We start from the raw sequence: 70942 nt of genomic DNA, 5'->3' as shown, positions 1-70942 counted from the left end.
CCCACCACTTAGAGAAAGCAGAGCATGCCACAGGCTTCTATCCACGTTAGCAGAAGACCACATTAGCAGAAGACCTTCCTACCTGGGGCAGGAAGCTGTGGGATGTTAGAGCCAGAGGGGTCCTCAGGAGTCATCAAGAATATGCCACATGCCCAGAGAGGGGAAGGGGTTTGCTCAAGGTCATTGGTCAGTGGCAGATCAAGACTAAAACTCAGAGCTCATGACCCCAGGCCAGTGCTCCACCCCGTTCACCACTGGCCACAACAGGACCTCCCCGCAGCCCTCTTCCTACGCAACCCCATGGAGGCCCCCATCCCCAGGTGGGCTGCAAGCTTTAGGAGCTTTGCCCCAGGTCTCTGCTCAGCTTTCATTTCAGATCACTCCCGCATGGGTCAAAGGCCTCCAGAACCTGCTTAATACCACCATGGCTGGCTGGAGGGTTGAGAAAGGAGGGAACAGACTTTCTTAGCTTCTGGCCAGCGGTGCCCCCGGTCAGCATAACTCACTTTTTCGACACGTTTTACAGTTGCAAGTTGTGCATTTGCAATTGTCTCCACAGATGCAAATTCCTCCTAGAAGAGAAGACAGAGCCACAAGCGATAAGGACTGAGATCGAACGAGGACACAAGGTGTGCTGCAGATCGTCCCGGTGGCAAGGTTAGTGGTCTGTCCTTGGGGAGGGGCTGGGCAAGAGGATAGAAGATGCTGTTGAGCATCACACAAGTGGCCAGGGCCCCTTAGTGGTTCCCAGTCACAGACCATGGATGGAAACTGGGGTGGCTGTGTCCAGCCCTTCAGCCGGGACACTTGCTAAATTGCAGATTCATGGGTCCGACCCTTGAGATAGTCTGATTCGTGAGTCTGGGTGGAGAAAAGGGAATCGTATTTTTTTTTAATGTTTATTTAGTTTTGAGAGGGGGAGGGGCAGAGAGAGAGGGGGACAGAGGATCCGAGGTGGGCCCTGGGCTGTCAGCAGAGAACCGGATGCGGGGCTTGAACTCACGAACCGTGAGATCGTGACCTGACCCAAAGTTGGGCACTTAGCTGATTGAGCCACACAGGGGCCCCGGGAATCATATTTTAAAAAGCAACCCAGTCTGATGTACAGTCAGGGTTGAGAACCACGAGACTAGGCCAAGTCCACCAAGCCCCAGGTCCCCCAGGGGCTGTCGGAGCCTTGTATACCCTCCTCACCTTTGCAAGGCATCAGGCGAGATGGCAACCCTGAATGGCCAGGAGAAAGAACCAGGGACATAAATAACCTCAAAAGAGAGCTGCAGCCATAGCTTGTTTTCATACAAAAACCATCTACACTTAAAAAAAAAATCACCCCCCCTATCATTTGAGTGTCAAAATGCTGGAAGCTTCTGTCTCTTTGGCAAGTTTCGGGTATAGACATAATCCTGTATAGGACCAGAGAGGCTTGTGAGGACTCTTTTAAAAAAAAAAAAAATTCTTTTTTTTTATCGTTTTTATTTATTTTTGAGACAGAGACAGAGCATGAATGGGGGAGGGGCAGAGAGAGAGGGAGACACAGAATCGGAAACAGGCTCCAGGCTCTGAGCCATCAGCCCAGAGCCCGACGCGGGGCTCGAACTCACGGACCGTGAGATCGTGACCTGAGCTGAAGTCGGACGCTTAACCGACTGAGCCACCCAGGCGCCCCTTGTGAGGACTCTTGATAAAAGACCAGGATGTCTCCAAACTCTGACCTCTCTCCTCCTGTGCTACGTGCTTATGTGAAATTAAGGAGTTTCAGAGACTCAGGAGTCCATGTATGCTTCTAATAACTCCCCTGACGTCTGCAAATGCCTAATGATTTTAACACTTTCATCGCAACAGTGGGAGGTGGGCAGCTGGGGATGAGTGACCCTGGTTTTTGGATGAGGAAACTGAGTGTTGGAAATACTAAGTGTCAGGAGTGAATGGCAGCAGTGGACCAAAACCAGATTGCCAGATTCTGAGCCACAGCACTTCCTCAACTCTGGTGGCTGCCCCTGGGGGCCTGACACTAAGTGCCCCCTGATCCAGGGTCTCAATTCTAGCAAACCAGACTGGTAGGCCATAGAGTGGGAGCCGTCCCAGAGGTCACCAGTCCGAGACAAACCCCACTGGCGGCTCCTAATTGGAGGGAAAGAAATATTCATCAGAGCCCTGTGGGTGCCCTGTCGGAAGCCGGTGCAAGGTCCCAGGACCCCAGAGTGGGCATGCTCACTCACCTGACATGCAGGTGCATTCGCCGGGGTCCATGGTCCAGGTGTTCCAGAGGCTCCAGTGCTATCACAGCTGGGGAAGAGAAGCTGAGCCAGCAGCCGCTGGAGGCTCCCTATTTATAGCTGTGTAGGTGTGCACTTGGGCGCACCCCACCTGTCCCTGGGGCCAGACGCCCTGCACACGGCCCGGCCAGACGCTGCGGGCTGGGGGTTGGAGGGAGCGGGCAGAAGGAGGGCAGAGGAGAGGGAGGGCAGTACAGTCACACAGGTGGCTTCTCAGAAGGGATGCAGGTGGCTCATCCACCCATCTGCGTATGTGCCAAGGTGTCAAGGAGCCGGGCTCAGGCTCCAGTGGTGCTTGTAGTGCTCAGATTGGCAGCTGTACCCATCTGCTCTCCAAGTCCTATGCAGCCTGCCATTTCTGCTCCCTTCTTCACAGGGCCTGGCTCGGGGCCTCACTCCGTCTCCCTTGGTCCTAAAAGCCCTTACCATGGGCAGAAGGGGGCTTCTAGCCAGGGTCTTGGGCTTTAGAAAGCCCCACTGGGGCCTTTTTTGGCATATCCTCCAGACTCCCTGGGTGAGAAGGCCAAAGGTCAGGGGCACGTCCCCAACCGAAGTACGCAACCTCTTCTAGACCATACACATAACACTCTGGATTCTGGAATCTTGTCTCATCCCAAGCCGGCTTGCTTCCGAGGGTTTTCAGACCTCTGCCCCAGGCTCCCAAGGGCAGATGGGCAGCTGGTGTGTGTCACTCTAGGCCTGAAGGGTGGCTGGAGGTAGCTGTTTGCTGGGGGTGCAGAGTTTGGATGTGTGGGCTGGGAGCCCGCTGGTGTGCGTGAGGCCTCTCGGAGTGAGGGAAGAGGCTAGGGTTGGGAAAAGAAGGGAGGTGGGCCTTGGGGCCATGGGCAGCTCTCTAGGTGCCTTCCAGTGTGGGGATTTGAGAATTAAACATTTGAAGCTGGTCCTTCAGGTGGCTATGAAGCTCTCTGTAAGGTAGGGGGATGGAATGTATTTTATTTGTCAATTTGATTTATAACTTTTAGATATTTTAGCCAGTGGCGTGTGAACCTCCATTTGTGCTCTTGCTCTGCCCCCCTAAACATTAGGAAGGGCCTGGAACCAGCCTCCTGTGGGCTTGCTTGCTTCTCTTCATTCTCCACACTGCTTCGGAGATAGAACCCCCAAAATAGCACTGGCCCTGTTATTCTCTTGCTATTCTCTTGTTATTCTCAAAACCTTCAGCGGTTCCCACCATCTGCTGAAGGAAACCCGAACATCTTAGTCTTGCATTCCAAGGTCAACTTACCTTTCTCAGGTCATTGCCCACTCCTCCCTTCTACCTGCCTCACCAAAACCTAGGGACTCCAGGCTCCCCATACTTGCCCCGAACTTTTCCACATCCGGCCTTTGCTCCTGTCAGGTGTTCATCTTTCCCTACTGCCTCGAGTCCAAATAAATCCTCCTCATTTACCGAAGCATGAGCTCAAGTGCCATTTCTTGAGTAGTAGAAGCAAGAGGGGCTCTATGGGAGAACGAGCCCCCCATCTTCACCATAACCTCATTCTCTGATATAGGCAGCGGATTGCTCTTCAGTCTTGTGTAAAGTGCTCCCCTGATGATGCAGCTTCAGGCTGCCCCCCAAAAGCTGCCACCTTCACCCCCTCTCCACATAGAAATTCTGGAGCTGCCACTGATGACACACGCTCCAGGAAGCTGCTTCTGATCTCCCCCTTTCTCAACTGGAAGAAGTCTTTACTTCTGTGACCCCTCAGTGATGCGTTTGTATGTTTCTCATGACGTTTACTACTTTGTACTCTGCTGTGTGAGCATGTCCATGGCTCTTGTGCCCCGTGCCCCAATCTCAGAGCTCTCAAAGGCAAGATTTGTGTCTGATGCCTCTCTCTTCCTCAACGTTCTGCACAACATTTAGGAGATGAATGAATACAGGAAGGAGATGAGTGGTCAGAGGACTGAAGACATGAATGAGAGAGTGAGTGGACACATAAGTGGACAAATGAACCAGTGAGTGAATGACAAGTGGATGTATAAATGCATGAGGATCCTGCCTGTGGGTACTGAGGACCTCTGCTGAAAAATACCGTTACCAGTCAGAAAGGCAAAAAAAGATGGGGCCTGGCCATAAACAGTGGAGGCAGATCCTCCTTTTGTAAGTTGCCGGGGTCTCCGTTACTTATCCATAAGGACCAGTGAGGCCTCAGTCTGACCCGTGGAACCATGGGTTTGAGCTGAGAAGTTCTAGTGAGGAGAAAGGGATTCAGCCCCGTGGTCATCAGCAGGACACGGGGAGGGTAGGCAGGGGTGATATTGTAGTGATCAGAAATGGCCTTTGCTTGGAAGGAGTTCACAGCCTTCTAGGGGATCCAGGCATGTTCATCCATTCACCTCCTTCTAAAGGCTGGCACTGTGCGGGGCACTGGGGAGCCAAGGGTGAGTAAAACCAGAGCTTACAGTTGTGAGGTTTAGGAGGACATCTCAGCCTGGGAAACCCCTGACTGGGCAGGGCTGCTGTCAGAGTTTGGAGGCTGGCTTCGTCTTCCTTCCAAGTCCATCTCTTGGCAGGGTCAGCTCCCCCACCTCACCTCTTATGTGTGTGCCCTGTAGCAGATACTAATGCCTTAGAAGGTCTAGCCCAACCCGTGAGCCCAGAGCGAGGAAGGGATTGTCCTTTACCCTCATCTAAGCCATCTCTCCTTCTCCTCCCTCTTTCCTGTCTGAGCCAGGAATGGCTTCTTCCTCGGATGATTGACACTGTGATTTGCTGAAGGCCCCGTCTGAATGATAATTTCAAAATTCTATCCCATAGCATGAAGATATTTCCCAGGTGCTGGGCTGTGCAGATTGAAACAACCATGTGTGGCATGGAGCAGTCGAGTCCATGCTGAGCTGTGCCCCAGGCTGTCCCGTTCATGTTCCGCCGTCCTTCTTCCAAGTGCCTGGAGAAGCACATCCACAGGCCCCTTTTGCCCTTTTGCCTGTCTTCTGGGTCTCAGCTCCAGATCTTTGCATGGAGCACGAAGACAAGAATACACACACCACCCCCAAGAACATGCAATGGCTCTAGGCACAGCTTAAATCCACCCTTAGAAAATTAATATTTGAAAAATGTGTTAATTCATCTTCAAAGAAGTGATCCTTAGCTTTCCGGCGGGATTCAAGGAGCCCTGTGAAAATCTGATGAAAGTTTTGGGTCCTCTACCCAGAAAAAAAATGCACAAAACACATTTCCACCCCCCACAAGTTCAGAGGTTTTGTGGGGCTCTCAAATCCCATTGGCTAATGAACTCCCCTACCCCACCCCCACTGCCCCCTCAAACGAGGGGTCTTGATGTAAGAACTTCTCTGCAGAAAAGCAGTCCTGACAATGGCAGCTCTTCTCTCGTCACATAGCAGTTGTAGGTCCTTCGAGCCTGAGTCCTAAATATCTCCATCTCCAGCTATGGCCTCTCCTCCGTGCATATGTCCAGTGGCTTTCTCAAAACAATGAAACAGGTTGTTCCAAAGGAGCAGCCAATACCCCTCTCTTACAAAATGACAGGGTTCTCTATCTTCTCCCTTCTCATGAAGGGAAAAGCTAAACACATGTTCCTGAGCCCAGTGTTTTTTGCCAGAAAGAAGTTTCTGGGACTCATGGTTTAGGAATGGAGGTTCAGCCATTTGATGATGTCAGAGAAGAGTCCTGCGCCATGACTCCACACCCTGGCCCATGTTTTGCTTTTGGGAATCACCATCCTTTCTCCTGCAGGGACCCTCTAGACGTATGAGCCCCACCCCCTGGAGCAGCCTGGAGCCATCGGTTCTATTATGCTGGTTTATACACTGACCTCTCTCTCTAGACTGCATGCTTCTCAAAAACGAAGTCAGTCCGTATTAATCTCAGCATCCCCGTGGCCAGGCACACTGAGCGCTGGCACACAGTGAGTACTCAATAAATATTTATGGGCTGACGATGAATAAATGGCTCAATTAACAGAGTTACGCCGAGGCTGTCTTCTCCGGCTCTTGTTGAGGAGATTGAGAGGAACGAGTTGCTCACCAAGAGCAGTCAACAGCTTGAGATCTGGGGTCATGCTGCTTTGCTCCTAATCCACGTTCTGCCCCTTCTTTGCTGCATGATGTGGGGCAAGTTGCTTGACTGCTCTGAGCCTCAATATTCTCATTAGCAAAGCCTGGCTAATGAAAATGATAACCCTACGGCACTGTCCTCATGATCGTTAAGTGAGAGAATGCATTTTAAGCACTTATTATTGTAGTAGTGTCATTATCATTACCTGGGCCTATTACAACTTGGCAGATTGGTTTAGCCACCCACCTATTTGTATGTTTCAGGATCATAGACTATTCTTTTTTTTTTTTTAATTTTTTTTTTTAACGTTTATTTATTTTTGAGACAGAGAGAGACAAAGCATGAATGGGGGAGGGTCAGAGAGAGGGAGACACAGAATCTGAAACAGGCTCCAGGCTCTGAGCTGTCAGCACAGAGCCTGATGCGAGACTTGAACTCATGGACCGTGAGATCATGACCTGAGCTGAAGTCGGCCGCTTAACCGACTGAGCCACCCAGGCGCCCCTCTTTTTTTTTTTTTTTTAATAGACTTCAGCCTGTCTTGGGGTCCTGAACTGGATGCATTCAAACTTCTCAAATACTGTGGCTAAAAGTCTCTGGGTTTTAGTTCCTTGCTTACAAAACTTTTTTTTTTTTAACATCTATTTATTTTTGAGAGACAGAGAGAGACAGAGTAGGAGTGGAGGAGGGGCAGAGAGAGAGGGAGACACAGAATCCGAAGCAGGCTCCAGGCTCCGAGCTGGAGCACAGAGCCCATCACGGGGCTCGAACTCACAGACTGCAAGATCATGACCTGAACCAAAGTCGGCCGCTTAACTGACTGAGCCACCCAGGTGCCCTTTTAGTTCTCTGCTTTTAAACTCAGCCTAATTCCTTTTGGGTCCCAGGGCCTGGGGACGGTGGAGCCCTTTCTTTCTGACTCCCCTCGATGTAGTTCTCATCTGTTTGGAGGCAGAGCTGAACTTCCATCTACAGAGCCCTCTTATGGAGTATTTCTGGCCTTATCTGGAAGACTAGGCATGAGAGGTTGGTGGATACCATCTGGGCTGGCAGGGACCCTATGAGGCACCAGCTTGAATCCTGGATGGTCAGCCCTGCAAGAACCCTCAGAAATTGTGGGTCAGCTTCTTGTTGTTCGGATGGGGAAACAGGGTCAACCCCCAGTCACTGAACTTAGGTTGATGGCAGGGGAGGACTTGAACCTGACTCCTCACTTAGTTACCAGTACCTATGTTTTAGGTTTGAGGCATTCCTGACTGAACTCGTCAGCAGTTTGGAGCCTTGTCACCTTATAAACTATTTACTAATTAACTTTATTATTAAAAAGTTCAAACCTACTAAAAAGTACAAAGAAGAGTATTACAACCACCATCGTATCGACCACCCAGAATTAACAGATGTCAACACGATCATGTTTGCTTCAGCTCTTTTATTTATAAGAAATAAAAAAGTTAACAGGCTTATGGCTTTAAACACCATCTATGTGCTTATGACTCCCAGTTTACATCTCCAGCCCCGGCCTCTCTTTTGAACTTCAGCCCCATATTTCCGGCTGCTACTCAGCATCTCCATATGGATGTCAAACAGCATCTCAGACTCCATCCCCAACCGCCTCTCCCCACCTCACCTCCAACCAGATTCCCCCATGGTCTCGGTCTCAGTCTCGCCTGCCTCGACCGCCGCCGCCGGGTTTGGGCCACCATCACCTCCCGGGAAGATTCGGCTCCTTTCCTAACTGGGCCCCCTTGCACCTGCTCTTGCCCTAGACCCTTATACTATGTTTTCTTTATTACAAAAATCCTGCAAGGAACATCCCCCTTCATGTCATGTACATAAATACACAAAACTCACTCATCCCTAGAGGGAGGGTGGCTAGGTGGTAGGGGGGACAATCGCTCTCCCAAGATCTTAAACTAATCTGCACTCCCTTGAGCAATTTCTGAGAGTTCTTATTTCCCCACTTCCTCCTCCAATACTTCTTCTATTCAGACTTTGAAATGTTTGCCCTTCTGATAAGTGTGAAGAAGTGTAATGGTACCTCATTGAGGTACCCATTTGCATGCCCCTGCCTCCCAATGTCACTGTCCATTCACAACCACAGCCTAGTTGTCCTCCCACCAATTGTGGGTTTCTTGATAGCCTTTCACACTGTAGCAAGAGAGAGCATAATGAATATTATGGGCAGCGGTCCTTCACACATGTTTCCCATTCTGACTCTTCCATCCGCTTTCTATGGAAGCTCCCTTATCTCTGTGAACCTCAACTATAAAATGGGGGTCCCTGGGTCTACTCATAGAGTTATGGTGAGGATTAAGAGAAAATGAAGAAGATCAAGCATTTAACATGCAAGTGCTCGAGCAATGGTAGATATTATTAAGATTTTACGTTTGTGGTGGCGTGCTATGTTTATAGACGGCTTGATGTGGAGTCAGATATACCTGGAGTTTGGCCTCGATGCTTTAGCAAGGCATGTCACCTCTCCGAACATCAGCTTGTCATTTTTAGAAGGGAGATGATAAGTGGAAGGAGCAGGACAGGAGATGCTAGGATAGAAAACTCGCGGGAGCAGTAGGAAGCCGTGAAGAACACGAAGGGTGAACATCATTGTCACAAATCTGTCCACAGCCTGGCCTGGAAAAGCATGGTGCAGAGGGGTGACAGAGTCCCAAACCCTGGCGAGTTGGGCTTTGGAGTGGGAGGTTGGTTGAGAGGAGCAGGGCCAGCACCCCCTTCCTCATGCGCTATGACTCCTCCCCTGCTGGGCTAACGAGATGCTTCCCTCTCTGTGATCCAGGTTCTGAAGATCTTATCAGGAAGAGCTTCTGTAGATTTTGATAAACTGTAAGGTTCTTCACGTTTCCTTTAAATATATGTCTCTAGACATTTGTTCCATCAGCTAAGCTAAGGTAACAATGCATGCGTGTGTGTGTGTGTGTGTGTGTGAGAGAGAGAGAGAGAGAGAGAGAGAGAGAGAGAGAGAGAGAGAGGAGAGAGACTGAGAAAGCTATACATGCCAGGGAGTCTGGGGCTGTTCTGTCTCAGGATAGCTCCAAGAAAGCCTCTTCACTCCAACCAAAATGTATACACACAGAATTTTGTTTTCCAGGCCCCCCCTTCCATTCACAGAGCCCAGGTAAAGAACCCACAACCGGTGCGTAACCAGCCTCCCAGGAGGTGGGTCTCAGCTCTGTGGATTGTAAAAATCAGGCCAAGGCTAATTAGGAGCCACCTTGCTCGATGCCCAATCATCTGTGTGCTCGGCAGACTTCACAGACTCTCCAGGGCTTGTGGCTGCTAGTTAATTACACAGGACTCCAGCTCCAGGGCTGTAATTCAGTACCCACTGGGCAAGTGAAACCCTCCGCTTTGCACACGGCCCTAGAGGAAGGATGAGTAAGGTCAAAGCCAACAATTACCCACACTCATTGCCCCCAGGAGCAAAGTGGCTGGCCCAGGTTGGCTGGCAGCCCAGATTAGGGCTTTGGGGATGGGACGAGAGGCTCACATCTGTCCATTTGTCCTTCCTAAGTCCTTTTTCTTCCTACTTTCCTTTCCTTCCTTTTTCCCCCCTTCCCTCCTTCCCTCCTCCCTCCCTCCCTCCGTCTCTCCCTTCCTCCCTTCCTTCCTCCCTCCTTTCCTCCCTTCCTTCCTCCCTTCCTTCCTCCCTTCCTTCCATCAATCCTTCAGCAAACATTCAGACCCTGCTGTGTACTAGGCTTCAGGTTAACACTCTGGATGAGGTAAGTGAGCCAGACACAGGGACTGGTCATCAGGAGCTTGCTTTCCAGCAGGGGCAATACATAGTTCAATAGCCGTCAGAAAAAGGGAAAGCAAGCAGGATTTCTCTAAAGGCACGCAAGTGCAGGGTGGTGCTTGAATGACCCCGAGAGTGAGTAGCTCCTTAAATTTTGTGCCCTAGCTGCCTGGTCTTGGCCCTTCATTTCTCCCAGTCTAGGTAGACTCTGGGTTCCTCATGGAGTGTTGGGGTTTTCACGCCGCTCAGGCTCACAGCTCCCGGGGATTCAGGGAGGTGTATTGCAGGGGCTGCTGCAGAGGGGATGTCAGGCCTCACCCCTCCTCTCTTCTATTTAAATGGGGCAGCCACTCTTTTTACAATCTGTTTTGTCTTGTGCATCCCGCCCACCTCCTGTCACGTAATGATTTTATCTGGGGTGGGGGTGGTATCGCAGCTGGAACCCGTAGGAAAACCATTGAACACCAGCTTCACCTTCAAGGTTAGTGGCCTTGCCCAAGGGAACAGCGGCACTTGGCAGATTTCTCAATTGGAACTCTGGGCCAACGCTCTTCCTTGTTTTTTGCTCTCTCTCTTTTTTGAGTTATTTTTATTCTGAACGATTTCAAAAACAGAGAATAGAAAATTAAATGTGGAAACTTCCAGCATGACCAAATATTAACATTAAGTCCTATTATTCATTTCAATGACCTAAAGGAGCAAAGCAGAGTGGAAACCCTTCACGTAAACGTCCCTTATCTCCTGCCTACCCCACCACCAAACCCGGGAACTGATTTCTCAAAGTGTGGACCATGCCCACGCATGTTTTTTTTCTACTTTTACTACATATATATGTGTCTATAAAAAATTATATGGTCTTGTTTTACAAGTTTGTAAACCTCATATAAAATGGCATCATTCTCCATGTAGCCTTTTACAACTTTTTTTTTTGTTTTGCTTTTTTGGCTTAGCATTTTGAGATTTATGATTTTAACTGCCATATAGCATTCTATTTATTATAAGACAATCTCACAGTTCTATCCATTTTCTTATTGGCGAGCATTTAGATGTTTCCCCTTTATCGTTATTGCGAACGCTGCTGTAATGGATGGCCACATATACATGGTTCCTTGTGTGACATGTCCCAGAGTTTCTCTGGGAACAGACTTGCTGAGCGGAAGGTCACAGGCTTACTCTACTTTACTAGATAGTCCCAAATTGCTTACCAAAAGTTCATACTCCTGTGTGATCAGTGTCCTCAAGGGACCATTTGCCCACGTCCTTGTTAACACTTGATATTGTCAGACTTAAGTTTCATCAGTCTGGCAGATACAAAATGGCATTTTCTTGGTTACTGGTTTACATTCCCCTCATTAGTACTGAGGCTGAGTGTACCATTGTTAAGATTTTTGGCTGCTTGGGTCTACTCTGTGGTCCAGTGTTCTTGCTAACGCGCTGCGTTCTACGATTGCTCAGTGGGCATCGCACTAACCAATCCGACTTTGGGACCAGTTTGTATCACTTTCATAGTCACATGGCCTGTCTCTTTCTTTCCACGTTACTGTTTTTTTTTTTTTTTAATTTTTTTTTTACATTTATTTTTGAGAGAGCAACAGAGCACAAGTGGGGAGGGGTAGAGAGAAAGGGAGATGCAGAATCCGAAGCAGGCTCCAGGCTCTGAGCTGTCAGCACAGAGCCCGACATGGGCCTCGAACTCACAGACTGTGAGATCATGACCTGAGCCGAAGTTGGGCGCTCAACCAACTAAGCCACCCAGGTGCCCCGCACCTTACTGGTTTTTAATAATTTCCCCATTCAGAGGACTCAAAGTGATCTTGGGGGATGAGGAAGATGAACACCCTGGTATGTCCCCAGGAAGGCCACTCAGGGTCAGTGGGGAGTGGAGGGACAGCCTGGAGCTGTGTCTGCAGTCTTCATGTTCTCTGCCAGCAGTTGCTCAGGCCACGGGGGATTGGTCACGTTGGCAAAACTCATCCTAGGCTTCTGTGCTTTATACCCTTTGTTTAAAAACTCTTCCTTCCAGTTGAAATTTATTTATAGTAAGGAGCTCTGGATTTGCCCTCTAACACCTCTCAGGAATACCTGAAGAAGGACAGAAGCAGAACTCCTGGAATGAATGTAATTCTAGAATGCCAGGGCTATAAGGGCAATAATGTGGTCTAAACCCTCGCTCAATCCCAAACCCATTTACAGATAGGGAGCCTGAGGCTCCGAGAGGGGAAGGGCCTTGCCTATCATCCCACCCATGGTGCGGATCAGCTGGGTGAGGTGACGCATCGAGGAATAAAACCTCCTGGCCTTTGTAAACCTCCTATGTGACTATCAAGTGTGGCCATTCGCAGAACCACCCGCTCAGATGAAGCAACTGCTTAGGGCCCCACATGGTGCCACATGCCTCACCTAGGGGTACAAAGAAGGTTTTATGGTGTAATTGGGGAGCTGAGATTCCCAGAGAGATCATTGGCGGGCATCACAGAACCATGTGCTTGGGTGGTGAAATAAACAAGGGTGTCTGTCCCCCCCCCCTTCTCTTGCTCTCCATTCCTTCCCTTTCGTGTCCTTCCTCCTCCACCTCTTCCTCTTCCTCCTCCTTCTCCTTCTCCTCCTCCTCCTCCTCTCTCGTTTCATTCCCCTCTGTGCACACATCTTACTTTTTCTCTTGTATCTTCTCTCTCCAGGGCAACCGAGTCTTCTTAATTCACTCACTGGTGTCACTCACTCACTAATTCACTTCTCTGCCAGGGCCTCAGTTCCTCCCGAAACACTGAGGAGGTGTCCATAGCTAGATAACTGCTCAGGCCCCTCCCAGTTCTGTTCTGGGTGCTGGTAAAGAGAGAGCTGTTGGGAAGGTGCTTGACTCTATGATTTCTAGAGGGGCAATCCCCTCAGCTGAAATCCCAGAAAGGCAGTTTGTATTTAAAAGCATTGGGATTAGGACGCCTGAGTGGCCCAGTCAGTAAAGCATCTGACTTCAGCTCAGGTCATGATCTCATGGTTTGTGGGTTTGAGCCCCGCGTTGGGCTCTGTGCTGACAGCTCAGAGCCTGGAGCCTGCTTCAGTTTCTGTGTCTTCCTCTCTCTCTGCCCCTCCCCTGGTCACACTCTGTCTCTCAAAAATAAATAAATGTTAAAAGTTTTTAAAAAATAAATAAAAGCGTTGGGATCAAAGTCACTTTTTTGAGAAAATTGTTCATTGTCTGCAGGCACTTTTTGGCCAGGCTTTTCCTCCAAAGATGTGGGAGGGAATATCGCAGCTCAGGACCTGTAGCCCCTGTGACGAGCTCTGCCAACAGTGGGCTTGCCAGACCAACAACGCCAAAATCTCAGCGGGGGTGGTGTCCGTGGACTTCTGTTTGAACAGGTCCCTCAGCTAGATGGACCAATCCTCTGACCCTACAGCCCCTTCCCACCTGCCAGGGTTCCACTAATAACTTGGAACTATGGTGCCCTAGTTATTTAACTTGTGGATTACTTCAGGATAAATGCATGGTCCTCTGAAAATAATCAGATCATCCCCAATTAATGTTACGGAGAAAAAAAACAAAGACAAGAGTTGAAGGGTTGTATGGAAGGAGGATCATTAGTCTCCACAGTCATTTCCTGCGTGGTAGAGGGCTGATGACAGAACTTGTTACCCCCTCAGTCAGTGCCTGTGGGGTTACTGACCTACTGTCTTCACACAGCTCAGGTCTGGGAAGCCGAGCATGAGAACCAGGAGGGGTGGTCACAACAACCCAGCCGGGTATGAAAGCCTGGGTGTGCTAGAATTCCTGGACCAGACACAGGTCTGTGTGAGTCTCAGATGAACATTGATTTATGCTTTGATTCCATCCATCTCACTCTCTCTTTCTCTCTGGCTGGGGCAGGCCATTTGACCTCTGTTTCCCTGCCAGTAAAATGGGGATAATAACATACCCTTCTAAGGCTGCCTCTTACAAATAATTGGCCAGTTTTTTGCAGGGCACTTTGAAGAAAATTGCTGTGAAGATGTTCTGCTGGCCCTGGAATTTTCCTTGGTGCGAATATCAAACAGACAAGGATGGTCAATGTTCTGATTCTGGCACTCTCAGCCGAACCATTTTCCCCAATTCAGTTGGAAGAGAAGAAGATGGGGGAGGGGCTGTGATCACAGCCTGGGCCTGCCTGGAATATTAAAGACACAACCCTGCCTTTGATGCTTGCTTGTAACGCTTGTTAATTTTAATAGGAAGCGAGCAGAGGCGGGAAGTTTCTGCCTGGCAGAAGAAAACAGGCCGAGGCCAAAGAGGATTAGTGTCAACTCAATTTGGATCTAGTGTGGCTTTGAAGTCCTTGGCCTGGTGCTGGACAGAGTTGAAGGACAACTCCTAGATGTCAGCTGGGTGGGAGGCAGAGGGCTGGGGAAAGTGGAGACCTGTGGCCCCTCAGTTCCCAGCTCAGCCAGGAGCAGACAGCCTTCTTCTCAATTTGGGAAATACGTTGGAGTCAACAATCTCTTAGGCTGGTGAATTTTTGGGGAAGCTCCAAATAGGGGTCTCAAACTTAAGTGCCTGCAGGGGCTAGGCAGTTAACTCCTAAGAGCAAAGTAAGCTGATTGTATGCCATAGGGAGTGGTGGGGACTGTGGCAAACACAATAAGTTTCAATCAAATATTGGGATTTGCAAATTAGGGTCAAATTTTGTTAGCTCTCTTATAGGAGATTTATAGGAGAAATTTATTGCATTTTATAGAAGTTGAAAATTTGAATTGTGTGTGAACCATTCCAATTTTTTTATTTTTGTAAATAATTATTTTGAGAGAGAGAAAGAGGGAGTGAGTGAGGGGTGAGGGAGGCGCCGAGAGAGAGGGAGACAGAGAATCCCAAGCAAACCCTGTACAATTAGTGCAGAGCCCGACTTGGGGCTCGAACTCACAAGCTGTGATGATCACGACCTGAGTCGAAATCAAGAGTTGTGCACTTAACTGACTGAGCCATCCACGCACCCAGAACTACTCCAATTTTTAAACATTGGCCAAAGTTGTTTATTATTTTAAAACACCCCCATAGGCCAGAGAAGCCCACGGGGCCCTGTTTTGTGACCTCTGTCTTGGAATTCTAAAACTTTCGGGGTGAAAAATCACTTAAAATTCACGGAGGCCTTTGGTTACTATTTTTTAGAGACTTCAGACCAGTCCTTGGTTGAGGGCATCAGAATCATCCAGTAAGAGCTCTTCAAAAACACAAATTTTGGGGGATTCTGGTTCAGTAAGCTCGGAGTGGGAGCTGGGGAGGGTCTCATATTTTTTGTAAAAATTTTTTAATGTTTATTTATTTTTGAGAGAGAGAGTGAGTGGGAGCGGGGCAGAGAGAGAGGGAGACACAGAATCCAAATCAGCTCCAAGCTCTGCACCGTCAGCACAGAGCCCAACGTGGGGCTCAAACCCACACACCGTGAGATCATGACCTGAGCCGAAGTCGGAGGCTTAACCGACTGAGCCACCCAGGCACCCCATGTTTTTTTTAACTCCTCAGATGATTCTGATGTGCAGAATCAGAAATGGTTGGGGAAATGGTGACCTCATCAGTTCCTCTGAATAGTTTTTAATCTTTTTTGAGTCATAAACCCTTTTGAGAAACTAAAGAAACTTATCAACACTTCCCATAAGAAAAACAAAAGATACAGAAAAAAATGTTGCCTACAATATCAGGGGGTCTGAGAACTCTCCCACCCACAGCCACCAAGATAAGAACATTACTTGATGCTGGCTGGAATCCCATCTACAAGAGTCATGAAAATGGCTTCCAGGGTCTCACCTGTACTCTTCCAGTGACAGGAAGCTCATTACCTTAGGCAGTAGTCTATTCCCTTTTGGGGAGCATTATTAGTAAAGTTTTATGGGTTTTTTTTTCTTTAGGGTTTTTTTGTTTGTTTGTTTTTGTGATGAGCAAAAATCTCCTGCCTTTTTCCGCTTCTCCAGCCCCCAGCCACCCTCAAGTGCCACGTTTGTCCTCTGGCCAATCTCTCTTGTTTTCCTGAGATATGGAGGGGAGAGATGCTGCAGGAGGCCGGGAGAAGCTGGGGGATGGCCAACGATGAGGAGCTGTTCCCTCTTGGGATCTGAGATGCTGGGAGCGGATTCTTGACCAGAAGCTGGCGATACCTATTCACGCCACCTCATCCCTTTACCCCCCCACCTCTGGAGACCCCCTCCATTCATCCAATATGAGATGCCAAACCTGAATGCTTACATCTATTCAGCCTCACCATCCTCACCCTGTAACTTTCCCTGTGGCCGACCCCCTTTCAGTGGCTGACTCCCAGCCTGGAAGGTTAACCTTTTTAACACGAGTTAGGTACAGCTTGGAGATACCAGATACACCAAATGAATGACCGTTTGAATCTGTTTTGCCCAGCACTCTTGCTTTGGCCAGGATCTGCTGGGCACCTGGGGGGAGAGGCATGCAATATGGCATCTTATAATATTAGATATCTACAATATTCATGCTGTCATTTATTCATTCGACATCACCGAACACTGACCACATGGTTGTAAATGGGCCTCCAACCCAGCCTCTGACCTGTCCCCTAGCAATCGGATGCTTCCTTAAACCTGTTTTTATTCTTGACTCATCCTGTGTCTTGGGTAGAAGACATCATAAGGTCCTTTGCATAAAGTAGGATGAGGGAGGTGGCTTGTCTTTGCCTTAAACTCTTAAACTTCAAGGGAGGCTCTCCTTTTCGTGATTGTTGAGATTGGTGTCCAACATCCCCCCTCTCTGCATCCACTTTGGGACTTGCTGATTTAATTGAAGCCAAGCCTCCTTTTCTGCATCTGGAAGAAGCCTCACTTTGTACTGTCATCTTGGCGTCGTCTTTGGTTGCTTTAGTCATCTGTCCTTGCCTGACACATGTATCCAGGTATAAATACTTTTAAAACCCCCCTGAAGTGTTCTCGCTCACTTTTTATCCCAGGGCTTCTGGAAAAGGGAGCGCATGTGCCTGAGTGAATGCCACAAGGAAACTGGGAAAATAGCATCTACTTACCAACCCCTGGCAGGATGACTGGCTACTTATCATTGGATGGACATCCACTGGGCCTGCCAGGGTCCCATTCATGCATCCATTCACACGTTCACGCCAGAAACATTTACCAAGTTCCCAAGGTTTGTCTGGTTCTGGGCTGCATGCTGCAGAGGCAGCAGTCAATAACACTGAGTTTTTGTTGCCCTCCAGGAGTTTGTATTTTAATAGGGGAGACAGAAGACAAGCAAGTAAGCACACTCATGAATAAATACAAGTTGTGATGCGGCCTGGGAGATAGCTATAGATACATTAAGGGGAACGCAATTCAGATAGAGGAAGCCACCCTTCAACTGAGAATTGTGGGGGAAGAGTGTTCCAGGCAGACAGAACAGCATATATAAGGGTCCTGTGGCTGGAAAGAGTTTGGCTTTTACAAGAAACCCAGAGAAGGCCAGTGCAGCCAGAGGTAGTAACTAAGGTGGAAGAGGCAGTACAAGAGCTTTGATTCAATTGCCAAGAGGGCTCAGCGGGTTTCATGAATGAGTGAAGGAAGTCAGGTCAGAGACAAGAGGGGGCACTGGGGTCTGTGGCAAATTGGCGAACATGTGCCCTGTGCAAAGGAGGTAGCTGCTGCCCAGCTCCAGCTAGCCTTACACCTAGTGGAGATGGAATCTGTGGGTCCAGTGTTTCCAGACCTTTTGATGTTTCAAGAGAATCCTCAAATTTCAATTTTGCTATAAAAATCTTCTGTTAAAAAAAAAACAAACCCTAAGACAATCATAACACATGTTTGAGGGCCGCATGTGGCCTGCCTGGGCTGCCTCATTATAACTCCTGAGCTGGGTAAATGCACAGTAGAGAATTAAAGAATTGTAGAGCAGTGAGGGTCCCCTCACCCACATAGGTAAACCGAGGCCCAAAGTACCCTCAGCTTCCAGCTCTTCCTCTATTGTGTAGTTTCCTGAGAACGGCAACAACCTTTCAGGCTGATTTCCTCTTCGAGCCCCGGGCAAGAACTTAACTTTGGGGCTCAGTTTCCTAACTTGCAAACAGGAACATCGAGGCCCAGTGTGGCGGCTGCCTGGGGCCATAGTGTGTGGGGTAATTAGGGTTTGAAAACCACTTTGAAGCTTCTAAGAGGAAGTACCCAGCAAAGTTCAGAAGGGGATTTCAAAGGGCTTGTTCCTTCAAGTGCCATAGACGTGTGTGTCCCAACCTCTCCTCATCTCCAGGGGGCTTTACCCTGGCGGGAAGTGAGTAGGTGGCTGCCCTTTGCTGTGGGACTCCAGAAAGCCCGTCGGTACATCCACGTCTCCCTTCCAACCTATCTTTTCCTTCCCCAATATGTTCCCCTCTTCTTCCTTGCCAAAATATTCCACAAGCCCCTTCCAGGTTCCAGTCACAGTGAGTCACAGTGCCAGCTCTAGGAATGCATCCTGGTGGCTCTAGCAGCCAGCAAGGAAAACAGGGTGTCCGAAACTACAGGTGCAGCACATGTTATAAGACAGAACCTGCAGAGAGAGGGTCGTAGGAGCAAATAACCCATTCAGGGGTTCGGGCCCCTGCACATCCTAAATAAGTGAATGTTTCAGCTGAAACCTGAATGTTGAGCAAGAGTCAGCCAGAGTGGAGAGGAGAGGGTGGGAGAAAGTCTAGGTCGAAAGGGCTTCCACCATCAGGGGCTGGGGGAGGGATAAGGGAACCCTGAACATTCACACACTGAGAGATGCTCACTGGCACGGTCTTGGAGCTGTCGGGGAGCAAGAACTCCTGTCCCCTCAAGGCTCCTTGTAGCTGGACTAAGAATCAAATTGACTTGGGACAGATGAATAGGAGGAAATTAAATTTAATGACGTACAGATGGGGAATCCATACACACATGGGAATTCCCAAAACGGTCAGGCAAAATGAGGTACGTTTGTCATCCTGAACTGAAGAGATGTGGGTAGGGGCCTGGGACTTCAGGGCAAAGGAGTGCGCTTCAAAGGGCGATAAGAAGAAAAGCAGATGTTCAGTAATTAGATGTTGCCCCTGCCATACAGATGGGTGACTCAGATAAAATTTATCTCTGGTAATAACCCTTGTTCTGGAAAACACCCCCAATTTAGATTTTTCTGGGTAGTTAAAGGAGGGGCAAAGTTTCTATTGAGCCCATAGGGTCTTGATTGCCTTCAGCTGAAAGTAATCTTCATGCCAATGTGGCCCATCTCGGGATGGCCTGCCCTCGTGCCCCTGCCCCTGCCGACATCCCACAGTCCAAGGTTGAGTGGTAGATTGGAGACAAGGAGGTGGACAGAGGCCTGCTCACATGGGGCCTTAGCAGCGAGGGCGAGGATTTACTTTTTTATTTCTTTTACTTTTTAATTGTTTACCTTGAAGGTAATAGCATAATAAGAAGTTTCTGAATTTCAACTCAAAAGGAAGTATTAGGATTTGATTGCATTTTTTTTTTTTTTTTTTTTAGAACTCAGTGGTTATTTCCTTGGGTTGATCTCCTCTAAGAAAAAGCCTGGCAAACGAATCCCTTCTCATTCTGTTCTTCTGTGATCTCCAAATCCCCTTTCTGCACATTTTTTGTGTCCCAAGACACCAGCACCTTCCTTGAACAATAGGTACTATTGTAAATCCATAATTGTAGGGAGAACACTAGCCCCGAGAGGTCATCTGCTAAGGTCATCCAGCCAGAAAGGGGTAGAGTGGGGAATCTGAACATCAGTCCATTTGCTTCCAAAGCTGGGGCTCTGTCTACAAGAAGGGCGTGATCAAGATAATGACTGACAACCTGGCCATGTCCCCCCTCAGCCAGGTCCTGAGGTAGAAAAAGCCCCTATCTGTGGCTATCTTGCAAGTGATGGAGGGAAAAAAAAAAAAATCCCACCTCTAACATCAATCTCTGCATGGAGGAGGTTCAAGGGAAAGCTTAGAGGGGCAGAAGCTGTGTTCTGCCTGTGTTTGAATACTAATGAGGCAGGGACGCCAGTGGCTAATTAATGAGGGCCTGACCTCCAGGGTTCCTAGGATGCCAGCTTTTGTTCAAGTCTTTTTTCCTTCAGAGAACACTGAGCTGGTTCCTGGACCGGATGCACCACAAAAGGGCCTTTCAGGACTTCCTTTGAATGAAGTGTTCTGTTCCCACCACAGCTTTTCAAAGACTGGGGGAGAAAACAGAAACTCAGAGGGACTAAGAAGTTCTGTTCTTTGAGGATGGGCAGGGGGCATGCTGCATATTCTGAGATCAGGCCTTCATGGGCCAGGCACCAGGGGCTGGCTGGTCAGAGAGCCTGGGGCTGCCCAACCCTGAGCTGAGTCACGTTCCCAGCTCCCATGGTAAATTATCGCCCTTGGTTTACAGCTAGTAAACACAAAAGGAGACTGGAGTCCCTGGGATGGCTGTGGTCCAGATGCACCAGGAGATACAGATCCTCTTCTTTTCAGTCCCCAGAGGGGTCCAAAGAGGGCTCAGCCTGGGATTAATGCCACGGGTATCTCTGTGGGAGGGTTAGGTCTGTGGTAGAAAATTTAAATCAGTGGGGCGCCTGGGTGGCGCAGTCGGTTAAGCGTCCGACTTCAGCCAGGTCACGATCTCGCGGTCCGTGAGTTCGAGCCCCGCGTCGGGCTCTGGGCTGATGGCTCAGAGCCTGGAGCCTGTTTCCGATTCTGTGTCTCCCTCTCTCTCTGCCCCTCCCCCGTTCATGCTCTGTCTCTCTCTGTCCCAAAAATAAATAAACGTTGAAAAAAAAAAATTTTTTTAAATAAAAAAAATAAAAAAAAAAGAAAATTTAAATCATTCATATACTTGCAGGGAGGGATGACAGAATAATACAAATGGCATTTAGAGAAAATGATAAGATACCATCTATGCTTGTCATAATAGAAATGCAAATTGGAACTACAACCAGATATCATAAAAAAAAAAAAATCTATCTGATTGGCAGAGATCCAAAAATGTGAAGCGTGCGGTGTGCGGAGGCAGTGGAGAACCAGATGTGCGCATCCTGCGGGCCAACCACGACAGCATCCAAAATGCAGGGGCGCCTGGGTGGCTCAGTCGGTTGGGCGGCCGACTTCGGCTCAGGTCATGATCTCGCAGTCCGTAAGTTCGAGCCCCGCATCAGGCTCTGTGCTGACAGCTCGGAGCCCGGAGCCTGTTTCAGATTCTGTGTCTCCTTCTCTCTGACCCTCACCCATTCATGCTCTGTCTCTCTCTGTCTCAAAAATAAATAAAAACGTTAAAAAAATTTTTCAAAATGTGAAAGCATACGTGCTTCCAGGAAGCACCTCCACTTGTAGGAGATTATCCTCTCTATGTATTTATTTACACATTGTGCACAAAGAAGTGGGTGCAATTCATTGTAATTTTGCTTATAAAAGATTGGAAAAGGACTAAACTGTCCATGACAATGGGGATTGGTTCAAAGAATCACGACACAGCAGTGCAATGAAATTCTAGGCAGCCCTTAAAAATATGTCTTCATATAGAGGGATCATGAAGATGCATAGTGTTATCTGAGGAAAGGCAAGGTACAGAATGGTGTGCACATCAAGATACGAGATGCCACCATTTGTGGGGAGAAAGCAAGGAGAGGCTACCTAGACAGTCCACGTTCGCGTACGGACAGAATACATCTGCAAGGAGACGCAAGAAACATGTAATGGTGGCGGCGACCTCTTCGAGGGGTGCTGGGGAGCTGAGGAGGCAGACTTATGCTGGAATAGGCATTTATAGCATTTGAATTGCTTTTACCAAAGGGGAGTCTGGCTGGCTCTGCTGGTAGAACATACATGGCCTCTTGATCCCAGGGTTGTAAGTTTGAGCCCCACGTTAGGTGTAGAGATTACTTCAACAACAATGAAAAGAACTAGGCTGAATTACTTTTACCATATTACTTTTTCAAAAGGAAAGGAAGGAAGGAGGGAAGGAGGGAGGGAGGGAGGGAAGGAAGGAAGAAAGGGAGCAGGGGGACAGAGGGAAGGGCAGAGGGACGGAGGGAGAGAAGAGGGAGAGGGAGGGAGGAAGGAAAGAAAAAAACGAGGGAAGTATAGATGGGCAAAAAGAAAAAATACTCAATGGCAATCCCGCCACACTAATAAGCACTGATAAGATTTCGGCTTATATCTTTCTATTGTTTTTGAATTAATTTCACAGTTAAGGAAAACTTACAAGATTAGTATAAAGAACTCTCATATATCTTTTACCCAGATGTGCATTTTGCCACATTTATCATTCTCTCTCTCTCTTTCTATGTACATACATATATATACATTTTAATGTATATACATATATACACATTTTAATGTATATACATATATATACATGTTAATATATATGTATATGTAATACATATATACATATTAATATATGTATATTAATGTATACATTGACTTAAATTTTGCCAATTGTCTCACCAACGTCATTGACTGCAATTTTTTCTTCTGCTCCAGGATCCGATCCAGGACCACACAGTTACATTTAGTCGCCATGGGTTTCTATTCTCCTTCCGTCTAAAATAGGTCCTCTGCCTCTTTTTCTTTCATGACCTTGACATTTTGGAGGGGTACAGGCCGGGCCACTCAAGGTTTGCCTGACACGTCCTTAGGAGTAGATTCAGGTTTGGCAGTTTGGGCAGCAACACCACGGAAGTGATCCCGGGTCCTCAGTGCATCCCGTTAGGAGGTCTGTGATGTCAGTGTGTTCCCTTATTGGTGTCACACGTAGGGTTTTAGAACATAGAAATTAAATTACATCCAACAAGCCACTCTGTAACCTTTCTCCTTCCCCAGCGATATGCTCTGATCATCTTTATTTAAAAATTTCAGCTTTATTTATTTCTTTTTGAAGAGATAATACAGTTGGATGGTTCAAAATTCAAAGGAAGCACAAGGGTGTGCGGTGAAAAGTCTGTCTCCCTCCCCTGAGCCAGCCCTGCAGTTCTCTCTGAGGCAACAACTGTTCCCTGGTTTTTGTGTCTCCTTCTGCTGATACTTTATATAAGCATCTGGCGAGAGGCCAGTGTGTGGTGACCATCGATTGAGCAGCATGCGGGACGCCCCCATTCACATCATTGTTTTAGGAGGGTGGCCAGAGGCCTGCAGCTTCCCAGGACCTCTTAAGAGACTCCTTTTGATCCTTCTAGAAACAGTGAGGTTTCTTCTGGAGCCCAGCCTGGCTGATGAGCTCAACCTCCTCCTTCTTGGCTCCTCTGCCCCAGGAATTCCTGCCTTGCTGAGACATTGTCCCCCCATAATCCTCACCCCAAACTGCCCTGTCCTGCCTCACTGACTGCCATCTGTGGGAACGGGCCCTTTACACGCACTGTGTCATCTTCAAAGTGCTTTTGGCTTGTTAATTGGCCACAATTCACATTAGGCTGACTAAAGATCCCACACGTTCCCAACACAGGAGGGCTGATGTCACTGGCCTTGGGAACACCTTGTTGGCACCTCACCGCAGAGAGGCTGCTGGCTCTGAGTTATAGCTGATCCTGGGAGAGGATTCCTGGCTTCACCACTTTAATGCATCTCTGGGACCCTCAGTTTTTTGGGTCTGTGAAATGGGGTCGGTGATAGGGTCATCAGGAGGACTCAACATATGAAGTCGCCGGTGTGGGATGGCTGGTCCATTACTGTTGGTTCCCTTTACTCTCAGATGTCCCGTCCTCTACGAGATATTTCTCGTCATCTTTCCTCCACCATCCAGAGCATTCGATTTGTTCCTCTTTTAACACTGATCAGTTCTTGGCCTTGTATTAGGGTAATTCTGCCCCTGCTGCAGCCATGAACTCATTGAGCATGGGGCTTATGTCTAAGGCATCATTATACCTCTCTCAGTAGGAAGCCCGGGGCTGGCATGAAATTCTGTAAATGTTTGCATGCCCGAGAGGCAGCATCAGGACTGCACAAGAGCAAGGGCCCTAGAGCCCCACTCTGGGTGCAGCCCCGGTTCCATCACTAATTAGCTATGGGATCTTAGGCGAGTTACTTACCTCTTCATGCCCGGCAGTACTGACCTGTAAAACGGGACTAATTAATAATAGCACCTACATCATAAGGTTGTTCTGAGGATTAAGTAAGTTAATGTGCAAAGAACAGTAGCCGCCATATGGTAAGAGCTTTATAGCTGTCGGCTATCAGTATACCAGCATCTAGCAAGGGACCTTTCTCCTGGTGTGGCCTCCATAAACGTTTGTGAAGCCGGACTGACGAGATCGTATCCCCACCCTGTCCTCACGAATACACACACTTGGCGGGTTTCTGAAATTCTACCATTCTTTTTAACTTTTTAATTAAAAAATTTTTTTTAATGTTTATTTTTGAGAGACAGAGAGACAGAGCATGGGCGGGGGAGGGGCAGAGAGAGAGGGAGACACCGAATCCGAAGCAGGCTCCAGGCTCTGAGCTGTCAGCACAGAGCCCGACGCGGGGCTCGAACTCACAGACCACGAGATCACGACCTGAGCCGAAGCCGGATGCTTAACCGACTGAGCCATCCAGGCGCCCCTTATTTTTTAATTTTTAAAAAATTTAAAAAATATTTATTTTTGAGAGAGAGGGCGAGACAGCGTGCGAGGGGGGGAGGGGCAGAGAGAGAGGGAGACACAGAAGAACAAGGATGCTCCCCAAAGCATATTGTTAAGCGCAAAAAGCAAAATATAAAGGCATGTGTCTAGTATGCCACCCTTTATGGAGTGAACAGAAGCTAGGGAGAAGGGCTCAGGAGGAGAGCACCTACCTGTGTAACTCCAGTCTTCAGAAGGAGAGTCAGAACCTGGTCTTAGGAGGGTCTCCAAGGAGGGGGTTGTATGGCAAGGACTGCGGCGGGAGGGGGACTTCCTTTTCGTTGCGTCCTCTTTAAAAATACACTCTTTTGTACTGTGACAAAATACACATAACTTAAATGTTACCTTTTTAACCATTTTAAAATATCCAATTCGGTGGCATTAGGCACATTCACGGGGTTAACTGTCACCACCGTCTGTGTCCAGGACTTTTTCCTCATCCTGTTAAACAATAACTCCCCACTCCGCCTCCTCCGCCCCCTCCCCCTGGAACCTCTGTCTCGATATATTTGCCTATTCGTGTATCCCATGTGAGTGGAATCATACAATAGTTGTCCTTTTGTGTCTGCCTCATTTCACTTGGCTTAATACCTTCAAGTCTCCTCCACGTGGAAGCATGGATGCGGTACTTTTTATGGCTGAATACTATTCCACGGTAGGAATTTTACCGATTTATCCATTCGTCTACTGGTAGCTACTGGGACTGTTTGGCTGTTGTGAATAATGCTGTCTGAACACTGGCGTACAGGTAGCTGTTTGAGTGCCTGTTTTCAGCTCCTTTGGGTATAATCCCCAGAAGTGGAATTTCTGGAGCATATTGTGGTTCTCCTTTTAATTTTTTGAGGAATCATCATACGGCTTTCCACAGCGGCTGCACCCCGTTTTGCAGTCCCACCGACAGGGCACGAAGGTTCCGATTTCTCCACATCTTCGTGTTTATGCTTTTGTATCTTTTAATTGGATACGATATCAAAGTATTACCTATTCAGTAATAAAATCTTTCAAGAAGCCATTGTTCTAAAGCGGTTGGGGTGCACGAGTGGAAGCACAAGACAGCAATGATGTCACAGGCAGCAGCCTTGTATTCAGCAGGCACGTGCGCACTAAGAATCCACATCGTCCAATTGGACTGTCGATTCTGCATTATAATGGCTGCATTGTCACACTCCCTCCTGGGGAAGGAGGAGGTCAGATGAAAGTGTTGGATCAGGCTCTCCTGACTTCCCTTCCTGCTGTATCTGCGGAGGGGATACCCAGATAGGTGTAAGAGGTGTGGACAGTGAGCCCCTCCAGGCACTTTCTCCCACCTCCCTTGCCTGCGGGCTTCCACTGGCTTAGACCACGCGGGAGGCTGGAGGGTAGGAGGAGAGAGTGGTGAGGCTCTTCATTGCTCAGCTTCCTCCTGGCTCTGCCACCTCTGTGAATGCAGCTCCAGCCAGGTGCTCCTGGGACGCAGCTCTCTTCTCTGGAGAAGGTTAGGGGTGGTGTGTTAGTTTCCCAGCGTTGCCATAGCAATGCACCATAGACTGGTGGCTTAAATAGCAAATTTATTCTCTTACAGTTCTGGAGGCTAGAAGTCTGACACCAAGGTCTCTGTAGGACTGGTTCCTTCTGAGGGCCATGAGAGGGGTTCCCCTGGCTTCTTGGGAGTGTGCTGGCCATCTTCGGTACTCCTTGGCTTATAGAAGCATCACCCTGATCTCTGCCTTCATCTCTTTACATGGCTTTCTCTCTGTGTGTGTGTCTGTATCCAAATTTCCCCCTTTTATAAGGACACCAGTCATACAGATTATGATACTATAACCACCTCTCTTCACTTGATTATCTCTGCAAAGACCCTCTCCAAATAAGGTCACATTATGAGGTCCTGAGGATTAGGTCTCCAACATACCTTTTTTTCTTTTTTTTTTTGGTGGTGGTCGGGGGACACAATTCAGCCCATGACAGGTAGTCGTGGCTGCCTCCTTATCCCGTGTTGGTTTCCTAAGTCCTGCCCACACCTCTGTTAATAGTCTCTTGGTTAAGTTTCTCACAATCCTGGCTGAGCATGACTCTGTGTCCCATCAAGCCTTTGTACCTTGGCCAGTTTGCTTTTGTCTATTTTTCAAGACAATAGCCCTGATCTTTGTTTCCCTGGTGTCACTGCTGGACAATTCCACAAGTGAGGGAAAGGACTTCTGTGTGTGTGTGTGGTGGGGGGGGTGGGGAGAGGGTAGGGCTCAAAATATATTACGTCTGCAGTCTCCTCAAGCAAAGAGTCATGGTAAAGTGTGCCCTGGTGGGTATGGGAACTAGGAATTCCATGCCCATCCCCAACACACACACCCCAAGGAACCCTTGAAGGGTCCACCTGGGGGTGTTTGGCATAAAGAAACCACGGAGGGAAGATGATACATCTTCAAATACCCCAAAGGTCATGTAGTCAATCTGTCTGTTTCTACAGAGAGACTGATACGTAGGTCAGTCTAATATAATGAGTAAGGGACTATTTATGTAAGTTTATATAAAAGATATATATGTATAACATATAAAAATATTTATGCACATAATGTCAGTGAGAGATTTCTGAGAATCGTGTTTAAAAGTAATGGCCTCCATGTGAGCTGTGGGCATCTCAATCATGGGAAGTATTCAAATAGGGGCTGGATGGTCAGCAGCTGGGGCTGGTGATCTCTCTGCCCTTTCCGACTGGGAAATGCCATGACTGTAGAATTGGGACTTGGAATTTCTTTAGCTGGCTCTGCCACCTGAAGATATGGTGCTCAGATTTGCAAGGCTGCACTGTGCTGTCAGCTCTAGGGATTCATACCAACATAGAAAAACTCCAGCTTCTAGAGCAGGTGCCCCAGCCGTTGGCTTCCCACCAAAATAGGTAATTACAGAAGCTGAGTCAAGCTTCAGCCAGCGTCTGATGCTGCCCACACCCAGGTATGGCTCCAGGGGGCTATAAAGAGCACACTCCTTGGAAACTGGAACAGACTCCAGCTATCAGCTTTGATCTGTGCCCAGGCGGGGCGGGCTGGGCCAGGAGCTGTTCCTCTGCTCCTTGGGTGCTGGGCTTACCGACTGCATTTGAATCCTGCTAGACCAAATCTCTTCTTTATTTCCCTAAAGAGTCTCTAAATGCAACTTATTGAATCGGTCTTTAAATAACTAAGGATGTGAGGCAGAGCATTGCTTTATTGTGTTATGAAGTCCTCATACGTCCTGGTCCTCATGTGTGGAAATGGGAATCATTTCCTCATGGCTTCCCTTCTCTTCGGGAGTCTCAGGCCCACCCAGAATCGTATTCAGAATCATGCATGCCCAACATCTCAGTCATGGTCTTTGTGAGTGTCATGGTGTAAAAACGAGAAAAAGAAGGAGGCACCGCTTCTCAGTGCTTCTTGGTGCAAAACCATACAATCTATTTTGAATTTTTTCAGTGGGAAGAAGTTATGTAGACCAATGCTATAGGGATGGGGATGACAAAGCAGGGTAATGAGAGAGAGAGAGAGAGAGAGAGAGAGAGCGCCCCAGGAGCTCCGGGTAGGCCTCTCTGAGGAGGGGTCCATTGAGCTGAGATTTTATTGACACCTGGGAGCCAGGCTTGACAAGATCTGGGGGCAGAGCAATCCAGGTGGAGGGCGCTGTAAGTGCAAGTGTCCTGAGGTGAGGCCACACTTGGTGTGGTGGGGTGGTTCACAGACACCAGAGCTCTGTAGGCCAAGTTAGGATTTGGGGTTTTATGTGTCATGGGAAGCCATTGAAGGCTTTAATGTATGGCAGTGACTTAAAAATGGATTTGAATTTTTTTAAATTTAAAATTAAAATTTATTTTTATTTATTTTTTTTTTAATTTTTTTTTCAATGTTTATTTATTTTTGGGACAGAGAGAGACAGAGCATGAACGGGGGAGGGGCAGAGAGAGAGGGAGACACAGAATCGGAAACAGGCTCCAGGCTCTGAGCCATCAGCCCAGAGCCCGACGCGGGGCTCGAACTCACGGACCGCGAGATCGTGACCTGGCTGAAGTCGGAGGCTTAACCGACTGCGCCACCCAGGCGCCCCTAAAATTAAAATTTAGATTTTAAAAATTAAAAAAAAGCCCTACTTCCTCGAGGTATAATTTACATGCAATAAAATTATTTTAAATGTACAGTTTGATGAGTTTTGACAGATGTGTATGTCTATGTAACCACCACCACAATCAAAATATATAACATTCCTATCACTCTAAAAAATTCCCTTGTGCCCTTTAGAGTCAATCCTCCTTTCCGGGACCATCCCAATCTCCAGCACTATGCCAGACTTCCTGCAGACTCTTCATCCAGTCTCCCTAATGTTACCATCTTATATAACCACGGTACAACTGTCAAAAACACAAAATTAACATGGGTACAATGTTAGTAACCAAACTATAAATTCTAGTCAGACTTCTCCAGTTTTCTCACTAACGTCCTTTTTCTCCTCCAAGATCCAAGCCAGGATTGCATTTCCTAAGCATGTGCCCTGAACCTGGTCCACTCTGTGACTGTTTCTTAGTTTGTCCCTGCTTTTCATGATCTTGGCAGTTTTGAGGAGTACTGGTCAGGTATTTTGTAGACTGTCTCTCATTTTGGGCTTATCTGTTGTTTTCTCCTGATTAGACAGGGCTTACGGGTTTGAGGGGAAAATACCACAGAGGTGAAGCCCCGTGCAGGATAACGTGACTTACCATATTACTCATCGTGATCATTCAGTTGAGATGGCATCTGCCGGGTTTTCTACCAGTTCGATGACATGCATGGGCGGTGGGGGGCGGGGTAGCAGCAAACTGGAGTTGAAATTAGTTTCTGCATCTGAAAAATGGGGATAATATTACCTATCTCACAGCACTGCTGGAGGATTAAGTGAGATCGTAATATGAGTGAGTAATTTAGCAGTCTGCTACGTAGTGAGTGCTCAACAGATGTTAGCTTCTATTATTAGTAGCAGTGGTGGTACCTTTTCTCCTGTCTACTGACCAGAAGGGGCAATTTCTGTTGTTGTTGTTTTTTTTAATATGTGACATGCTGCTAAGTAAATGGCTTGGAATCTGATTCTTCATTTCCTCACTTCTCACATGTGTGACATGGGCTAACCGGAGACCCAGATGGACAGCCTCACCCCCATGGCCCGCAGCAGACCCACTGCAGTCAGGTGATGGGAGTCAGGTGATGAAGGGTTGAAGGAGGGGACACCTGGGAGGGCTCCTCGTAAAGCGTTCTCACAGAGCCTGGCCCTGTGCTGCCCTGCTCTCCTCCTGCCCCTCTGTGCTCTGAGGAGAGATCCTAACGGCCACTCCCCTTAAGTTTGGGGAAATTTCAGACTGGGGTCCTTTATAGGCAGGTTCTGGGGCAATAAGGGTGGGGAGGGGCTGTGGATCTGGATCTCTGAAATTCACAGATATCCTCCACTCGCACACTATATTATCCTTTTTTTTTTTTTTTTTTTTTTTTTTTAGAGAGAGAGAGAGAGAGAGAGTGAGCAGGGAAGGTAAAGAGAGAGAGAGGGAGACACAGAATCTGAAGCAGGCCCAGGCTCTGAGCTGTCAGCACAGAGCCCGACGCGGGGCTCGAACTCATGAACCTTTAAGATCGTGACCTGAGCTGAAGTCAGATGCTTAACCGACTGAGCCACCCAGGTGCCCCTCGCACACTATTTTAAAGTGTGTGTGTTTATTACAAAAGTACAAACTTGCTGTGAAAACAGCAGACATCACAGTGCACAAAAGAAAAGTCCAAAGTCCTCCTCCAGGGGTGCCTGGGTGGCTCAGCTGGTTAAGTGTCTGGCTCTTGATTTCCACTCAGGTCATGATCTCACAGTCGCGAGATCGAGTCCCAAGTCGGGGTCTGTGCCGGGCATGGAGCCTGCTTAAGATTCTCTCTCTCTCTCTCTCTCTCTCTCTCTCTCTCTCTCTGCAAACCCCTCTCAAAAAAAAAAAGTCCACCTCCAGCTGGCCCCCTGCCCCAGTCCACTGTCCAGGAGTCAATCCTGTGACTGACAATGGGAGGCCTTCCGTCCCAAGGGTCCCTCTCAGCTGGCCTCTCTCCAGGCCTGTAATCCAGAGTCCTAAGGCTCACAAACCTCTGTTCTTTACACCTGCACACCCTCTAGTGGGAATGCTTCACATAGCAAGGTGAGGACGTGGGTGGGGGGCAGGCAGGTGGCAGCTGTGGCCCAAGGCCCCTGGGAAGTGGGCATCCCAACATGGATCTCACCTAGTTTCCACCACACCCTTCTGTCTAGCTAGGTGGGTTTTTCCCACCCCAGGGATAAGAAGGAACCAGGAACAATGCTACTTGCTAAAAAAAAAAAGAAAGAAAGAAAGAAAAAAAAAAAGACACCAAATTTATTACAGTAGCGATCCTAACAAGCCAAAGGCAGCTTTCTCACCGAGAGGTAATAAGCCCGTAATGTGATAAGAACCATTTATGGGAGCCCTTATTAAGTGCCAGTCATTGTTTTACTTCTATTAATTTGTATAATTATCACAACACTCCCCAGAAGTAGTACTGTGGATATTTCTCTTTTCTAGAAGAGGATGCCGGAGCTCAGGGAGTTCACTGCGGGCACAGTACGTGCAGTGGTTAGTAGTTCAAGCACTGGAGTCAGACCACCTGCGTTTGCCATCCTTGTTCTGCCACTTACCAGCTGTGTGACCTTGCGCTTGGGTTATAAACCCCCTGTGACTCAGTTTCCATTCTTGTAAAATGGGGATGACAACAGAATCTGCCTCCGAGGCTGGCCGTGGGCATCAAGTGAATAAGTGTGTGTGTCAAATGCTTGGCACAGAGAAGGCACTCAATAAGTGTGTACGTTAGGATTCATTGATGGACCTGAGTCTCAGTGCGTGACTGGTGGAGGAGGAATTTGAACCCAGTTCTTCATACTTCGAGACTTGTGGGCTCATGCACTATGTAGGGCTGCCAACCTAGGGCCCACCAGCAGAGCCCCAGGTCTCACTGATGTGAAGATAACAGGAGTCTTCCCTGAAAAGCCAGTGATTCCTGGGGTGGGGAATCATTGGAGGTAGGGAACACTCTGGGACTGCTGGTAGGGGGAGAGGCCTCTCTGGGCCAGCCTCTCCTAGCTGTTGTTCCTTCCTCCTTGGAAAAGAGCCTCCAAGTCCTCTGCTCTGTCCAGTGGCAAAGAGGCAAAAAGGATGGGGATTATCTACCCTTCTGGGGATCCTTGCTGAGTCTAGTTAGGATTGTGATCCAAAGACTCAAATATTCCCAATATGGCAAATACTCCCAATAAATACTCCCTAATTACGATTGTGATCCAAAGACTCAAATGCCCCCAGATACTCCCCATATGGCAAATGATGTGATTTCCCGGGCCCCTCCTAAATGTGGGAGCAGATATGACTGTCTGGAGTTGTGATGTCCAGCCTGTCCCCAAAGATGGGAGGGGGTTATGAAATGAGGGAAAGGACAGTCCAGGCAGAGGGTAAATGTGAGAAAAGGTAGGGAAGCTAGAGACAGCAGCAGAGACGGGATCGAGTTCGAGGCAAGAGGTGGCAAAAAAGGAGGCTTGCAGAGGCCAAAGGTGGTCTGAATTTGATTTCCATAAGCTGTCAAAGAGCTTGAGCTCTCTTTGGTAGAAAATGGGGAACCACTGAAGAGTCATGAAGGGAGGAGGAGACAAAGGAAAAGTTTTGTCATCTGTAAAATAGGGTAAAATAGTACCTGCCTCATAAGGTTATTATAGGATTGAGTGGGATGATCCACATGAAGTCTTAGAAATGATGGCATGTAGAAAATGCTCAATAAACGTCAGTGATGCTGCTGTTGCTGATTGCAACGTCCCGTTAGGAAGAGAAACCATAAAGGTCCAGACCACCAAGGCAGTACATAAAGTGAGTGAGGCTTCGCTGGGTAGGTGGAGACCAAGGCCAGCCTCACAGGGCAATCCAGTTAGACATGGACTTGTCCACCTGCTAAGCTCCTCGGTATGGCTCACAGCCCTAGGTGATGTGACCTCTTTCTCACTCACTAGGTTCCAGCCACGTTGTCTTCTTCCTGATCTTCGAACATGCCCAACCTGGGCCTTTCCCCCTATTGTTGCCTCTGTGCGGGAAGCCCTTCCCCCACACTTTCTAATGGCTGCTGCTTTCTTGTCATAAAGATCCTAGTTCAGGTTTCTCCTGAGAGGCTTTCCCTGAGGCCTATCCAGCACCTCAGCCTTATGACCAGACAAAATGATCTTACTTGCTTTCATGGGTAATGTTTGTTGCTCCCTACGTCCTCTAGGTTGTAAACTCCACAGGGGCACAATTACATCTTTCTTGTTCACTGCTGTTTTCATAGGTCCTCTGACACTGCCAGGCATATGGAGACCCTCGATAAACGTCTGTCCGAAACTGATGCCCTGAAGTGATCTCTAGTAGAGATTCATGCCTTTCAAGCTGTTCGTGGGAAAGGTGGCCTATCAAGCTGAGATCAGCTATTAGCAGAGTGGAGTGGATTCAGTCTGATGACAACTTCATGGAAGTAGGGTCTGGAGGTGGAGGGGAAGGATACTTCACAAAACAAAGTAAATTCTGATGGATGAGGGCAGGGGGACAAGCCCAGGGCAATTCCCACTACGGGGAACTCCTAGGAACTGTGATGTCTCCCTAAGTGACAGGGGAAGTGGTAGGGCAGAAAGGGGCTGGGAGAACTCAGAGGCAAGGCCTATCAGAGGAGGTGCAGAGGTCCATTGTCTGAGGTCTGACATTCCATCAAGGATCTCAAATTTAGTCCTTTGACATGATCTCCAAAAGAGGTTGTACCTAGTCACAGACACACCGGTAGGCTTTAAGAAAGGTGTTCATTTGTACAGCTGTAATTACAAAACCCAAGTAACAAGAACATTTTAGAACTCATCTTTTAAGACCTACTTACAGCATCTGACACTGTTATTTTCCTTCTCCCTCTCTTCACTTGGCTTACGGAACACTATACTCCTGGTCCTACTTCCTCAATGGCTGCTCCTTCTCAGTCTCCTCTTTTGGTTTTTATTAATCTCATCTCTCACTTTTAAATGTCTATCTCCAGAAGGCAGCCAGAGGGAGCTCTCAGGGCCTTTGTACCGGCTGAAACACTCTTCCAGGCTGAATGCCTCAATGCAAGTCCTTGCCTAAATGTCAATTGTCAGTGAGGTCTCTTCCCTGCCACCCTAATTTAGTACCCCACTTCCTCCAACCCTCTACCCCTCTTTCCTCCTTTAACTTTATAGTTCTTATTACCAAATGACCTACTACATGTATTTCTTGTTTAGTGGTGGTCTCTGGTGACAAATACGTTAGTGCCAGGAGAGCACCAGTGGAGTAGTAAACGCTATGTTTACTGCTGTACCTCTTTTGTCTAGAACAGTGCCTGACACACTGTGTACTTGAATGAACGATGAGAAGTTCAGTGACGTTTCAATTATGCACGTTTTCATTTAAAGATATATAGGGAATTTTACAAGCGGGGCCCTAGACTATTTAAACATGAGAGTCTAAAGCGTGATTAAAAAAATTATCCGGAAAGGATCGTATAGTTAGTGCAGGTAACCACGGTGGTTTGCCTCGACTAACAGTTAAATCAAAAGGCAGAGCAGGCATCCAAGACACCTTTTCTTGAATTAATGACCCTTTGGGAGTGCGGTACTAGTGTGTGGAATCTGCAGGGGTGCAGCTTGGTTGTGGTGCTAGGAGAAGCCCCGGGGGTGCAATGGCTCAGACCCATTCGTACAGTGGGATGGAACTGGGTCAAGTTAACAGCAACAAAAAACACGCAACTCCACCAAAGAAAGCGAACCAACCTCAGGATCAGGCTCTCGGACCACGCAGGCGCAGAAGGACCCGGGCGGAGCCTGCGCAGCCGCAGAAGAGGCTCGGCGGGCCTGAGCAGCCAAAGAAAAGAGCGGGCGGTTTGGGGGCCTCCTAGATCCCGCACTGTTTCGCGCCAGGTTTGAAGCAGCTGAAGACGGGCTGCTCTGGTCCCCAAGCCCCGCACCGCGGCGGGTGAGGCCGGCTCCGCTACGCATGCCTCGGGGGCCGAGCCCTCTTCTGAGCCGCCGCCATCATGCTGCTGCCTGTGTTCACCCTGAAACTGCGCCACAAAATCAGCCCCCGCATGGTGGCCATAGGGCGCTACGACGGGATTCACCCGTGCCTGGCAGCCGCCACCCAAGCGGGCAAGGTAACCGCTCCTACCACACCGAGCCCGGGTCCCTAGAGTCCCCAGGATCTCCGCAGGCCGCTCCGATGCGACCCGCCCCTCACCCTGCGACCCCGCCCCCAGCCACGGTTGCCCGGCGACCGGGCGGTAGCGTCGGTAGCCGTCCTTCCCGCGCAGAATAAGGAAGAATAATGGGGTCTCGCATGAAGGGCTTTTTTAAGCACTTAACTTTACTTGTCTTCAGGCCTTTAGACTTGGACAGTGTTGGAGTTCCTGTGCAGATAGGGAGCTTGGGGAAGAAAAGTCCCCAGAAGGGAAGGGGCTTGGTCAGGGTTAGGAGTGGTAGCCCACCCCAGAGTTGAGTCCAGGGCCTCTGCCTGTCACTCTGGAGCTCCTTCCACTATTTTATATTGCCTCTCGAGCCAGACAACTTTACAGAAAAAAAGGGAAAAAAATACAAAGACCCCTAAGTTAAATAATTAATTTTCACCTGATCTTTATCCATGTACATTTATGTCTTTTCCTACAATTTATTCGCTAAGTACCCGTTAGGCGCTTACTATGTGCCAGATGCTGTGCAAGGTGTGGGAGTCACAGAGGTGAAAAAGACATGGTCATTTAACATTCAGGAAACTTAACACCTCCCTTGTGCTAGATGTTGGGGATTCAGAGATAAAGCTGGAATCCCTGCTTTCACAAAGCTTATAATCCTTCAGGGCTGCAGACAAGGCAAATCAAGGCACTGATGGAGGCACGACCAAATACATGGAATACAGTGACACCAAGCGCAATAACTTTTAATAGGTACAAGGCTTCATTACATTAATTATCTCCTCATCCTTGCTACAATGCCAAGAGTAGCAGCATAGCACAGGTCTTGGCTCTAGTACCTACTAATTTCATGACCTTGGGCAAAGTTCGTAATAATAGTATCTGCCACACAGGGTTGTTATAAGGACTAAATAAGTTAATACATGTAAAGCGCTTGACATATGAGAAATGTAGGCATATAAGCCACTAATTGTTAATTGCTATTTTCTTTTTGTTACTCCTACTTTACTGATTAGAATAGCGGTTCAGAGAAGTTCAAAGTAATGCTTGAGGTCATGCAACTAGAAAGTGGTGGCAATGAAGTTAAAGTACCTGTTCTTGACCCAGTGTGGAGTTTTAAAAAGTGTTTATTTATTTATTTTTGACAGAGAGAGACAGAGACAGAGAATCCTAAGCAGGCCCCGTGCTGTCAGCACAGAGGCTGACATGAGATCTCACATGAGATCATAACCTGAGCGAAATCAAGTGTCAGAAGCTTAACGGACTGAGCCACCCAGGTGCCCCAACCCAGTGTGGATTAAAATGTGGATTTAATAAGCTAATATTTATATAATGGTTTAAAATTTTCTTTCTTTTTTTTTTTTAAACTTTACATATTTCGAGACAGAGCAAGAACGTGCGTGCATGCACAAGTGGGGAGAGGGGCAGAGAGGAAGAGAGAATCCCAAGCAGATTCTGTGCCATCAGTGCGGAGCCCAATGTAGGGCTTGATCCCACCCACCTCAAGATCATGACCTGAGCCAAAATCAAGCGTCGGAGGCTTAACCAACTGAGCCACCCAGGCTCCCAGTTTATAGTTTTCAAGACACTTCTACCTATGGTGTATGTTATGTAATATGCCTTGGGATACATAAGTAGAAAGTCATTACACTTCATTTTCATTAGGTAGTATAATGTAGTAGAGCCCCTGGCACAGAACCTGGCATGTGATAATGTTAGTTACTGTTAAGAGGTACTGACAAATGCCAAAAAGAAATTCGTATAGTTCTGTGGGTGCATGGCAGCTAAATAAATGGGCTGAAAAGGTCCCATCAATATTGGCCCCACCCCTAATTTGTTGAGGGCTTACTACTGCCGCACACTGTTCTTAGCTTTGCAGTTGCAAGGTTGAAAGTGACAAACCTCACCCATTCGGAGCTTACATTTGAGAGGGGGAGCCAGACACCAGGGGGAGATAAAATAAAATACGTATATTTGTATTATATTTGTATATTTTTATTTTTTATATTTTATTTATATGTTAACATATATTTATATATACATATAAATAACAGCAGATAATGTCTCCATGGGGGGCGGGGAAACAGTAAGGGGATAGAGATGATGGGAGATTGCTATTTTATTTTATTTTTTTTTTAATTTTTTTTTTTTCAACGTTTATTTATTTTTGGGACAGAGAGAGACAGAGCATGAACGGGGGAGGGGCAGAGAGAGAGGGAGACACAGAATCGGAAACAGGCTCCAGGCTCCGAGCCATCAGCCCAGAGCCCGACGCGGGGCTCGAACCCACGGACAGCGAGATCGTGACCTGGCTGAAGTCGGACGCTTAACCGACTGAGCCACCCAGGCGCCCCAAGAGATTGCTATTTTAGACAGAGTGATCCCTAGGCCTCTAATAAGATCATTGTAGATCAGAGATTTGAAGAAAAGGAGGAAACAAGCCCCACATATTTGTGGAGTAAGTGCCTTCCAGGCAGAGGGATCAGCAAGTGCAAAGTCCTTGAGGTGGAAGTAGCTTGGTGTGTTCCAGGGAAGTGAGGGCTCTAACGGAATGAGGGAAGCAGTGAGGTAGCCAGGGGCGGGATCATATAGGGCCTGTAGGCCATGTAAACATCATTGTTTTGGGTGATGGGGTTTGGTTAATGTTTTAAAGGATAACTGGCTGGTACTGCAACAGAGATGCAGGGAGCTAAGCCTAGCGGTGGAAGCAGGAAGATCAGGCAGAGGTTTTTATGGAAACCCTTTCATTAGAATGTGATCTAGAGTGAAAGTCAGGGACACTGGAGTCGAGGTCTGTTTCTGGAGTTGGAAAAAAAGAGACAGAGGACGAGAAAGTCCTGTGGCCTGTGTAATTGGATCTTTTCTTTAGAACTTTAAACAAATCTGGATTTATGACCTGATATTTCATATTAAGATTTAAAAACGGTAGTATTTTATGATCCAAGTAATACCGGAATATATTCTTTTTTAAAAACAATTAAACATTCCAGGTAAGGCTGAAGCCCTCCTTGACCGTTGGAGCTCACGTCTCCAGAAACAGGATTTTGACATTATAAGTAGGATTCTGTTGAGAATGTGAATCTGACTTACTGGAATCTGGCCTCTGAGCCTGAGCAAGGATTTTATTTGTTTTGTTTCGAGCAAGGATATTTTAAAAAGGGGTTTCTCGCAAGATGAACATTAGTGTTTTCCTCTGGGGACATTTTTTCTCTCGCCTATGGGGCTGAGGGGGCCAGTTGGATTTCTACTTTCATTAGTATCCCCTCAGTTAGAATAAATGTTGTGTGAACTTCAGCCAGTCACAGAGAGTGATCCATTTGTTGTGTGACTGAGCTTGGCTTTTTCCATGCCCGAGGGACAAGTAGGTCTCCCGGAACCCAAGAACGGCAGGAGGGAAGCTAGGGAGAAGTCGGCTCCTGGGAATCTCAAACTCTTTCTGTTCCAATAGCAATGCACAGCAAGTCCAAAAGTGATTTCTCCTCCTGTTCTCCAGCCTGTCTAATTACTGGGAGACTCTGAAAGAATTCTTTTGTTCCGAACTGTTATAAAAGGAAGTAAGACATCATGGCCAGAGTGTAGGGTCTGGAACCAGATGCCAGGCTTCGGGTCTTTGCCCTGTCACTTAACAGTCGCCAGACCTTGGGAAAGGGCATTAACCTTTTTGACCTCCTCTGTAAACCCGAGCTTGCTGTGAGGATCAAATGCAGTAACACTTATTAAAGCACATTACAAAGTATTACACGAATGAGGACATGAGCATGATATTCCATAGCTACATACCTTTTCTGTGTATTTCCAGTCAATTCCTTTGAAAATTATTTGTTGTTGAACAGGCTGTCTTGTTTAGGCAATAACTTAAAATTATTCCTATTTGGATTTCTACCAAAGGGATGAAGTACTGATTTAAAATCAGTGGATTTTAAAACTGGAAGAGGCTTAAGGGGTCCCTAGTGCAGTATTTCCCACCCTTTTTTTCTTCGTAGAGACCGTGAAGATTTCCTTAATGAAATTTTAATACCACAGATATACTACATGTCTGTTTTTGTTCTGTGCCCTTTTGGGGCCACAGCCGTGTTAGTATCCAATATACCTCTGCCCCACATCCAGTTACCCCTTTTGGGATAACACACACACACACACATATGTGAGTGTGTGTATGTATATATGTATATGGTAGTTGAAACTGCTCAGTTTGGATTAATTATTTAATTCCGTCTTACTAGTATGGTCCGTGAAACCTTGAAGAAGCTTGATCGCGTGACTCAGTTTACATTTGTGAAACAGATCTACTAACTGCCAGACTTTGAAACTTCCAGTTTTAGCCCTTAAAACAACCAGTTTTTTTTTTAAGTTTTATTTTTTAAGTCATCTTTACACCCAACATGGAGCTCCAACTTACAACCCTGAGATCAAGAGTCACACATTTTTCCAGATGAGCCAGCCAGGCACCCCTAAAACAGCCAGTTTTAAGGGTTAGGAAGTGAGTTTATGAGGTGCTGGGATGAAAGATGCTAAAGGAAGTGTTTATTACTGTATGCTGTGTGATCTTCTTAGTGTGTAGCAACCACATTGTAGCTGGTAACGCTTCCGGAAGGTTGATCAGGAAGAGGCTAGTTCATAAGAGTACTTGACATCCTGCTGGTGGGTAGCCTGTAAGCTGCCCCTGGAAGCAACAACTGCATCTTGTCCATTACCTTGTTCTTTGCAAGGCTAAGAACCACTGAATTTCCATAATTTATAGTGGTTGAAAGCTAGCAATAGACATAACTGTGTATGAGTGTTTTGTAGGTGGTTAAAGTGACCTCTTGTTAGTGTTGATATCTGTTAATACCATGGGTCTCTTAATAAATGTATGTTAATTTTACAGTTTTGGTATTTTAAGGGGATGTAATTAACTGTTTTTAATTTAGGTTTTTATTCACAATCCTCATACCCGGAGTCAGCATGTCAGTGCATCCAGGGTCTTCCAGAGCCCCCTGGAGTCTGATGTTTCACTTCTCAACATCAACCAGGCAGTCAGCTGCCTGACTGCAGGAGTACTGAACCCAGAACTTGGCTATGATGCTCTTTTGGTGGGGACACAGACTAATCTTCTGGCTTATGATGTCTACAATAATTCAGATTTGTTCTACAGAGAGGCAAGTATACCCCTTTATAACCATGATATTCCTGTTACTCATTAATGTCCATTGGCTTTTTATGATTGAAAGAGATCAGACATTTATTTTGGTTTGCTTATCGTATGGCTCTTGTGATGTAAACAACACGGAGATTTTTTCCATTTATATCTGCATTATCTGTTTGACACTTACTTGTTTTATCATGGTTGGTAACCACTTGGTGACACTCCAGCTTGTCTCCCATGAGGTATATCTGTGATACCACCATCTGTCAAGATCTATTGAGAACTCAGCCAAGAGCCAGGAGGTCAGTAGACAGACCTCCTGGTGGCTTTGCATTAAAATTTAGTATAGTAGTTTGTAGGAGAAGCGCTTACTGTGGCCTGCCATCTATAGGCTACTGCAGCTTTATTTATTTATTTATTAAAAAAAATTTTTTTTAATGTTTATTTATTTTTGAGAGAGACAGAGTGTGAGCAGGGGAGGGGCACAGAGAGAGGGAGACACAGAATCCAAAGCAGGCTCCAGGCTCCGAGCTGTCAGCAACAGAGCCTGACATGGGGCTTGAACTCACAGACCGCAAGATCATGACCTGAGCCGAAGTCGGATACGTAACCGACTAAGCAACCCAGGTGCCCTTAGGCTACTGCAGCTTTAATACTCAAGTTATTCATATTTATTATAGAAAAGATATGGAAACAAAAAAAATACTCATGATTTCTCCATCTAGAGGTAACACGTAACTCTTAAACTGATTTTTACTAAGTGAAATTATTTATTTATTTATGTATTTTTTATTTTAAATTTTTTTTTTTTCAACGTTTATTTATTTTTGGGACAGAGAGAGACAGAGCATGAACAGGGGAGGGGCAGAGAGAGAGGGAGACACAGAATCAGAAACAGGCTCTAGGCTCTGAGCCATCAGCCCAGAGCCTGACGCGGGGCTCGAACTCACAGACCGCGAGATCGTGACCTGGCTGAAGTCGGACGCTTAACCGACTGCGCCACCCAGGCGCCCCTGTATTTTTTATTTTAGAGAGAAAGCACATGCGAGCCAGGGAGAGAGGCAGAGGGGGAGAGAGAGAGAAAACCCCAAGCAGGCTCCATGCTCAGCACAAAGCCTAACACTGGCCTCGATCCCGTGACCCTGGGATCGTGGCCTGAGCCAAAATCAAGAGTCAGATGCTCAACCAACTGAGTCTCCCAGGCACCCCACTAGGTGAAATTTTTTACAAAATGTGATCATTTTTTTACCCTCTAATTTATATTATTATAATAAGATATTTTAAAATATACTTCACATACCATACAATTCACCTATTTAATGTACAATCCAATAGTTTTAGTTTATTGAGGGACTTACTCAGCTATCACCACTATCAAGTTTAGAACATCTTCATTATCCCTAAAAGAAACCCCATACCCATTAGTAGTCAATCTTCATTGTCCCCCAACCTGTCTTAGGCAACCACTGATCTACTTCCTATCTCTGTAGATTTGCCTGTTCTCGACTTTTCATATAAACAGAATCATATAATATATGGTCTTTTGTGACGAGTTTCCTTTCCTTAGGATAATATTTTCAAGGTTGATCCATGTTGTAGCATGTATCAGTATTTCATTCTTTTTATGGCTGAAGAATATTCCATTTTATGGACATGCCATATTTTCTTTATCCACTCATCATTAATGGACATTTGTGTTGTCTCTACTCCCTGGCTACTGCACACAGCCTTTTTATTCAATGCTATATTGTGAGCATCTTTATATGAAGTCACTGTATATCCCTGCATCATTCTTACTAGGCTCTATGTTTTTTTTTCATTTTGTTAATATATTATAATTTGCTTAATCTGTTCTATATTGTTTCATATTTATGTTATTTTCACAGTTTCTGTATTACAGTTGATACTTTGATAAGCATATGTCTTTGCCAATTTCTCTGATTATTTTCTAAGGATAAGTTCCTAGAAATGCAATTACCCTTTTTTTTTTGTATTTTAAAATTGAGATAAAATTGTACATACAGTGAAATACACAAACTTTACACGTACTATTCAGTGAGTTTTGATCCCTGTAACCAACATGCCCAATAAAAATACAGAACATTTCCATCACTTCAGGGAATATTGTTGTGCCCCATTCCAGTCATTTCTTCCATCTTACAGACTTTCACCGTTTTGATTTCTGTCAGCTTAGCTTAGCTTTCCCTGTTCTTGAACTTCACACAAATGGGATCATACAGAATGACTCTTTGGTATCTGGCTTGCATTTGGCAGGTCTGTGAGAGGCATCCAAGGTTTTGCAGAGAGCAGTAGTTCTTTTTGTTGCTGAGTGGTATTCTATTGTGTGAATATTACACAGTTTGTGTATCCCTTCTTCTGATCATAGACATGTAGGATGGACATACTGAGTCATTTCTACTTTTGGTCAGTTATTAATAAAATTGTTAGAAATATTTTGGTACTTGTCTTTTTGCGGGTATATGTTTTAATTTATCTTGGGTGATACCTAGGAATGGTTGTACCATTTCACACCTCCCATCAGCAATGTACGTGAGTTCCAGTTGCTCCATACTCTGTCAACATTTGGTTATGCCAGTCTTTTTAATTGTCGCCATTTTGAGGTATGAAGTGGTGTCGTATTTGGCTTCATTTTGCATTTCCCTCATGACCAGTGATATATAACACCTTTTCTTGTGTTTATTTTCTAGTCGTGTGTCTTCTTTTGTGAAATGTCTAGGTCTTTTGCCTTTTTTATTGGTAGTTTGTATACACTATTGATTTATAGATTTTCTTTATACAAATATACATATACAAATATACAAAATGCCTTTTTTATTGGTAGTTTGTATATACTATTGATTTATAGATTTTCTATATACAAATTCTTATATATATGTATATATATAAAACAATGTTTACAATATATATAACAAATAACAATACATGTAACAAACATATTCTCCCAGTATGTGGCTCATTCCAATAAGTACGTGTCTTTTGATGAGCAAAAGTTTTTGATTTTGTTGAAGTGTAGCTGTTCAGTTTTTTTTCTTTAATAGTTGGTGCTTTTTCTGTCCTGAGAAGTCTTTGCCTATTTCAGGAGCACAAAGATATTCTTCCTATGTTTTTGTATAAGACTGAAATTGAGTGTAGGATGTGTATGTGTGTATATATACTTCTAGGGAGACAGAGAGAGAGATTGGTGGCTTTATTTTAAGAAATTGGCTCATGCAGTTGTGGAGGCTGGCAAGTCCAAAATATGCAGGTTAGGCAAATTCTCTGGAGATCCAGGGAAGAGTTGATGTTGAAACTTAAGTCTGAATACAGTCTGGTGGCAGAAGCCTTTCTCCAGGGGTTCAGTCTTTTTTCTATTAAGGCCTTCAACTGATTGGGTGAGGCCCACCCACCCACATTATAGAGGGTAACCTGCTTTACTCAAAGTCTGATTTAAGTGTTGATCTCATTTTAAAAAATACCTTCACAGAAACACCTATAATGATGTTTTTGATTAAATATCTGGGTACCATGGCCTAGCCAAGTTGACACATAAAATTAATGGTGTCAAGAATTGAGCTTTGGAATTACTGAGTTAAAAATCTTTTTTAAATGATGAATATTGCTAAATTGTTCTATATAAAGACTACTGTTTTCCACCTTCCCCTCAGAATATGAGAGTGTCTGTTTTATCACACCCCAACCAACAATGGATAATCTTGTTATCTTTCATCTTTCTAATCTTAAAAATGAAAAATGATATATTGTGAGAATGAGGATTTTCGTGTTTGGTGGTGATTAGTATTTCTTGTGAATTGCCTTTTTGTTTGTTTGTTTTTTGTTTTTTTCATTTTCTTTTTGGTTTGTTTGGTTTGTTTTTTGGCTTGGGGTGTTTACTCTTTTCTTATTTATTTGCTTTTTATTAGCTCATTTAAAAAACAATTAGTCCTTTGGCTCATATATTGTAGATATTTTTTCCCAGTTTATTGTTTACCTTTTAACTTTGTCTTTTGAGTTATTGACCATTTAGCAGTTTTGATTTCTAATAAGTTTTCTTTCTTTTATAGCCAATTTTTAAATAGTTTTCCTACATAAAGATTATATAAATAAGGACTGTTTTCCTAATAATAAACAGTTAGTATTTCCAAAGATTTCCTTGAATTTTCTAAAAATAAGTTAAATTATGCTTATATACTTTATTCAAGAAGTCTGGGACATTTATTAATTCTGGATGGCTTATTACTCTTTGTACAGAATTCTTAGTAACTTTACAAGTAAAAGGACTAGTAGCAAGAGAACTGGGTAATAAGCAATAAAAAGATTTCCATGCAAAGTGGTTAAAATAGATTACAAAAGTTTGGGTGTTTTATTTATTTATTTTTTTTTTAATTTTTTTTTTTTAACGTTTATTTATTTTTGAGACAGAGAGAGACAGAGCATGAACGGGGGGAGGGGCAGAGAGAGAGGGAGACACAGAATCAGAAACAGGCTCCAGGCTCTGAGCCATCAGCCCAGAGCCTGACGCGGGGCTCGAACTCACGGACCGCGAGATCGTGACCTGGCTGAAGTCGGCCGCTTAACCAACTGCGCCACCCAGGCGCCCCCAAAAGTTTGGGTGTTTTAAAGGCGTAAGTTTGATTCTGTCAAGAATTGGTCCCCGAGAACTAGTAGTTCTAGAGAGCCTTGGATTTTGTAGCAGTTTATCGCAGCAGATTAGTGTGAGAGGCCAGTGGCCTGAGTTGATCCTGAATCAGTGCTCATCCTGGTAGAAGCACAAATAAGCCACAGTGACTGTCCTCAATGGACAGTCCTGGGCTGCCTCTCACGAGACCACGTGGCTTCTCACAAATGACGACAGAGGGATTTGAGTGTCCAAATAAAAATGAGGATCTATTTTATGTCCACTGTGCCTGTGCATCAGTGTATCTGAGATTTTATGTCTTTTTTTTCCTTCCTAGGTTGCAGATGGGGCCAATGCAATTGTGCTGGGAACACTGGGGGACATTTCCTCTCCTCTTGCGATTATTGGTGGAAATTGTGCTCTGCAGGGTTTTGATCACGAAGGAAATGATCTCTTTTGGACGGTATATAGAACAAAACATTCTCTTAATCCTCCCAAACATTTTCACTTAATGTTCTTTATGCTTTGTTTGTTTGTTTTACCCTTGGCTGTAATGAATAAGAAAAACAAAATGGAAACATATTTTCTAATTCTGTACATAAAAAAAGAACATTTGTAATTTGAATAACACCCATTGGTGGTTTGTATAATCCTCTTTCATGTAGCTAATGCATTTGGATTAAGCGAAAAAAGATGGCATATTAATGAGTTTTGGTTTTATTTTCAGGTTACTGGAGATAACGTTCATTCCTTGGCCTTATGTGACTTTGACGGTGATGGTAAGAAAGAGGTGTGTGGAGGAGGAGATACTTATCTTGTGTGCTCAGCTGAATAATTTCCCCATGACAGTGACATTAGTGGTTAAGAGAAGTTAACACTTCTCTGGTTGATTTTGGTGCTCTGTTGCCTAAATGACAAGCCAACTGGCCTCATTTGTCTTTCTCTTTTGAACAATGAATCAGTTGTATTTGTCTGATGTAAAGATCAAGGCCGTAATGTTGCAAAGACACAGGACGGGGTTGGGCGGGGGGCAGAGCATTTGATGGGACCACAGCCATATTCACAATCTTACAGCTGCCTTTGGATGCTTTGAAACCATAATTGTAAGTAGTTTTCAACTGTGACTTTTTCAGGAATCTGAAAGTTTTAGAGATTGGCTCTTAGCCTTTGAAAGTATTCTAATGGTTACTCTAGAAGCTAGCTTCTTGAGTAGCCAGCCAAGTGCTGTACTGGGCACCGGCTTACCTGTCTCTTGTCCGTGGATACTGGTCTCTGGCATTTGAAACCGGGCTTCCATCTGTGGGCAGAGAATGGGGAGCATTTTCAGGTGCTTGGTGGAAGAACATATTCTGGAAGGATGTGCAGCCCACATGGAAGGATAGTCTGTAGTGGCCACTTTTTCTTCACTAACCGAAGGTGTTGACTTTCGCAGTAGAAGGAACCTTCCTGACTACCAGATTATAGGGAGCAGATCTTGGGTAGCAGGAGCAGTGTTTTAAGTACTGTGCACATTTTTTGTTTCATTTATGGAAATTTTGCTGTGTTTGCTTGTTGAACTAAATACGCACGATTCTTTTTTTTTTTTCAGCTCCTTGTCGGATCAGAGGATTTTGATATCCGAGTTTTTAAAGAAGATGAGATTATAGCAGAAATGACAGAAACAGAGGTAAGAAGTGCCACCTCAGAATCATGGTAACTGTGGGCAAGATAGATCAGCACAGTGAAATGTCACATCTGACAAGGGTGCTGCGATATCTTCTCACAACCCAGACAGTTTTGAAGTAAAAATTGTGGAGATTGAACAGAACTGCATGTTACAGAGAAAGACGCACTTAAAAATCCTGTATCAAGATATATTTTCAGAGTTGGGGGGAGGCAGGGGTGGCCGCTGGGGAAGAGAAAAGATACGTTTTGAACAGACTGATTAGAGAAAAATTATTGAGTACCTAAAGGCCCTTCTTTTAATGAGTTAATACATATTAATAAGAACACTAATAATGGTGACCATTTATTGCGCACCTAATATATGCCAGATACTGTTCTAAGTGCTTTACGTAAACTAACTCATTTAATCCTACAACAGCCCTAGTAGGAAGATATTATTATTTCTATTTTCCTGATGAGGAAACTGGTGTTAAGTTCCTTTGTTCAATTACTCAAACACAGTCATGGCTGCGAAGTGGTGTGGTCAGGATTTGAAGATTGTCCGCCTCCTCCTCATCGTGTGTATTAAATGGGCTTGAATGAAGTACACAAACGAGGGTTTTAAAACGTTCCCTCTCCATTCAGATTAAGTACTTCTTAGGCACATTTTTTTAAGGTAAACTTAAAATCAGATGTTGGAGAACTGGAAACCTGTGGGTTTCTCCGTGATTAGGATTGCTCATGGAATAGAACCTGGGATGTTTCTGAAAAGTTTAAACTTCATTTGTCTACAGATCACCCTTATCCGTTGTAGTTTTGGCATTCTTAGGATATTTATATGCTGCTGGTTCCCCAGGATTGGGCAAGATGGAAACAGAAAAACGAATTAGGGTATTCTGGAAAAGGAAGGAGAAGAGGATAAACGAGCAGTGGCTTGTGAACGTTCTAGGGAGGCAGAAAAAACAACAGAAGGGAGTCTTAGTGGTCAGATTTTGCTGGGATCCTGCAAAATTTATTCAGGTCGTGTTTGGGTCTAGATCAGAAAGCTTGAGGCACTGGCCTCAGGGCCCATCTTGACCACTTGTCTTTGCTTCTTGCCACTTACAAAAGCTGTCTAGGAAAGTCGGGCTTCTGTTCCACTACAAAAAAAAGACCAAAAAGCAAAACTTGCATATTGATATACAAAGTGTTATCCTTGGTTTAGCTAATATACCTTTATCTTATAGTGAGGATCATAGATTTTTACTTAGTTCTACTATACTTTTTATATATTCACAGTTATTGGGGCGCCTGGGTGGCTCAGTCGGTTAAGCGTCCGACTTCAGCTCAGGTCATGATCTTACACTCCGTGAGTTCAAGCCCCGTGTCGGGCTCTGTGCTGACGGCTCAGTGCCTGGAGCCTGCTTCGAATTCTGTGTCTTCCTCTCTCTCTGACCCTTCCCCATTCATGCTCTGTCTCTCTCTGTCTCAAAAATAAATAAAAACATTTTTAAAAACTTTAAAAAAAGTAATTTATATATTCACAGTTATTATAATTATAAACTGCTAGTTACAGGTAGAGAAAATTAATGACCCTATTGAAAGTTAGGAGGTTCTGTTTAAGTGTATGTGCTTAATGTGTGATTTTTTTGAAGAGAGAATCCTTAGCTTTCGTTAGGTTCTTAACGGGGTTTGCCACTTCCTACCACCCCCCACCCTCCAAAAAAAAGCCAACTTGAGAGTCACCTGTCAGTAGATGCTGTGTCTTGCATTATCGTTTTTCTTTCATTCAAATTTGTAGTAAATCTTTTCCTGTTGGGTGGGAATCATTCAGATTTTGTTGGATTTCTGTTTATTGTCAATGCTACATGTGAGGAAGGTGCATTCTTTGGAAATACTTTTTTCCTAAATCCTAGAAAAGGACAGGAGAACATGAAATAGAGCTAGGGATTTGAGGTGACTGTTGGTCCCCTGGTCCATGAAAGAGAGAAACTAGTGAACTAATAAAGGACTAAGGGTCCCACGGAGTCTGGGTCTAAGGTTATGAAAATGTGAACTTTATAAAATTGTTCATTTCAGGGCCATTTTCCTGCCCTTTCGGTTGGATTTTGCTCTTAGCTCAAACGCTGTTTAGCAGATCAGCAAAATTAGAATTCATTTGGCAGTCGGATAGTACTGAGTATTGCCAAAAGAATGCCTTGAGTGAAATAATTCTGGAGTCCTACACAGCACTTTGTATTCAGAGTTAAGTGAAGTGGGTGGTTTTGTAGAAAAGCTGTAGGTGTGGAGGAAATTATATAACTATTCTCTGCTTTATACAATTTATTTCTTAATATCTCTTGTATTAGTGTCAGAATTAGAAAGTGGATCTGCAGGAGCAGAGATATCGTTAAGTTTTGGTTTTAACTTTAAATAAAGGATAACTTTATTCAGTCTCTAAAATTTTATCCTTTTAAGCATATTAAATCCCCAAACAGTCCTGTAAATATTTCTGTATGATGTACACATTCTGTACAGCACAACAGTCACAAATCCAGGTGCTTGGGTTTGTACTTTTCAAAAGATAATATTTTCTTCTAAAAAACATCTTTCATCTGTAGCAAATAGGAAATTATGTCATAGAAAAGCATGTACATGAAAGATATTCAACTGTGGGTTTTACAAGTCTTTTAATTTTATTTTATTTTTAAGTTAATTTATTTATTTTTGAGAGGGAGAGAGAGAGCACAAGCCGGGAGGAACAGAGAGACAATCCCATACAGGCTCTGCACCGTCAGTGCAGAGCCCGGATGCGGGGCTCAAACTCATGAACTGTGAGATCGTGACCCGAGCCAAACACAAGAGTCGGACGCTTAACTGACTGAGCCACCCAGGCACCCCGACAAGTCTGTTTATTTTTTATTTTTATTTTTTTATTATTTACATGATCTCTCTGCCCGCTGTGGGGCACAAACTCATGACCCTGAGGTAAGCAAGAGTCACATGCTCCCATGGAGCCAGCCAGGTGCGCTGGCAAGTCTTTAAAATTTAAACTGTAGGATATGGTAAGTTAAGGAAACTAGAACAATCATTAAAACGTTTTGAGTTAGTGTGTATAACAATGTCTGTTGTATATTTTCTATATCTTGTATACTCTATTTCATCCTCAATTACTCAATTTTATTGGTGTTTTTTTAAACAATTTGCCAAAACTTGCCACATAAGTTTGATTTAAAATAACAAACTTTATGAGTTCATTTAATTCTCATAACCCAACTCTGAAATAGATGACATGGATCATAGAGAAGAGAAATACATTCCCCTCTAACAGATTTAAATCTAATTTTAACATACTCAGTAGCAAGGCATGCGATTTTATAAAGCCATACTCCACATGGGATTGAACTTTAATGAAAAGATGTTGTGTTTTTGTGTGTTATCTCTTGCAGATAATCACCTCTCTTTGCTCCATGTATGGTAGTCGATTTGGTTATGCCCTTTCCAATGGCACAGTTGGAGTTTACGACAAAACAGCCCGATACTGGAGAATTAAAGTTAGTATAATTCAGCCTCCAATATTCAGGGCTTTTAGACATATTGAGAGACTTCTGCACTAATTATTGAAATTCCTTTTCAGTCCAAAAATCATGCCATGAGCATTCATGCTTTCGACCTTAATTCTGACGGAGTGTGTGAACTGATAACTGGCTGGTCCAATGGGAAGGTAAGTCTAAGCACAGAGTTCAGGTATAATTCAGAGAACTGGTTGTCTGAGATCTATTTGCTGCAGGACTCAGAGTCAGTAACATGAAAATACGGACTTGCCCCCCTTTGCTGTACTTTTCAGATTTAACTTCATAATGTTTGTACATTTTTTTCTTCCTGATGTAGTGTCAATACTGCAGAGTGAGTGAGTGGACTTTTAGTCTTTAAGGCCCTATTTGGGAGAAAATTTTCAGGAAGATATTTTTAAATCTCTTCCTTGAAGGAATGAGAAGCAATTTAATCAGGTTGATCTAGGTGTAGGCTACTAAAAAAAAAAAAAGGAGTTGTAGGGCTCTTCTGTAATAAAACTTTAAGACCGAAAGCTTCGACTTAGTGGGAAGAATCATGATATCATATTGTCTTCCCAGCTATGAAATTCAAAATAAAATCTTTTTGCTTTCTTTCCTTTTTTAAGTTCAAATCAGTATTTTCTACAGACTTCTGGCAAGTCAGGATTGTCTTGTTAGAAGCTGCCTAAGTAGCTGCCAGATCTCCATGGGTACCACTTGCCCTAGCTTTCTTGTCTGATAGTGCCGGATTGCCTGAAGGAGATCAGCTAATTCCTGCCTTCTCTTCTCTGATTTGTCTTTGCTTTTGGCCAGTACTTTATAACCTTCCTTTGGTGTTGCACGAAGAATAGTTCTATGAGACCCTTAAGTTGGTTTCTGCTTCTTTAATTGGTTTTCCTTTGGTATGGTCATATCAAAATTATAAGGGAAGACTGTGGTGTTCCTTAGTAAGAAATGTGACATCTTGGGGTGCCTGAGTGGCTCAGTCGGTCGAGCATCCGACTTTGGCTCAGGTCATGATATCATGGTTCGTGAGTTCGAGCCCCACGTCGGGCTCTATGCTGACAGTTCAGAGCCTGGAGCCTGCTTCGGATTCTGTGTCTCCCTCTCTCTCTGCCCCTCCTCCACTTGTGCTTGCTCGCTCGCTCTCTCTCTCTCTCTCTTTCAAATAAACATTAAAATAAAAAGAAATGTGAACATCTTATTTGTATTGGATCATATTCTGCAGGAATATAAATTATTATGATTAATTCAAGAATTAGTAACTACTAGACTTGAGAAGTTTTCAAAAGTTGCCTTTTAAAAAAAAGTTTCCTTCAAATATGATTCTGGACCTAGATGTTTTTAGAGTTAAATGTTTTCAAAATTTTAAGGGATTTCTATGATATAATCTCTTCCAGACCATAAAAAAAGATGAGAAAATGAACACAGTTCATTATATAAGTAGAAAAACTAATATCTACACTGCCAAAAGGAACATATACAGACCCAGCATGTGAATTCAGGCGCAGAAATACTAGATGACTGCAGCCAGTCAATTAACTTTAACCTTTTGTAGGTCATTTGTGGGCTTGGAGGGCCATTCTCTCCCCCAGGGCAAAACCTCCCTGTTGGATAAAGCAAAGGAGCAGAACATCCAGAGAAATATTAATTTGTAGCCTTGCTTCTTAGTTAGTCAGTGAACCCTCTTATTTGTAAAACATTGCAGAAATGCAGAAGCAAATTCAGTTCAATCTGAGAGGGTTATTTATTTATTTTTTAAAGTAATCTCTACACCCAGCATGGGGCTTGGACTCATGACTCAGAGATCTAGAGTTGCATGCTCCACTGACTAAGCTGGCCAGGGGATTCTAGGGTTAGGTTAATGTGCTAAGGGCTTTGGTGAATTGCTTCACAGGTTTTAGCATTGATAGTTTTCAGGCTTACATGTTGGTGTTATTAAGAGCATGGATATTTGAATGTGACATTCCATAGGCAAGGGATAGGAGCTAGTAGTAAGCTATGACCTAAATGACTTTATTTTGTTGTTGTTGTTGCAAAGTTTTGCCCAGAAGAATGTTTGCGAAAAGACAAAAATGGTGAATGGCATTGGCTATTTGAAATGATCGTTGTACCAGATTTTCTATAGCCACCCTTTTATTTTGTGTTCTTGCTTGAAACAAAAGTCAACATTTTAAGCAGTTATCCTTCATTGTTGTTTTTTAGGTGCATTGCTTTCTGATCATTTATTTATTTGCCTTTCTTGGGAAGAGGAGACTCAGGATAGGAGGGCTGTCTAGGGCATCCCAATAGTTTTTATGTGGAAGAGTAGCTTTTTAAAAAAATGTTTATTTATATTAGAGTGTGAGTGGGGGAGGGGCAGAGATAGAGAATCTAGAGATAGAGACACAGAATCTGAAGCAGGTTCCAGGCTCTGAGCTGTCAGCATAGAGCCCGATGCGGGGCTAGAGCTCATGAGCCGTGAGATCATGACCTGAGCCGAAGTTGGATGCTTAACCAACTGAGCCACCCAGGTGCCCTGGAAGAGTGACTCTTAAAATCGGTTATTATAAAAGGTTATATGATGGAAGGTTAAGTTAGCTTGGTGTTTTTCAAACTTTAGATGTAGATATATTTTATACACATACACGATAAAGACAAAGCTTTTACATAGAACTAATGTTTCCTGTATATGTCTATGTGCAGACCCTGTTCTAAGTGCTTTATGTGTGTTAACTTCTTTAGGCCTCATTCCAGCCCTGTGGGGTGTAGGTACAGTTATTTCCCTCAGGTTCTGCTTGTTCTTGACCTCCAGATGAGGAGACCAAGCACAGAATGGTTAAGGGGCATTCCCAAGTTCCCACAGATAGTAAGTGGATATGTACTGCCAACCCATTCCTCCAAATGAAATATTATATAAAGGCCAATATGTAAAACAGCTTTCATTTAAAAAGAATAAAGTACAGCTGGTTGTGTCCCCTTGGCCCCAGTGGTCATAAGGTGCCTCCTGAGAGGCCACAGGGCTCCATGGAGCACTCTTGAAAAACTGCTAGACTAGCTGACCTTTAAAGCTGACTTTAACTTTAAAATTGTGTGTGTGTGTGTGTGTGTGTGTGTGTGTGTGTGTGTGTTTTAAGCTACAGCATAAGCTATTTTTCAAGTTCTTGCTTTATTTTTAGGTCGATGCTAGAAGTGACCGAACTGGGGAGGTCATCTTTAAAGACAACTTTTCTTCTGCAGTTGCTGGTGTGCTGGAGGGAGATTACCGGATGGACGGTCACACACAGCTAATCTGCTGCTCCGTGGATGGGGAAAGTAAATTGGGACGGGAAAAAGCCTCAGAAAGCCAGGTTTTCAATTTGATTGGGTCAGAATGCCAGGAAATTCATGTATACAGTGTTTGTATTGATACCCTCTCCTCCTAATAAATTCACCAAGTTGAGATGAGAACTTAGGTTTTTGGTTTTTAAGATCGGACAACTGATGATTTGAAAGTAGGCCTGGCTATGCTGGGGTATTCCTCAATCTGGTGAGGGTTTTTTTTTTCTTTTGTTCAGTCCGGGGCTACCTGCCAGGCACAGCCGAGATGAGAGGCAACCTCATGGACACCAGCATAGAGCAGGACCTGGTCCGAGAGCTGAGTCAGAAAAAACAGAATCTGTTGCTGGAACTCCGTAACTATGAGGAAAATGCCAAGGTAGGCCCCCATGCTGAAGGGGACATGTCGTGTGAAAAGTTGGGGATGGCAAATGTGGAAGAAGACGGAGTATAGCATGGGCCCCGCGGGACTGCCTCCTGCCCATTGGCGGAAGCACGGATGGCCTCAGCCTTTGTGCTGGGGTCACAGTTGAGAGGGTGCGTATCCTTGAATCTGGAAGTCCCACCGCCGTGCACCTAAACTATAGAAATACTTGCACAAGCCCTCAAAGACCTTTACTGCAGCACTGTCTGTGGCAGTGAATGGTTGGAAGCAACAGAAATGTTGACCAGTCGTGGGGCGTGTGCTCGGGGCTGTTCAGCAGCCTGGAAGAATCAGGTATATGTACTCGGACTGATATGGAAGGGTATCTGTGGCATTACTGACTGAAAGAGTGCAAGAACAGTATGTACAGAATATCTGTCATCTTTTTCAAAAATAAATAACAAAAAGGTGACAACTGCCAAACCTCTGTGAGTGTGCTTCCACGTGTGTGTTTGTGTGCGTGCGTGCGTGCATGTGTGTGTACCAAGTTGGCTGGAAGATAAGCTAGGAAGCCAGACTTTGATTTGTCCTGTCATGTGTGACTGTATTTGAATTTATTACACTAAGTGAATTTGTTTTGCTACTTTAAAAGAACAACACCAAAAAAACTTGTGAAAGGCACGGTGGGGAACAGCGGGCCCTACCCACAGGAAAGGATGGGGTATTTTTCCTTGGGAAGAGGCCGGGTAGAGTGAGGGAGTGCCAAGGAGGTGAGTCCTCTGAATTCTAAAGAATGGGATTAATATCAGATGATTGGGAGTTGGTCTTTTTTTTTAAAGTTTTTATTTATTTGTTTTGAGAGAGCATGCAAGTGGGGGAGGAGCACAGAGAGAGAGAGAGAGAGAGAGAGAGAGAGAGAGAGAATCTCAAGTAGGCTCTGCACTATCAGCTTAGAACCCCATAGGGGCCTTGATCCCATGAAGTGTGAGATCATGACCTAAGCCCAGATCAAGAGTTGGGCACTTTACCAATTGAGCCACCCTGGCACCCCAGGGAGTTGGTTTTTGAAGCCAAATAACCATATGATTTAAAATTGACATTAGTTCACTGTTTCGGTGACTGAGTCAGAAGTCGGATGTTTTGTAGGCTGAATTGAGTCCACTGAACGAGGCTGATGGGCCTCGGGGCGTCATCCCAGCCAACACCAAGCTGCACACCGCCCTCTCAGTCAGTCTGGGGCATGAGACCCAGCCTGCTCACGTGGAACTGTGCATTTCCACCTCTAACGGTAAGGAGTTACTTGGAGCTGGCACCTGTGGACGCCTGTGCCTCCTGGGAGTGGTTCTGGAACTGCCGTTTTCTCTCTTCCCGGCAGACACCATCATCCGAGCAGTATTGATTTTTGCCGAGGGAATCTTCCTGGGTGAAAGCCACGTGGTACACCCCAGCATTCACAGCCTTTCCAGCTCCATCCGCATCCCAGTGACACCTCCCAAAGATGTCCCTGTGGATCTGCACTTGAAAACCTTCGTGGGTTACAGAAGCAGGTGACCCTTTGTTTCCAGCCAGCACTTAGAGGGAGGCAAGATGGGTGGATTTCCTACCATGCCGTGGATTTTGGGGGCGCCATTTTGATGATTCTACCCACCGAACCATGATTTCCCATGACCTTTCTTCCCTAATTTGAAATCTTTCAAAGATACAAAATGAAGGCTATGTAACTTTAAGATGGTTGTTTCCTGGTTTTAGTCTGGTGATCTTATAACGACAAAAGTTACAAAAATATGTTTAACTGATGAATTTTCAACTTCTGGTTTTGGCCACTAAGACTACAGAGTTAGGATGCGCTTTCATATTAGGGTTATGTATAACCTCAGCTAGTGAAGGAATATCGCTACATTTGTGGAAGATAAAAGCCATTTCATATTTCTTTTAGGGTGTTTTAAACCCTTGGTGCGTGTATGTATATATGTATAAGACTCATGTTGTCTCTGATCCCAAACCCCATCACCGTAGTACTTGATCGTCAAGTTTTTTGGGTTTTTTTTTTCCCTTCAGTAAAACCCATGAATAACAACTCAGTGACCCAGTTAGTGATTTTATAGTTGTTATCTGGGCCTTGCATTTTGAAGTAATATTCCATGCAGCACATTTCTCATCTTGTGTTGCTTTGGTTGACCACAGCACCCAGTTTCATGTGTTTGAATTGACAAGACAGCTCCCCCGCTTCTCCATGTATGCGCTGACTGCCCCCCACTCTGCCACCGAGCCACTCAGCTACGTCAACTTTATCCTTGCGGAACGGGCACAGAGGGTGAGTCTGACTTTTTTCTTTCAATATTGTTGCCCCTTCAGCATCCTTTGGATGTTACTTAGAAGGGGAAATTGCATGAATGAGTTATTTGGTAGCAGTAATTACGACATGAAAGAGGCAGGTGAGTTTGGTGTTGGCTTATAACCTGTGACCAAAACACTGCGAAAATCTCTTCTCTCACTTTGAAATAATACACCACCTTATTTACGTGAGCAGTCTTTAGTTGCAGATAAATTCTTACCAGCTTTTAATTGGTGTCTTTTTGCTGTCATGGCTTTGGTGTACTTGTCCTGACCCAGTGTTTCAGGAGAAACCTGCTTCGAATTGGAAAGAGGGTGGGAGTTTGAGCTGAGAACATTCTGGATTCAGATGCTACCTTAACTAGTTAAATTTTAGTGATTTTCTTAGTGCTGTCAGCCCTCACCAGTCTGAGCCTCAGTTCCCTTATCTCTAAGTGAGGCTAGTCCCACCTCACAGGGGGCCCTGCAGATCACATATTTGGTGTGACAGTACCTTGTAAAGTGTAAAGGACTAATGCCAGTGGCCTTTAACCTCGGCTGGACTCCGGAAATCTTAGGGAGGCTTTTTAGTCATGTAGATTCTTAGGTTCTTATGTGGTCAGGGTTCCCATGACCTTTACTTCCCTAATTTGAAATCTTTCAAAAATAATAAATGAAGGCTATATAAGTTTAAGATGGTTATTTCCTGGTTTTAGTCTGATGATCTTATTATGACAGAAAGTTACATAAATGTGTTTAATGGATGAATTGTCAACTTCTGGTTTTGGCCACTAAGACTACAGAGCTAGGATGCACTTTTATATTAGGGTTATGCATAACCTCAGCTGGTGAAGGAATACCGCTGCATTTTACATGCTGCTGCTCACCATTATTGTTACGAATATTAAAACTTATTTTTTACTTATGTGGCTGTATCTCTGTGTCTGTGCTGTGTGTGTGCATGCGTACTTCATTTACCTTTTTTTTTTAAAGGATAGAGTGGAATAGTTTTAAGCAGACTACATCATCAAGAGTTTAGCCACAGAAGAGCTACAGTGTAAACAGGCTTAGCACCATACCCGGTTGTTTCTACAATCCATATAAGATTATGTCTACACTGAAAATGCTATAAAGTCATGCATGCTGTGGGGCCAAACATAATTATGAATGTCACTTAAGATCATGTATGAGGTGGGAAAAAGGAGTGTGATTAGTGTTTTCTTGGTGGGAGGGGGTGTGAAGTATAATTGTTTTTTTAAACAAGCAGTAAATCTAGAAAGAAAGGTAATTCTTAAGAATGACTGGACTTTAAAAATGGAAGTTCATTTCATCCTATTCATTTTTAAGGTTGTTATATGGCTCAACCAGAACTTTCTGTTACCAGAAGACACTAACATTCAAAATGCTCCATTTCAAGTGTGTTTCACGTCCTTACGGAATGGTGGCCAGCTGTATATAAAAATCAAGCTGAGTGGAGAGGTAACGTTTACTGTCACAGGCATAGATTTCCTGTGTAATGTTTACCATTCAGTGCAAAGTGAGGTGGGTGGCGATATCAAGGTTGTAAAACTGCATGTTTCAACGTAGTCTGTTAGTGTTAAAAGTGTCAATCGTTTTAGACACTGGGGTATAATCTAGAAGGTGGTTTTCTGTCTTCCTCCATCCTTCCCTTCAGCACTTCCTTGTCTAATTTGGGAAGCATTGGGGATACGGAGGTGAACAAAAAACATTTTCAACGTTTGAATGATTTTGTTGTGTAGTTTAGAAGGCCAGAGGATTGATCTTTTAGCCTGCTGCTAAAATTTATAATTTCCTTCAGGGCTAACACCTATCTGATTCATCACCACATATAAATTTAGGTTCAATAAATGTGTTGAATATGGGGAAATTCAGGTAGTGTTTTAGCTAAGTTTTTCTTTAATATCTGAAGATGCTAAGCTTGTCTCTTATTTTCCCCTGGATAGATCACCGTAAATACTGATGATATCGACTTGGCTGGTGACATCATCCAGTCGATGGCATCATTTTTTGCTATTGAAGACCTTCAGGTAGAAGCAGATTTCCCGGTTTACTTTGAGGAGTTACGAAAGGTGCTAATTAAGGTGAGGGCACCCGGCGGCTGCATCTGTGCGAACGTGGTAGTCTCATGACATTTGAAATGTGTCTCGGAAGATGAGAGATACCACAAATGTGTGTATGTTACAGGATAGCCATGTTCTTTTTTTTTTTTTAAACGTTTATTTATTTTTGAGACAGAGAGACAGAGCATGAACGGGGGAGGGCCAGAGAGAGAGGGAGACACAGAATCTGAAACAGGCTCCAGGCTCTGAGCTGTCAGCACAGAGCCCGACACGGGGCTCGAACTCACGGACTGCGAGATCATGACTTGAGCTGAAGTCGGACGCTTAACCGACTGAGCCACCCAGGCGCCCCTGGATAGCCATGTTCTAAAGAATTTTTGAAAATTGTTACAGTTGAATTAGTTTGAGAGGGCCCACTAGTTAAAGGGTTTCTTTTATAAAGGTGAGGGGTTTAGCTCCTGACCACCCTGCTTTCTTTGTTTGGTTTACAGTTATTAAACAAACGTCATATTAACCTTTTCCTTTGCTAGCCACCATCTTATCTCTTGTATTCACCTTGCTCTTTGGTTTAGTGCTTTCCAACAACCCAAATCCAAAGGAAAAAAAAGAAAAAAGGATAGTGACTGGTCCTCAGTTATAACCGCATTCTCACCCCAGATCTCTCAAATGTTAATATGCATGTTGCTAGGGCTCCCGGTGGAGAGGTCCAGATGGAGTGTCATCTTGAGTGCGGGAGGTGGTATAGACTGATAATTCATTGGTGAGGTGAAACCGTGGGGGAGAGTCGAGATGGTGTAGGTGAACAGGGTAGAGAGGTATCTGCCTCTGTGTGTGGCATGTAGTGTCTTCTCAATCTGACTAATTTTCAAGGAGTCTGTGAGGTCTTTTTCATTCCTGAGTGTTCATGGTCTCCAGGTGGATGAATATCATTCAGTGCATCAGAAGCTCAGTGCAGAGATGGCCGATAATTCTAACCTGATTCGAAGTTTGCTGGTCCGAGCTGAGGATGCGCGTCTGATGAGGGACATGTGAGTATTTACCTGACAGGTGCGAGTTTAAAAACGTCAGCAATACAGAGTAACAGCTCTCAAATGCTGCTGGTAGGAGTGCACATTGGTACAGTGACTTTGAAAAATAACTTGGCATCATCAGTGAAGTTGAATATGTGTATTCCCTGTGACCCGGGAATTCTACTCCCGGTTTATAACCTAGAAACACTTCTGCGCATATACACCAGGATGTTTGTATAAGAATGTTCCTGAGGCATTGCTCATAAGAATCCCAAAGTGGAAACAGTCCACAAAGTACCATCAACGATGTGATGGCTAAATTATAATATAGTCGTACCATGAAATATGGCATCTGTCTCCATGACATATGACAACATGGACAAATCTTACAGGCATAAGGGAAATTGAAAGAACTTAAGATTCAAAAGAACATGTACAAAATGCTTCCTTTTATGTACTTTGGAAACAGACAACACTAAAAAGTGTATCATGTGGGAAGCATACATAGGTGAAGAAGATGTAAGGAAACGTAGCGAAGACATTACCACATAAGACAGTATTTTCTGTCAGGGGAGGAGGAACTGTGTTCAGAAAGAGCCCATCGGGAAGCTTCCGGGTTGCGGCAACGTTCTGTTTCTGGACCTGGTTAACAAACATTTGTTGTGTGAAATATTCCGAATGTGTTTTACATTTTACAATAAAACAGTTAAAAAAAAACACAAAGATGTGCAGGTCTAGCTTCTTGTAGAATTTGTCTCGGCACTAAAGTACTGAGGTGGATAGAGTAAGACACCAGGGATGGATAAAGTTTGTGTACATTAGAGGCAAGGGTTCACCCAGGGTGCCGCTTAGGCTTTTTCCTGAAAGGCCTGAATTATCGGCATACGTTAAAATGGTGTTGCTCAGAAGTAAGTGATTTTTAAAAGAATTAACATTGTTGAAAGTTTCAGACACGTACAAAAGTAGATGAGGTAATACAGTGATTTCCTATACCCCCACCACCTGGCTTCAGTCCTGGTCACCCCCTGGCCCATCCTGCTTTATCGCCGCGCTCACCTTCTTCCTCTCCCACGCACTGGACTATCTTGAAGCCAATTCCAGACATCATATCCTTTCGGCCATAAATATTTCAGACAGTGAGCCTTTGAAAAGCACTAACCACAATACCATTATCACATTTAGAAAAATGTAAAGTAATTTCTTTTTTCTTGTTTTATTTTGTTTTAATGTTTTATTTATTTCTGAGAGAGAGCCAGATGCGGGGCTCGAACTCACAGACCGTGAGATCATGACCTGAGCCGAAGTTGGATGCTTAACTGACTGAGCCACCCAAGCACCCTGTAAAATAATTTCTTAATGTCACAAAATAACCTAGTCAGTGTTTAATTTCCCCAGTTGTCGCACGTGAGCGCGCATGCGCGTGTGTGTATGTTTTAAATTGGTTTGTTCAAGCAAAGACCAAAGATTAAGTCTCTTTTAGGGGCACCTGGGTGGCTCAGTCGGTTAAGTGTCTGACTTTGGCTCAGGTCGTGATCTTGGGGTTTGTGGGTTCGAGCCCTGCATCGGGCTCTGTGCTGACAGTTCAGAGCCTGGAGCCTGCTTCAGATTCTGTGTTTCTGTCTCTCTCTGCCCCTCCCCCGCTCACGCTCTGTCTCTCTCTGCCTCTCAAAAACAAATAAACATTAAAAAAATTAAAAAAAAATTAAGTCTCTTTTAATCCACACGTTGCTTATTCTTTTTTATTCTTTTTCCCAGCCCTCTCCCTCTTTTGTGGTGTCCCATTTTGGATTTTGCTGATTGCATCCTTGTGATAATGTTTAGTAGTATTCTTGTCCCCTGGATTTCTGTCAAAATGGTAGTTAGATGCAGAGGGTTGGTTAGACTCAGGTTCAGCTTTTTGGCAAGAATAGTTCATAAGTGGTGTTGTGTACTTCTACGTGGGAGCATATAATGCCTGGTTGTCTCTTTCTATTCTGTTGCCAGTCGTTGATGATCATTACGTAGATCCATTATTTCTTTAGGAGTTTGCAAAACAGTGATATTCTAATTCTGTTATTTTTTTCTTCATTTTTAGCAAAATACTTCTATGAAGCATAACATTCCCTTACGAATTAATGATTATTTTGCTCCCTGAGGTACAGTTTGTAAGGATTATTTATCAGCTTTAAGCTAATGAGTTGGTTCTCTAGCATCTCTGTGCTAACCAGTGAAATTTTTAAATCCTTATAAACTCATATATTTTAACATATTTAACGTGCTCAGTCCATTTTAGTTACTCTGTATAATGGCCAAATTGTCCTGTCTTAGGCCACTGGAAACCTTTTCAGGTTGGCTACAGCTACCTTTGGACATAGCCAATTTTTCTGTTAGGTCCTTGTTTTCTTGTACAAAATATTTTAGGCTTATCTGGTACATCTTTCTGAATCTGGAAGCAGCCATTTCTTTAAGGAGTCTTGGTTACTTTTAGTGGGAATTGGTATTTAGAGATTATAGTCTGTGCATGAGAGGTGCCCATTGCCTCTGGGCGGTTACTGTTTCTGGACTTTTCAATGGGTAGAACCAGGAAATGTATATATTTTTATTGTGAGACTATCATGAGTTCATTCTGTTTCCATTTCAGATTTATGAATGCGGGCTCTTAGTTTTTATTTTAAAGTATATCTCTTCTTTCTCACATTGAAAAATCTTGGTTCTAACCAGTATCAACGTGACTGTTTGCTAGTATAATACCAGTGTGACTGATGAATAGTATCAACATCAACAATATGAGTGCTGCAAACAGTAAAAACTTTTTTTTCTAGTTTTTTTTGTGTCTTTAGAGTATATTCCAGTAGGGATTTTTAGTCAAGTTATTGTATCTGAAATACTTCCTCCCCTTTTTGGTTAGGCCACAAATTTATCTACAGTTATGTTCATTTGGTTCATTTTGCTTTTGGTCTTGGGAGAATTGGCATTTTTTTTCTTTTGGGTTTAATTTTATTACACATTTATTAAAACTTTCATATAGAGTCAGCTCTATAAAACAATATGCAGAAGAGTCTAACTTTTCTCAGTTGGCTCAGGGTCTGACTTTGGCTCAGGTCATGATCTTGCGGTTCACGAGTTTGAGCACGCATCAGGCTCTGTGCTGACAGCTCAGAGCCTGGAGCCTGCTTTGGATTTGGTGTCTCCCTCTCTCTGCCCCTCCCCTGCTTGCGCTCTGTTTCTCTCTCTCTCTCTCAAAAATAAAAACATTTAAAAAATTAAAAAAAGTGTCCAACTTCTCATTCCTGTCACCTTCATCCTATTCCCTCCCTTTCACTATAAATAACCAGTCAAAATTTGAATACACACACACACACACACACACACACACACACACACTCATCTTCTGACTCTATAGATAGATCATAGCATGTTACTCTTTCCCGCCTGGTGTTTTACAATTAAAAATATGGTGCTCACTGCATAGTCACACACAGAAATACTATTCATTGTATTTACGGCTGCGCAGCACTCATGCTCTGGGTGTTTGTTCAGCCAGTTCCCTCCATTTGGATTGCTCTTTTGCTCTTATGGATAATGTTGCAGTGCATAGCTTTGTTATATTTTCATATTTTTGCCGAGATACCTTTGGGAACAAGTCCTGAAATGGAATTGCCAGCATAAATGATAAACGCGTACAGAATTTTGCAAGATATTGCCAAATTCTCTTCCATTAGGTGTTCTGTCATTTTGCATTCTCAGAAGTAATGTATGAGAGTGCCTGTTTCTCTTCAGCCTTGCCAATGGAGTATGTTGGCACACTCTTGGGTTTTTACCAGTTCAGTGGGTGAGAAGTGGTCTCATTGTGGTTTTAATTTTCATTTGTTTTATTGCGAGCAGTGTTGAGCATCTTTTCATTGTTTTAAGGGCCATTGGCTTTTCTTTTTGTGTGTGAACTGTTTATCTTGTCTGTTTATGTATTAGGTTTATTAATCCTTTATCTGTGATAGGAAATGCATATTTTCCCCCAGGTTTTCATTTGTATTTGTCCTTTGCTTATTAGATTTTTAACAGTTTATTTTTAGGGAGCCTGGGTGGCTGGCTCAGTGGGTTAAGCGTCCAGCTTCAGCTCAGGTCATGATCTCATGGTTTGTGAGTTCAAGCCCCACGTTGGGCTTTGTGCGGACAGCTCAGAGCCTGGAGCCTGCTTCGGATTCTGTGTCTCCCTCTCTCTGCCTCTCCCCACTCAAGCTGTCTCTCTCCCCCAAAACTAAACATTAAAAAAAAAAACAACTCAGAAAAAAAATATGTAAGTGCCCTGGTTAAAATAAAGGATATTATTTAAAAAATAAAATAAAATTTATTTTTGGTTTTGCCATGTAGAAGTTTTAAGAAAATTTTATGTAGTCAAATTGGCTAGTCTTTTCCTTAAACTTCTACACCGAATTCAGAGTAATTAACCTATTTTTTAAATACCTGTATGTTTTCCTCTTTTACATTTAAATCCCTGTTTTGGTTGGAGTTTATCCTGGTTTTCAGCATAACAGTGATAAGTTCAGTTTTCTCTTTTTCTGCGCTGTTTCAATACGCCTACTTTAAAAGTCCATTTCCCACTGATTTGAGATACCTTTATCATGCATCATGTTTCCACATGCACTTGGGTCTATTTCTGGATTTCCTATCCAGTTTTCTTGGTCTGTCTTGCTCTTCATTTGGGAGTGCCATTCTTTTCCTTACTTTGTATGGGAAGTGCTTTGTATGTTACCTGGTATGGCTAGGTTGCTCTTCCTTTTCATGGTTTTCCTGGCTGCTTGTGCTTGTCTTTTCCAGTGAACTTTATCACCAGGTTTTTTAGCTCCAGAAGAAAAAGATAAGTGTTTTTACTGGGATCATGTTAAGTTTATTAACTTGATCTGACGTTGTTACAAGGATGTTCAGTCTTACTAAGAGCACGCTCTGTCTTTATGTGTTCAAGTCATGTTGTAGGTCTTTTGTATAGGTATCAGACTTTGTTAAGTTTGTGCCTATTTTATTTTTGCAGTTGTAAATAGGATCTTTCTTCCACATTATATCTTGTTGTTTTTTTTTTTAGTGTTTATTTTTGAGAGAGAGAGAAGAGAGAGCAAGCAAGGGAGGGGCAGGGGTGGGGAGGGAGGGAGACTGGAAGACAAGGATCTGAAGCAGGCTCTGTGCTGAGGGCGCAGAGCCTGATGCAGGGCTCAAACTCATGAACCTGAGATCATGACCTGAGCCCAAGTTGGACACTTAACTGATGAGCCATCCAGGTGCCCTATATTTTTGTTTTGTCTTTTTTTTTTTTGAGTATATGAACACTGCTGATTTTTGTATATTGATTTGATAATCTACTTTACTAAATTATGTTACAGTTTTTCCAGATGTAAAATTGCATCCTTTGTAAATCGAGACTGGTTTGCCTCTTTGTAATTTGTTTTCTTCCCATTATTTTCTTTGAGGTATATTAGGTTTCGGCTTTTTCTGGCCAGCTACCTCTAGGGCCCCTGTTTAACTCTGTCTCTGGCTTTTTTTTTTTTCTTTTTCAGTCAGAGAGCTATTGTTGGCCTTAGGCATTTGACTGCTAAAATGGAGGAAAGTGACCACCAACCTCTAAATTCCATTTTTCCTAAATTATTTATATTTCATTTAGAGGCTCTCAGATGTATGTGTTTTATTTTTTAAAGCCAATTTAGTTGATATATAATTTACTATATATCCACGCAGAAAATTCACCCTTTTAAGGTTTACAGTTCAGTAAATTTTGAGAAACACGTATAACCGTGTTGCTGCTACCACAGTCAAGATGTAGAATATTTCCATCGCCCTTTTGTCTCTCTGCATCAGTATCTCTCCTAACCTCTAGTCCCTGGCTATCACTGATCTGATTTTTCTCCCTGTGGTTTTATCTTTTCCAAAATGTCATATAAATGGAATCATATAGTATAGGCCTTTTGAGCCTGGCTTCTTCCACTTACCTTAATGCCTTTGAGATGGATCCACGTTGTTGTATGTCTCAGTAATTTGTTCTTTTTTTATTGCTGGGCATAGTACTGTTCCACTGAATGGATATACCATATTTTGTTTATCCACTCACCACTTAGTAGACATTTGAGTTGTTCCATACTTCAGTGATTGTGAATAAAGCTACTACAAACATTTGCATACAGTTTTTTTATAGACATGTTTTCATTTATTTTGGGTAAATACTTGATAATGGTATTTCTGGGTCATTTGGTAAGTGTATATTTAACTTCCTAAGAAACTTCGCAGTCATTTCACAAAGTAGCTGTACATTTTGCATTCCCATCAGCAGTGCGGGAGAGTTCTAGTCATTCCACATCCTTATCAGCATTTGGCTTTATCAGTTTATTTTTTTTTAATCATTTTCATTGTGTAGTAATATCTCATTGTGGTTTTAATATTATGCCTTTGTTTTTAGTTTTTAGTTTATTTTACTTAATGTTTATTTATTTTTTAGAGAGAGAGAGAGACAGCACAAGTGGGGGAGGGGAGAGAGAGGGGGAGACAGAATCTGAAGCAGCTCTAGGCTCTGAGCTGCCAGCACAGAGCCCGATGCGGGGCTTGAACTCATGAACCTGCTCATGACCTGAGCCGAAGTCAGACACTTAACTGAGCCACCCAGGCGCCCCTTTATGCCTTTGTTTTTAAAACCTTGATGAAATTTGAAGTTGAATTTACCAGTTGTCTAAAAATACTAAGAATAAGGTCACTTTTGCCCAATGAATATTAATCAGAAACTGTGAAGCCAGCTTACTGCCTTGCCTACTTTTCTTTACTCCCCCACCCAGGGGGCGTTTATTAATTGTTGGTTCCTAAATTCAAACAAACCGTGGACCAATAAACAAGAAAGGCCATTTGTGTTCCATTTATTTGGAGGAAATAGAATATGTTGATGGAAACTTTCTCAATGTTGTCAAAGCAAACATTTCAAAGCTAAAAAATTGGTGTCTTTATGTACGTAAGAAGTTTACAGGTTTCTCATGTAAGCCTGCCATATTGGGGTATGATGAGGTTCATACACTGATGTTGATTTACACAGGAAAACCATGAAGAATCGCTACATGGAACTGTACGACCTTAATAAAGACTTGCTAAATGGATACAAAATTCGCTGTAACAATCACACAGAGCTACTGGGGAACCTCAAAGCAGTAAATCAGGCCATTCAAAGAGCAGGTCGTTTGCGGGGTAAGTCTCTTTTTGTAGCACCCTAAGTAGTCTGTGATTTTGGGGTGAGAACCATTAGAGGTAGTGGTGGCTTCAAGAATTCATATTGGGGCTGAGAGCGGCACACATGTAACACTCAGCTCAGTGGAAGCCACTTGACCTTGGCTGGCCTGTTTGGCTTTAGTCAGTCTGCAGACTTCAGAGGCAGGAAAACTTTCAGCGCCTTTTCTTAGGTCTTGCTGTGTTTTCCAAGAAAAACCTAGCGACATATACCCCAAAGGAAAACCTCAAATATACCTATTTTTTTAAAAAGGGAGGCTGAAAATTAATGAGCTAAGTATCCAACTTAAAATTTAGAGAAAGAGTAATAGAATAAACCAAAAGCAGCCGAAATATAGCCAGAGATTTAGACCTGAAATCTGCTGTTTGGGTCAGTGCTTTGACCTTCTTTTAGAAATAACCTTTGCTAGGTAGATAGAAGCTTTGATTCTTTTCTATAGAACCGACTTCATTTCTAGGTTGTAGATGGTCTGTAGGTGTGGTTTGTGATAAATTCCCTCACAAAGATACCTTTTTTAGGGAGTGGTAAGATAAATCAGTTAAATTTGCACACCATATATCTCTTTTCTTCCCTGGTTTTATGCTGTTTTAAAGCTGGCCTCTGATTTATAATGTCACTTTGAATGATCTTTTGGATTGTACTGATTGGATGTTTCATCCCACACAGTCGGAAAACCAAAGAACCAGGTGATCACTGCTTGTCGGGATGCAATTCGAAGCAACAACATCAACATGCTGTTCAGAATCATGCGCGTGGGGACAGCTTCTTCTTAGGAAAGGAAACAATAGGTAATGAAGTTCCTAAAAAGTGTTTTTCCCTAAAATTCTAGGCTAGTTTGCTTTGGATTATATCCTGGTGACCCCAGGTGCTAAGAATGGTAACAGCCATGGTGACTGGTACAAATGTAAGACAACGCTCTGCATCTGAAAAGCGTATCCACTTGCTATTTTTAAAATCAGCGGCAGTAACCCAATACTAGGTTTGTGTAGAGTGGGTGAACACTTTGAACACTTTGAAATGTTAGCGCTTCAAAGTCCAGTTTTTCTGTATGTATGTATGTAAAGTTGGCATATAGATACATCTTTTTCCTTGAAATTGTAATTGAATTTGTAATTAACTTTCTTTTTCATTAAAACTTAAGAGTTACACTTTGTGTTGACCATAAAATCACCACTGTATTAGAATTACATAAACCATTTGTACTGTGTGGAGGAAAACACAAGCATGGACATTCAATTTGTGTGCCTTATCACTGAAAGGGGGGTGGGTGTAAACAACAGATTTGCATTAAGGGAGTCAGTTGAGGGTGATCTGTTGTTGGAGTAATGTTAGCTACTGAAACTAATAGACCTCAAAATTTATCATGACCCATTTATTTCTCCTTTATGTTAGGATTTCTCCATAGTTACTCAGGGACCCAGCTTCCTGTGATCATTCAGCCCTGTCATCCTCTAGAGCAGCCTTTCCCTGAGTTCTCTAGAGAAAGAAGTTTCAGGAAATCAGTTCGGGTGACAATTTTCACATTCATCGCATACAATGAAAACCTGATGGCACAGGAACCCTGTTGGAGAAGGGCTGTCCTAAGGCCTTACAGGTATTTATATCCCAGTCAGTAGAAAAGGGAAAGCTTTTATCAAAGCTGTGATCTGGAAATAGCACATTATCATTTCCACTCATGCTCCCTTAGCTAACATGGCCACACCTCACTGCAGAGAGGCAAGGAAGAGAAAGCTGGTGTTTGTGCCAACAGCTAGCAACTCCTTCCCTCAGAGTGAAACTTTTGCCTTAAGGTAGATTCTGGGACTGGTTTAATGTTTAAAACATTTGTCATAATGTGGCTGTTGTTGAAAGCGCTGCTGTAAACATTGGGGTACAAGTGCCCCTATGAATCAGCGCTCCTGTATCCTTTGGATAAATTCCTGGTAGTGCTATTACTGGGTTGTAGGGTAGTTCTGCTTTTAGTTTTTTGAGGAATGGAAAGAGCCTGAATGTCCATCAACTGATGAATGGATAAAGAAGACGTGGTTTATATATACAATGGAATACTACTTGGCAATGACAAAGAATGAAATCTTGCCATTTGCAACAATGTGGATGGAACTGGAGGATATTATGCTGAGTGAAATAAGTCAGAGAAAGACAGATATCATGTTTTCACTCATGTGAAATTTGAGAAACTTAAGACCATGGGGAAAGGGAAGGGGAAAAATAGTTTAGAGAGGGAGGGAGACAAACCATAAGAGACTCTTAAATACAGAGAACAAACTGAGGGTTGATGGGGGGGGGGTGTGGGGAGAGGGGAAAATGGGTGATGGGCATTGAGGAGGGCACTTGTTGGGATGAGCACTGAGTGTTGTATGTAAGCGATGAATCATGGGAATCTACTCCCAAAGCCAAGAGCACACTGTATACACTGTATGTTAGCTAACCTGATAATAAATTATATTAAAAAAAATAAAAAAATAAAACATTCATCGTTTTCACATCTTAACAGCATTCCTTAAGTAGCGGGGAAGTGAAGCCATCCTCTTGTGGTAAATTAATTTTGAATGACCTCTTCTATTTCTGAAGTGGGAACTTTGTGGAATCCTAATTTTTATGAGACTGTGCCCTATAATACCTTTATTTTGCATTTTCAGTTTATAAGCTCAAAAGACCCATATATGCTGTGTTCTTTTTTCATAATCCCTGGAGTAGAAAAACATCTTACAGGTGCTTCAAAGGTGAGGAAACTGAGGTGTGGGGATTAATTATTTGCCAGAGTCACAGAGCTACTGGCAAAATTCGAGTCCTGCTCTTTTCTTTTTCTATCATGACCATAATCTAACCTGTAGCTTTTGGGATTAAAATCTCTAGTTGGTGTTGGTTTTAATTGCATGACACTACTCATTTTTAGGGATCCTAATAATCTCATCAAAGGTCATTCTGTTGTTCTTCAGCCAAAAAACTTCCTTCTTAGACCTAAAAATACTCACAGCAAGTCTTGAAGGGGCTGACCTGCAGTAAGGTAGCTTTACATAGCCCTGACTTACAGGTTAAAATAGGTTATTTTCACAATAATTTGATCCTCTTGATAGTAGTTATCTCAGCTCAGGCACAATGTTTTCTAGAGTCTCACAGCTTGGTGAGTCGTGCTGTGGGTTTGAAACCAAGGAGCCATGGCCCCTCCTGCTATTCCAGACTGTTCCCAGTCATGTAAAGACTGGATCAGGTGAAAATGTTCATAAAACATTCTACCATCTGTTTCCTCTCAGAAGTCACCGTGTTCAACTTAAGGATGAGAAAAATGGTTATCAATTATTTCTCTTTTGTTGTCACATTTTTCTATCCTGATAGAATCTGAGTGCTTTCTAAAATGTCACGGCTTAAGCTCTATTTTGTTGCTGAATTTTATTGAAGCTTTAAGTGAACACTGAGCTTTCATTTAAAAGCTGACCTCGGGGGGCACCTGGGTGGCTCAGTCAGTTGAGCGTCCGACTTTGGCTCAGGTCATGATCTCATGGCTCATGAGTTCGAGCCCCACGTCGGGCTCGGTGCTGACAACTCAGAGCCTGGAGCCTGCTTCATTTTTTGGGTCTCCCTCTTTCTCTCTGCTCCTCCCCCGCCCACACTCTTGTCTCTCAAAAATAATAAATAAAAATGTTAAAAAATTAAAAAAAAAAAAAGCTGATCTTGGGGCGAGGGTTCAGATCCCGTGTTGGGCTCTGTGCTGATGGTGTGGAGCCTGTCTCCATGTCTCTCTGCCCCTCCCCTGCTTGCTCTCTCTCTCTCAAAAATCAACATTAAAAAAAAAAAAAGCTGATCTTGAGGATTCTGGGATCTGGGAGAAAGCTTTTTAGTCATTTTTTTTTTTTTTTTTTTAGTCATTTTTTAAGCATCCTTTTAAATAAAGTCACCCTGCCCACATCCAGATTAAGGTACTCTATATTTTTTATTTTTATTGTTTTTAAAGTTTATTTACTGAGAGAGGGAGAGAGAGAATCCCAAGCAGGCTCTGCGCTGTCAGCACAGAGTCTGATGTGGGGCCTGATCCCCACGAACTGTGAGATCATGACCTGAGCCGAAATCAAGAGTTAGACGCTAAACTGACGGAGCCACCCAGGCACCTCGGTACTCAATATTTTAGAGAGTATGTTTTTTATCATTTCCCACCATGTCTGCCTATCCACATACATCAAGGCTCAGCTCAAATGCTCTCTCCTCAGGAGACCCTTCCCCTCCCATGTCTATTCTTTAACCCTTATTACATTCTGTGTTTAGGTAAATGTTAATCCTCCACTGAGAACAGGGGCTGCGTCTCAATCACCTTTCTCCTCCCAGTGGTGCCGAGCCAGTGCCCCGAGCACAGAGAGGCACCCGCTGCTTTCCGTGGAATCGCCTGCCTTTAGTCAGCCCATCTGTGGTTTCAAAAATCAAAGAACCAGGGACTTTACAATTATGCAACCCTAGAAGTGCTTTACAAGGATGATTTCTAACATTATTTATGTTTCAAATTTTATAATTAGCAGTTGCAGATCTGCCAGTGCAGAGTCCTGTGATCACAGAACTAAATTATCTCCACTTTTCACTTTGAAACTAAAGTACAGTAAGACACCCATTGCAGCTTGGTGTTTTGCATTTTGCCTCTTTCCCATCTGGCCCCTGCCCACACTAGATGCTGTAGCTCCTGACTCATCTTTTTATTTGTATGGTACAGAAATCTGCTTTTCCGAAAACGATGCCACATGGACAATTCCCAAGTAGTTTTCAGAGCTGTCTATGTGGACTGATTTTGCATCAATCAGAGAAGGAAATCGTGTGTTTCTGCGGGAATATTCTGTTCATTAGGGCTGGAGAGCCTGCCTCTGGTGTCACAAAGGGTGACCCTTTTAACAGGGTTTGTATTTTCTCACTCAGTTTGAGTAATATACGAGTAAGTACATAATGGTATTGAAGAGACCCTGGCAGCCAGAACT

At 44.1% G+C, this 70942-nt stretch overlaps 2 protein-coding genes across 3 annotated transcripts in view; one reads left to right on the top strand and one right to left on the bottom strand.

The window, feature by feature from the left end:
- LOC124511898 (metallothionein-4) overlaps nucleotides 1-2250 on the bottom strand; it is a 2406-nt gene extending 156 nt beyond the window's left edge. Inside the window, exons 1-2 of the mRNA XM_047079288.1 lie at nucleotides 2220-2250; nucleotides 507-572 (exon numbers count right to left, since the gene is read on the bottom strand). Coding sequence (XP_046935244.1) covers nucleotides 507-572; nucleotides 2220-2250 — 97 coding nt within the window. The remainder of the gene's footprint in view (nucleotides 1-506; nucleotides 573-2219) is intronic.
- A 32231-nt stretch (nucleotides 2251-34481) lies between these two features.
- On the top strand, nucleotides 34482-67852 carry BBS2 (Bardet-Biedl syndrome 2). Of its 2 annotated transcripts, XM_047078430.1 has the most exons (18): nucleotides 34482-34768; nucleotides 39709-39936; nucleotides 44876-45001; nucleotides 45266-45328; nucleotides 46127-46204; nucleotides 49590-49694; nucleotides 49778-49864; nucleotides 52853-52988; nucleotides 53231-53370; nucleotides 54502-54643; nucleotides 54731-54902; nucleotides 55540-55669; nucleotides 57016-57147; nucleotides 57633-57770; nucleotides 58665-58777; nucleotides 65799-65947; nucleotides 66654-66775; nucleotides 67380-67852. In XM_047078430.1, exons 1-17 carry the CDS (start codon nucleotides 34652-34654, stop codon nucleotides 66758-66760), a joined length of 2163 nt encoding a protein of 720 aa, XP_046934386.1. In that variant the 5' UTR covers nucleotides 34482-34651; the 3' UTR covers nucleotides 66761-66775; nucleotides 67380-67852. The 2 variants fall into 2 exon arrangements, with proteins under 2 accessions (XP_046934386.1, XP_046934385.1); XM_047078429.1 differs by having other exon boundaries at nucleotides 66654-67852.
- Nucleotides 67853-70942: the final 3090 nt, after the last annotated feature.

Source organism: Lynx rufus, unplaced genomic scaffold (assembly GCF_022079265.1).
Source record: "Lynx rufus isolate CCGP_SWC_20201006 ecotype Redwood Valley unplaced genomic scaffold, mLynRuf1.p SCAF_16, whole genome shotgun sequence".
In the NCBI taxonomy this organism is placed as follows: domain Eukaryota; kingdom Metazoa; phylum Chordata; class Mammalia; order Carnivora; family Felidae; genus Lynx; species Lynx rufus.
Note: the sequence above shows the minus strand (reverse complement) of the source record. Positions and strands in the feature narration are given on the sequence as shown.

Bases quoted from the DNA above. Each gene is read 5' to 3' on its own strand.
- BBS2 (XM_047078430.1), top strand. From the start codon at position 34,652: ATGCTGCTGCCTGTGTTCACCCTGAAACTGCGCCACAAAATCAGCCCC. The intron at 45,002-45,265 runs GTATATAGAACA...TTTTATTTTCAG, and splicing joins GAAATGATCTCTTTTGGACG to GTTACTGGAGATAACGTTCA. The intron at 57,771-58,664 runs GTGAGGGCACCC...CATGGTCTCCAG, and splicing joins TACGAAAGGTGCTAATTAAG to GTGGATGAATATCATTCAGT.